Below are 72,089 nucleotides of genomic sequence, written 5' to 3'. Positions count from 1 at the left end.
GTCATTCATTTTATTCTTTTTAAAATATTTATATTTATTTATTTGGCTGCATTCTGCAGGTGCAGCACACAGTATGAAGAAACTTCAATCTTATGCGTGGCTTGTGGGATCTAGTTCCCTGACCAGGGATTGAACCCAGGTCCCCTGCATTGTGAGTTCAGGGTCTTAGCCATGGTACCACCAGAGAAGTCCTCATTTGTCATTAGTTAGAGGCCACCTGAAATCCAGGGTGATTTCATCTTTAAATTCTCAATTATATCTACAAAGACCCTTTCAAATTAGATCATATTTACAAGTTCTCAGGATTAGGACATGGACATATCTTTGGGAGAGCCACCACTGAACCTACTCCTGGAGGAAAGGAAAAGGAAGGATTGCTGTGAACCCACTTCTCTTACTTCCACAGCATTCTGAGGTCTGCAGCAGACCTCTTCCCCTGGGACTCGCTGTCCAGTCATGCTGAGGCTCACTTACATGTGCCTGTGATGCCCTGGGGTGGGGCCTGAGTGCTATCCCTGCAAGTTCCAGAGAGATGAAAACCCTGGAGGCAGCAAGTGACAGATAGGGCTCAAGATGCTCTGTTTGGGTCACTGTAACAAAATATCATGGACTGGGTGGCTTACAGAATAGAGATTTATTTATTTCAGATCTGGAGGTTGGAGGTCCAAGATTAAGGTGCTGGCAGGGTTAGTTTTCTTGGCTTGCAACTGGTCACCTCCTCTCCTTGTCTTCACATAGCCTTTCCTCTGTGTGCAGACCCTCCTGGTGTCTCTTCTTCTGCCTATGAGGATGCTAATCCTATCAGATCAGGGCCACACCCTTATGACCTCATTTAACCTTTACTATTTCCTTAAAGGCCCTTTCTCTGGATACAGTCACTTATGATTAGGATTAGGGCTCCAACACTGAATTTAAGGGGATACAATTCAGTCCATACCACCTCTTTGATTAGCTTCACCCATGGGACCAACATTTTGACCAGTCTGGCCTATTTGATGTTGGATTTCCTAGGTTACACATGAATTTTCCCAGGTTTTTTTTTTTTTGTTAATGTTGGAGTATTATTTAATATATTTTTTAATATTTTAAAAATATTTTTAATATATTGTAAAAATATTGGAGTATGATAGCTCAGTGGTAAAGAATTTGCCTGCCAATGCAGGAGATGTGGGTTTGATCCCTGGGTTGGGAAGATCCCCTGGAGAAGGAAATGGCAACCCACTTCAGTATTTTTGCCTGGGAAATTCCATGGACAGAGGAGCCTGGTGGGCTACAGTCCATGGGGTCCAAGAGTCAGACACGACTTAGCAACTAAACAACAGCCATATGGTTGATTTGTCACGTGTTAGTTTCAGGTATACAGCAAAATGCTTTAGTTGTACATACTTGTGTGTCTTCCTGTATTATTGATCACTACTGCCCTTTGGAACTTCTGCCGTCTGTAGACATTTCATTAAGATCTTCACGAGTTTCTGCTTAATAACATCCTAGTGACAGTCCCACACACTGAACACTGAAAGCAGGTCAGAATTAGGGGCCATGCTGGACATTTATGCTCTATAAGTCCAGGCCTCACGTCACCCTCCCTCTATCAGCAGAGACGATTATTCCGTTTGATTGATGAGGAGCTTAAGACTCAGAAATGGGAGATCTCGCAGCTAGGAAGTATCAGGGAGTCACCAAGAAACCATATCTATCTGACTCTGGTTGCTGTGTTCACTACCTCTCCCCACCCTGCTATTTCTTACCTCTCTTGGTTCAGAGAAGAACCTTCAACACCCAACTTGGGCACTGCCACCCTTCCTTTTACCCTCAAAAAAGGCCTGCTTTTCCCCATCCTGCAGCGTCTTCATCTCTCTTTGGAAGCCTGCAGGCCTGGCCAGATAAATCGCAGTCTTCAATAATCCAAAATCCAGCTCCACGGGGACATCCGCTGGCTCGAGCAGGCTTCTCACTGCCTGCTATTACATTCAGTGCTTGAGGGAAAAACCTTCCCCACACATAGCAACGGTTTCCAGGCCAAGTTGAGCTGAGGGCTTCCAAGTAGAGGGGTCATTTGGATATTGACCAGCATCTTCATGGGATGGAGGTAACCGCCAGCCAGCCAGCCGGCCGGCCATGAAGAGTGGGTGTGTCTCTGTGCAGAGAAGCAGGGTTGACCTCAAGGATGCTCATTCTTTCCAACGTGTGGGGCGTTCTCGTCACTGCTGCTGGAACTCTGGATACATTTGCATGGACAAGAGTGGCTTGTCCCCAGAAGCATCCGTTGCCAGAATGACAGAATGGTCTCCGGTTGGCTTTTGCTTTTGTTTGCATCCTCACTGGAAATGAACGACTTTCAATCATTTTGATCCCCTTCATTTGAATTGTTGAGGCCACCTCTCTCTTTGCTGTCTTGAGGGCTTGATCTGCATTTGGTCCAAATGATGTGCTTGCTGACAGACGGCACTAGGAGTGCTTTCGCAGGACAAGGTGGTGGGAAGAGCTCTCATCTGGGGATGGAGAGCCAGGCGGACTGGCTCTGTTTCCCGAAGCCCCTTGAGCCTGGTGTCACAGGCAAGTATCTTAACCTCTCAGGGGCATGGTTACCTCCAGCAGAAAGCAGAGTTAATGACTCACGTGTGTTTGTTCTTTCCATGGTGAAGTACGGCAATCTTGGAAGCACAAAACTTTCCCCCCTGCCTTTTCCCTCTGAGAAGGAGGGCTGAGTGGACTCTTCAAATGAATTGGATGTGAAGTGGCAGAATATGATGTTGATAACAGTCCATACTTTCGCCTGCAGACTATTGTGTCCAAGTATTCTGTTTCTAGACCCACCATGGAACATCTGGGAAGTCAGATGCAGCTGTAGGGACATGGTCTGCATTCCTGAAAAGAAAACAACCACCCTGCATGGCTTGGCAAGTATGAGCAAGGCATTTTCCCATTTAGTGCTGGTGACGATGGCGGAAATATAGTGAGGATTGTTCCAGATAGGGAACGGAGGCTTGGGGAGAAGGGGCAGGTCCTGGATCTCATTGGAAATGCTGTGTCTGTGAGGTGAGGGCAGCTGAGCTTGGAGTCCAGGGAAGAGGCATCCCAGGCTGGCTAGAGCGTGGGGAGAGGGGGTTGGGCAGACAGACAGGGGTGAGAAGCGATCCATAGCCTCAGGTCCAGAGCGGCCGAGGGGCCGCGGTCAGGACGCCTTCAGTCCAGGGCCAAGCCGGCTGGAACAGCTTTGCACACTGGGTGTGGGATGTGCCGGGGCCAGAGGTTTGGGGCTGCGATGTGAGTTGGGTAAGAGGTCAGCGTCCAGTCCCTGGCGGGAGTCAGGGGACAGGCCTGCGGATGGGAGATGCACTCAGGCAGCACATGGAGAGCCCTGGATTGACATCCGTGTGCCACTAAGACTCCATTGGGGGCTGTGTGAATGCAGAGTCCCCGCAGGGACGGCGCTATTTTTAGCCGACACTGGGACGAAGGTTCCTGATGAAATGTGACCACTTCTGGTCCTGACCGTCGTGGTGCTGTTCCCTCCCAGGGGGCCACCCAGTCCTGCCGCCATTCAGCCTCGCTCCCAGGACCCTACACTGTGCCCTCGCTTCTCTCCTTTTTTTAAAAAATAATTTTATTTATTTGTTTTTGGCTGTGCTGGATCTTCACTGCTGCATGAACTTTTCTCTAGTTGCGGGGAGCAGGGGCTACTCTTCTTGCTGTATCCTGGCTTTTTCTCTTATGAATCATGGGCTCTAGGACGCATGGGCTTCAGTAGTTACAGTTCCCGGGCTCTGGAGCACAGGTTCAGTAATTGTGGATCACGGGCTTAGTTGCTCCATTGTACGTGGGATCTTCCCGGACCAGGGATTGAACTCGTGTCTCCAACATCGGTAGGCAGATTCTTTACCGCTGAGCCACCAGGGAAGTCCTCTCTGTCCTTTTTGAATCTCTCTTCTTCCTGGTCTCTCCCACACTCTGTTCTGCCTTCTCTTTTCATGCCTGCCCCTCCTCCAAAGCCTGTGCTCTTTGCTAGGAGCTGGGGCTTCAAAGATGAACAGGGCAGAGCTCCAGCCAAGGCAGGACACAGACTCTGAAACATGAATCCCATGGAGTCAGTGATCAAGGTCGAGCCAGCCTTTGGTCCAAGGCCCATCAGGGAACTCAAGGGGCCCGGGGAATGACATCTTCCCCAGGAGCATTGGCCTCGCTTCAGCTTTCACATCTTTGTCCTGAACGCATTGATACCAGCTTCTCCAGGGGTTGCCCAGGACTGAACTGGATGCAACAGAGAAATAGAGCCCCCAGCCCAGCCCCTGAGCAGGACACACGCCCAGCCCATGCTGGCTGCTCTATCACCCCCAGGAAGGGAAGAGATGGAATCAGGAAAGACTTCAGGCTTAATGCAGGTTTTAGATTCATGCCTGAAGCCTTTCCCAAGGGACCACATTCGGCACAAAGGGTGTCCAGGTGGAATTTCGAAAGGCTGATGTGAGGGAGCCCAGGGACCACAAGAGAGGAGCTGAATCCAGGGGTGGGGGCCGCAGGGCGAGATTAGTGGGGCTTTAGTGGGACAATGTTCATTAGCAGGGGCTCATCCCCAGTTTTTCTTCTCCTTGGAATGATGCTCCCTGCATCCTCCAAGACAAAGATGTTGCTGGATCCCACTAATGAGGTTGACTGTGCTTGAATTACTGACAGCTCTATTCATGGTTTGCTGCTCCTGCTGCTGCTGCTGCTAAGTCGCTTCAGTCATGTCCTACTCTGTGCGACCCCATAGATGCCAGCCCACCAGGCTCCCCCATCCCTGGGATTCTCCAGACAAGAACACTGGAGTGGGTTGCCATTTCCTTCTCCAATGCATGAAAGTGAAAAGTGAAAGGGAAGTCGCTCAGTCGTGTCTGACCCTCAGCGACCCCATGGACTGCAGCCTTCCAGGCTCCTCCATCCATGGGATTTTCCAGGCAAGAGTACTGGAGTGGGGTGCCATTTCCTTCTCCGATTCATGGTTTAGTACACACAGTTCTGTAGGTCACTTGGGAAGAGCTCCTAGGTTTTCAAGATGGTGAATTTTTTTTAGATTGTAGTGTAATTGCTTTGTGTTAGTTTCTGCTGTACAGTGAAGAGCATCAGCTGTATTATACATATATCCCCTCTCTCTTGAGCCTCCCTCCCACTCCCCCACCCCACCCCTCTAGGTCATCACAGAGCACCCGTTTGAGCTCCCTGTGCTGCACAGCAGCTTTCCAATAGCTGTCTGTTTTACACACAGCAGTGTATATATGTCAGTGGGACACTCTGTCTGTCCACCCTCCCCTTCCCCCACTGGCCCACATATCCGTTATCTATGTCTGCGTCTCAATTCCTGCTCTGCAAATAGGTTCATCAGCACCATTTTTACAGACTCTGTATGTTGTTGTTCTTCAGTTGCTAGGTCATTTCCAACTCTTTGAGACTCCGTGGAGGACAGCATGCCAGTCTCTTCTGTCCTTCACTGTCTTCTGGGGTTTGCTCAAACTCATGTCCATTGAGTCAGTGATGCTATCTAACCATCTCATCCTCTGCTGTCCCTTTCTTCTTTTGCCATCAGTCTTTCCCAGCATCAGGGTTCTTTTCCAAAGAATTGGCTCTTTGCATCAGGTGGCCAAAGTATTGGAGTTTCAGCATCAGTCCTTCCAATAAATATTCAGAGTTGATTTCGTTTAGAATTGACTGGCTTGTATCCTTGCTGTCCAAGGGACTCTCAAGAGACTTCTCCAACACCACAATTTGAAAGCATCAATTTTTTGGCACTCAGCCTTCCCTATGGTCCAACTCTCACATCCATATGTAACTGCTGACAAAGGAGAAAGGGAAAGATATACCCATCTGATTACAGAGTGCCAAAGAATAGCAAGGAGAGATAAGAAAGCCTTGTTAAGTGAACAATTCAAAGAAATAGAAGAAAATAGATTGGGAAAGACCAGAGATCTTTTCAAGAAAATTAGAGATACCAAGGGAATGTTTCATGCAAAGATGGGCACAACAAAGGGCAGAAACAGCAAGGACCTAACAGAAGCAGAAGAGATTAAGAAGAGGTGGCAAGAATATATAAAAGAACTACACAAAAAAGGTCTTAATGACTCAGATAACCACAATGGTGTGATCACTCACCTAGAGCCAGACATTTTGGAGTGTGAAGTCAAGTGGGCCTTAAGACACATCACTACAAACAAAGCTAGTGGAGGTGATGGAATTCGAGCTGAGCTCTTTCAAATCCAAAAGATGATGCTATTAAAGTGCTGTACTCAATATGCCAGCAAATTTGGGAAACTCACCGGTGGCCACAGGACTGGAAAAGGTCAATTTTCATTCCATTCCTAAAGAAGGGCAAAGCCAAAGAATGTTCAAAGTACTGCACAATTGCACTCATCTCACACGCTAGCAAAGTAATGCTCAAAATCCTCTAAGCTAGACTTCAAGAGTATCTGAACCAAGAACTTCCAGATGTAAAAGGTGGATTTAGAAAAGGCAGAGGAACCAGAGATCAAATTGCTAACATCCAATGGATCATTGAAAAAGCAAGAGAATTCCAGAAAAACATCTACTTCTGCTTCATTGACTACACCAAAGCCTTTGACTGTGTGGATCACAACAAACTGTAGAAAATTCTTAAAGAGATGGAAATACCAGACCACCTTACCTGCCTCCTGAGAAACCTGTTTGTAGGTCAAGAAGCAACAGTTAGAACCAGACAAAAAACAATGGACTGGTTCCAAATTGGGAAAGGAATATGTCAAGGCTGTATATTGTAACCTTGCTTATTTAACTTCTATGCTGAGTACATCATTCAGAATGTGGGGCTGGATGAATCACAAGCTGGAATCAAGATTTCTGGGAGAAATATCAATAACCTCAGATAGGCAGATGACACCACCCTAATGGCAAAAAGTGGAGAGGAACTAAAGAAAAAGCCTCTTGATGAAGGTAAAAGAGGAGAGTGAAAAAGTTGGCTTAAAACTCAACATTTAAAAGCTAAGATCATGGCATTCGGTCCCATCACTTCATGGCAAGTAGATGGGGAAACAATGGAAACAGTGCAGACTTTATTTTCTTGGGGTCCAAAATCACTGTGGATGCTGACTGCAGCCATGAAAATAAAGACGCTTACTCCTTGGAAGGAAAGCTATGACCAACCTAGATAGCGTATTAAAAAGTAGACACATCACTTTGCCAATGAAGTCCATCTAGTCAAGGCTATGGTTTTTCCAGTAGTCATGTGTGGATGTGCTGAGTGCTGAAAAATTGATGCTTTCTAACTGTGGTACTGGAGAAGACTCTTGAGAGTCCCTTGGACTGCAAGGAGGTCAAACCAGTCAATCCTAAAGGAAATAAACTCTGAATATTCATTGGAAGGACTGATGCTGAAGGTGAAGCTCCAGTACTTAGGCCACTTGATGCAAAGAGCCAACTCATTAAAAAAGACCCTGATGCTGGGAAGGCTTGAGGGCAGGAGGAGAAGGGGTGACAGAGGATGAGATGGTTGGACGGCATCACCAACTCAGTGGACATGAATTTGAGCTAACTCTGGGAGATAGTGGAGGAAAGCACTGGTGTGCTGCAGTCTATGGGATTGCAAAGAGTCGGACAAAGCTGAGTGACTGAACAACAGCAATGTTGAAAACACATGATCTACTCTTTTAATAAATTTCCCATATACAGTACAGTATTACTAACTATAGTCCCCATGCTGTACATTAGGTCTCCAGAACTACTCATCCTGCATAACTGAAACTTTGTACCCTTTGACTAATATCTCCCCATCCACCCTACCCACAGTGCCTAGCAAACACAATTCTACTCTTTGCCTCTGTGAGTTTGACTATTTTGGATTCCATTTATCAGTGAAATCATGCACTATTTGTCTGCATCTGGCCTATTTCCCTGAGCTTATTGTCCTCATCAAAGTTTTCCCAAATGGCAAAATTTCCTTCTTTTTTAGGGGTGAATAATATTCCATTGCATACACATACCAAATTTTCTTTATCCATTCATCTATTGCCAGACACTTAGGTTGATTCCATATCTTAATTAACATGAATAAGCATCTCTCCCCATTTTTTAACAATAAATTAACAATGTCTGTGCTTCTTCCTTGTGGGGCTATTGAGAGAAAGCCATGTATTATTTAATATGAAAGTATCCTTTGTCCCATGGTTACATAATTGCATAATTGCTGTGTTGATTTCTTCTTCTCTTTTCTTTCCCCTCCTCTCCCTCCTCTCTTTCTAAAGTATAACTTGTTGCCTCATCATGATAATAAAAAATGTACATTCTCATTGTAGGAATAAAAAAGAAAGCCAGCACCAAAAGAAGACAATAAAACATCCTGAATCCTGCTGTTAGCACTGTGTCATGAACTTGTTGGGACCTCAGGTTTCCTTTCCTTTCCCCCACCCACCCCCTTACATTCACTTTTTTAAAAAACAGAAATAGAATCATTCACGGGACATCTTGGTGCCAAGCATTTCCTCCTCTGGGGACTGAGTGTAAGGGACGTTTGGAGGTAGAACCATCAGGGACCCAACGTTTTAGAGCAGAAATGAAGGAGAAGGGTGAGGGCAGAACCAGGCTGGACGTCTCACACTGTCCTCCCCGTCCTTTGTGGGCTGTCCTTCCTCCCTCCTTGCAGGTTCCTTTGGGGGGACAAGGGACTGCTGCTGGGTGGGTGTGGGGTGCAGAGCAGCCCCCCACCCCCGGCCTCTCAACATGCATCTACTCAGCCTCCCCACCTGTGAGGCAAAGCTCCACTGCCTCCTTCTTACCTCCAGACTCTGCCATCACTCTATGATGTTTTTTTTCACCAAGAGCACCCACCCAAGTTAACTTAACCCACTGAGACTATAGGACATCCACTGGTGGGGAGACCCTGCAGGGGACTGGACTTGGGCAACAAGGTCCCCTCCTTCCTGACTGTGTTGAGGATCTGTCAGAGCCCACGGGCCCTGCTGGTGGAGCTTTATTTCGACCTCCTGTCCAGGCTGCTGGGAGAGAGGAGGTGGGGTCTCAGGGGCGGCTGGTTGTTGGGGAGGGGGATGCACTTTCCAGGAAGGTGATTTCTCGGGGAACCATCCATCTTGTTGGCCAGTCCCCTTCCCAAACTCACCAATCAGGTAGCCAGGGCTGATCTGCCAAAAAAGATTCAACAACAGAGACAAGGTGTGAAACATACCCTTTCCTCTTCTTTCCAAGAGGCAGTGTAACCTTGCCACTCGAGGCGTGGTCCCTGGGTCAGCAGCATCATCGGAGCTTGTTAGACACGCACCCCGACCTGAGACCCACAGAGTCAGATGCTAGACCCCCAAGGATGCCTGTGCACATTCGAATTCTGTCCTGGAGGAAGTAGATGACTCCCACATGGAGAGGAATAGGGACTCCTGGATGATGAGAAATGTGAGTTCCCCAAGGGTGGGGGCTGGTCTGTTTTGTATTGTTATTAACAGCTTTATTGAGGTGTAGTTTGTATATTATAAAATACATCCACTTTAAGTATATAGTTCAATGATTTTTACTATATTTACAGAGCGGAGTCACCATCGCTACAATCTAATTTTAGAATGTTTCCATCATCCCTCTAAAGAATTTTTGTGCCCATGTGGTCATTTGTATTCCCAGACTTAAGCAAACACGAATCCACTTTCTATGTCCTTAACCTTTTTTTGGCATTTCATATAGGTGGAGTCATACAATATGTGTTGTTCCCCCACCCAATCTTTATTGAAATGTAATTGACCTATAACACTGTATAAACTTAAAATGTACAGTGTGTTGATTTTATATGTTTATATATTGCAAAATGATCGCCCCATAGCATTATTAGCTAACACCTCCATCCTAACACTTAATTACCCTTTCAGTTTTGTGGTGAAGATATTTGAGATCTGCTTTGGCAGCAACTTTGAAGTATGTAATGCAGTGTTGTTAACCATACCTACAATGCTGTACCTCACATCCCTAGAATTTATTCATCTTATAACTGGAAGTTTGTACCTTTAACCAACATCTCCCCTTTTCTCCCACCTCGCAAGGGTTTGGTTTGGTTGTCCATTGCTTTGTCCTTAGCACCTAAAACAGTGTGGATGGAAATCAAGGCTGGTTGGTGTATTTTGGTGGAAAGGGCGGGGAGGGGCAGGATCTGGAGTCAGAAGCAGAGATTAGCATCCCTGCTGAGCTGCTTGCCAACTGTGGAAATTTGTACAGACACTTAATACCTGTGGGGCTCAGTATTCCTGACTGTAAAGTGGAATTATCTACGACTGCCTTGCTAAGTTGCTGTGAAAAGAAAGTGAGATAGTACGGCAGCTGAGAACACCTAGCTCAGTGACTGGATGGGGGTACACGCAGGATGCTCTCTATAAACCCTGCGCCCAAGGGAGAGTGACTCTGGTTTGTTTCTGTGTGTGTGTGTGTGTCTGTGTCTGTGTGTGTGAGACTATGTATGTTTCTGTTTGTGTGTTTGTGAAGCTGTGTACGTTTCTTTTTTAAAAAATTCTATTTCATTTAATTTTTGGCCATGCCACATAGCGTGTGGTATCTTAGTTCCCTGACCAGGGATTGAGTCCACAGCCCTGCATTGGCAGTGTAGGGTCTGAACCACTGGACCGCCAGGGAAGTCCTGAGAGTGTGTGTGTTTGGTATGTTTCTGCGTGTGTTTGTGTGTGCGGTGGGAGGTGGGAGGTGGGAGGGTGGAAGGCGTAGGGGCCAGTCAGAAAGTAGAAATCCCCGAGATTTGGGTTTGGGGAGCCCATCACTTAAACTCAGGTCTCCTGGGTGACCTTTGAGTCCAGCTGCCTCTTTGGGAATTATACTCCAAGATGGTTTTCATATTTGGCCGTTTCTTTCCCGTTCTGGTTTTTGTCTGCTCTCCTTGACCACAATTCGGCCACTGCCGCCGCTGTTGCAAATCTATACACAGGATCCTGATTGCTTCAGTGCCTGGATCTCAGTGACAGAATTTTCCCCTCTGTTTATCCAGCAGTCACACCTGATTAATCTAAATCAATTTGCAAATGTCTTTATTTACATGGAAAATCCTTTGGATAAACAAGAGTTTTGTGATACAGTACACACTAGAACAACAACAACCAAAAAAAATCCCCTCCCTTAAAAAAAAGTTTCCCGGCCTGCAGACACCCAGGCCATCCCAGACCGTTTTCAGCCTGGGCAAACGGCATCTGTGTGTGCTTGGCCTGATGCAAGCGCAGAGGGAGTCCTTGTTTATTTATTTGGCTGAGTCAGATCTTAGTTGTTGGGTCTCAGTTGCAGCACACGGGCTATTCCGTTGTGTCAGGCGGGATCTTGTTGCAGTGTGTGGTATGTCCCTTGCGTTGCAAGGCAGATCCTTAACCACTGGGTTACCGGGCAAGTCCCTCAGAGTAAGTCTGTTACAAGTTTCTCTAGAAACTGCTGCCCCTACTTCAGATTGTCAAGGTCATGATAAATCATCAGAAACAGGGAAGCAGTGCTATTTATTTCCCTACCGTGTGAGCCGCTTTGGAGGTCAGAACTCTGGGGGATCCTGATATAAATCAGTTTCCTGGGGCCTCAGTAACAAAGTGCCACAAACTGGTGGCTTGAAACAACAGAAATGTGTCCTCTCATAGTTCTGGAGACTGGAAGTCCAAAATCAAGGTGTTGGCAGGGTCGTATTCTCAGTGGCTCTGGGTTGGGGGTGCGGGCGGCGTCCCTCCTTGCCTCTGCTAGCTTCTGCAGGCAGCCAACAGTCCTCAGCATCCCTTGGCTGACAGTCGCAGCCCTCTAATCTCTGCCTCCATCCTCTGGTGGTCCTCTCCTGTGTCTCTCTCTCTGCATCTCTCCTCTTCATATAAGGACACCAGTCCTATTGGATTAGAGGTCTGTCCTATTCCATTATGGTTTCATCTTTGCTAGTTACATTTCCAATGATGCTATTTCCAGAAAGGTCACACACTGAGGTCCTGGAGAACTTCAACATATCATTTGAGGGGACACAGCTTAACCCATAACAGAAAGAGGTTTGGAGCCGGGACATCTGGTTTCACATCCCAGACATGACTTTTGCTGACTGTGGGCAGATGATTTTCTCCCTAAGACTTAATTTCTGTCTCTGGATGATGACTGTAACAGGCTCTGCCTGGCAGGACTGACCTGTGATCAAGTGAGAAGGCGTAAATAGCCCTGTCTAGATTTTCCTCCATAGCATTGCTTCTGTCTCCTTCTTACAGGCCAAATTGGGAGGTATTGGGTTGGCCAAAAAGTCCTTTTGGGTCTTTCTATATGGTCATACAAAAGACCTGAGCGAACTTTTTGGCCAACCCAATAGAAAATATTTGTCTTTTAAGCTTCCAATGAGAAAAATTTACAGAATTTGGAAGAGTTTCTGTTGCAGATAAAATCCGTGCTTACATTTTCAGAACACACAGTGCCATGTGGATTGGATGGTAAGGGGAGTCAGTCCTTAAATGCCGTCCTAAACTGACAACCATCCGTCAACTTGTCGCAGACGACGCAGAAGCCCACTGGGTTCAGCGTGCTTCCAGAGTTCTCTAGTCTGCTAACATCTGTGCACATAAAAATGTGACTAAATAAAGGGCTTTCAAAAAATGAAAGAGGTGAGGTCCCTCATTATTCAGATCTGGAAGTCAGTCCTGCCTCTGAACTCCCCCTGAACCTTCAGTACATTCTATAGTGTGGTGAGGTGCTGTTGAAACTGTGACTCTGTCTCCCCATAAACTGTGAGCCCTGAGAGCAGGGTGACAGTGCTGTTCATTTCCCTACCTAGAATGTTCCAGTTATTTATCGCTGTATAACAAGCCACCCTAAAACTTAGCGGTTTAAAATAACATGCAATTATCTCTAAGGTCCTGGGGATTGAGTGGGCTCCACTGGGCAGTGTTCACTCAACACAGTCATGATGGGAGAAAGGCTGGGGCTGGATTCATTTGAAGGTCACCCACTCCCATGTCTGCCTGGGAGACTCAAATACGTGGGCTGGGCAGCTGGAGTGCCTTGGGCATTTTCATCTCTATGTGGACTCCCATGTGGTTTCTCCTGCATGGTCACTTCAGGGTAGCTGAAGTCCTTTGGTAACTCAGGGCCCCAAAAGAACATGCCTGAAAGAGACAGAGCCAAGCAGAGTCTGTATTACTTTTATAAATGGGCTTCCAAGGTCAAGCTGGGTTCCTTCTAAGAGAGTCACAGAGGCCGGTCCACAGTCAAGAAGGCAATCGGGCCTTTATTTATTTTTAACATTTATTATTTATTTATTTATTGACCATTTATTTATTTCTTGTCCATGCCGCAAAGCATGCAGAATCTTCATTCCCCAACCAGGGATCTGACCCATACCTCTGCAATGGAAGGACAGAGTCTATTTTTTTTTTTTTTAATTGGAGGATAATTGCTTTACAATGTTGTGTTGGTTTCTGCCATACAACAGCGTGAATCATTCATAACTATATATATATATATATATCCCCCTTCTCTTGAGCCTCCCTTCTACCCCACTGCCATGCCACCCCTCTAGGTTGTCGTAGAGCACCGGGCTGGGCTGTCTGTGTTACATGGCAGCTTTCCACTGGCTATCTAGTTTTCCGCATGATATATGTGTATATATGTCAATGCTACTTTCTCAGTTCGTCCCACCCTCTCCTCCCCACACTGTGCCCACAAGTCCGTTCTCTATATCTGCATCTCCATTCCTTCCCTGCAAACAGGTTTATCCGTACCATTTTCCTGGATTCCATACATACGATGTCTGTTTTTCTCTTTCTGCCTTCACTCTGTATAACCAGGCTCTAGGTTCATTCACCTCACTACAATTAACTCAAATTCGTTCTTTTTTATGGTTCAGTTATTCCATTGCATATACGTACCACAACTTTACCCATTCATCTGTCAACGGACATCTATGTTGCTTCCATCTCCTGGCTATTGTAAATAGTGCTGCAATGAACATTGGGGTGCATGCACAGAGTCTTAACCACTGGATTTCTAGGGAAGTCCCCAGACCTGCCTTTTAATGAGAAAAGCATCAAAGAATTGACAGACATGTTTTACAACCTTTATGGAATAGATAGGGGGTTGCTGTCTTATTTTTTAATTAAAAAAAAAAAGGTGACAACAATACTTCTTGCTGCTGCTGCTAAGTCGCTTCAGTCGTGTCCGACTCTATGCCGCCCCAGAGACGCAGCCCACCAGGCTCCCCCGTCCCTGGGATTCTCCAGGCAAGAACACGGGAGTGGGTTGCCATTTCCTTCTCCAATGCATGAAAGTGAAAAGTGAAAGTGAAGTCGCTCAGTTGTGTCCGACTCTTAGTGACCCCATGGACTGCAGCCTACCAGGCTCCTCCGTCCATGGGATTTTCCAGGCAAGAGTACTGGAGTGGGGTACCATTAATGCTTCTTAAGCAGTTCCAAATCCAAGCATTAGGTATAAATTAAGCTATTATTGAAATTCTAAAGATGCTGATCCATGTTAGCATGCTGGATTTTTTTTTTTTTTCCAAGAAAATCAGAATTGGGCAATTAGTTAGGTCTTAGCCTCTAAGGAGGCTTCTCTGGTGGCTCAGATGGTAAAGAATCTGCCTGCAGTGTGGGAGACTTGGGTTCAATCCCTGTGTTGGGAAGATCCCCTGGAAGAGGGCATGGCAACCTCCTCCAGTATTCTTGCCTGGAGAATCCCCACAGACAGATGAGCCTGGCAGGCTACATACAGTCCATGGGGTCACAAAGAGTTGGACACGACTGAGAGACTAAGCGCCCACAGCCTGTAAGGAAATCATCAGACACACACAGAGTTATGTATTATAACTGGCACTCATGGGCCATTTTTACCACTCAGTGAAAGGTCTAATTTTATTTAAAACACTTGAAGGATTAATCTAATATGAAATTGCTACAACTGCAAGCATACACTTTTTGTTTTTTACTTTCTCTCAAGTTTTTCTCTTTCTTTTGTCATTATAAAAGAGGATGATTACTAGTGTGAGGGCAGACCTCACAGAGAGCACACAGTAAGTAGGAGCTCAGAACCTGTCTGCTGAACTGACTTGCTATAAAACAGCATCCGTGAATTCCAATCTATACTGAAGCAGACATTGTTTAAGTGATGCCCATAGAAACAGCTGGTCCTCAAGTCTCACAGTCTGCTTTATCATAGAGCTGGATTGAAAATAACTACAGTGTATTAATATTAAAGTTCCCTCAGAGAAGCACAATAGCTCTGAGTGTCATGCATGTTTGCGTGCAAAGTCGCATCAGTTGTGTCTGACTCTTTGCAACCTTATGGACTGTAGCCTGCCAGGCTCCTCTGTCCAGGAGATTCTCCAGGCAAGAATACTGGAGTGGGTTGCCATGCCCTCCTCAAAGGGATTTTACTGATCCAGGGATCGAACCCATGTCTCTTATCTCCTGCATTGGCAGGTGGGTTCTTTACCACTAGTGCTACCTGGGAATCATAGGAGATTTATTACAGGCATTTAACCGTACACATGTTGAGAATCAGTTAACCTTCTACAATAATGTGTTGTCCCTAAGTCTGCTGTGGGTATGAGGCCAGCAGGGCTGGCAGCAGGAAAAGAAGATAACTTTGCAATGGGGAGAATAAGGTCAACCTGGAAGCCAGAAGGATAGGTTGGAACTCCAAGGAGGCTGCGTCTTATTGGATCTCCAGCTGGTCTTTTATTTCCTCCAAGCCCATGCCCCTGATGCCTTAAGATGAGGGTGGGATGATTTGGGAGAATGGCATTGAAACATGTATAATATCATATATGAAACGAATCGCCAGTCCAGGTTCGATGCAGGATACAGGATGCTTGGGGCTGGTGCACTGGGATGACCCAGAGGGATGGTATGGGGAGGGAGGTGGGAGGGGGGGTTCAGGATGGGGAACACGTGTACACCTGTGGCAGATTCATGCTGATGTATGGCAAAACCAATACAATACTGTAAAGTAATTAGCCTCCAATTAAAATAAATAAATTTATATTAAAAAAAAAAGACAGGAGTCCCCAACTTCAGTATCTAATGTCCAATGATCTGAGGTGGGGCTGTTGTAGTAATAATAGAAATAAAGTGAAAGTGAAGTCGCTTAGTCGTGTCCGACTCTTTGCATCCCATGGACTGTAGCCTACCACTCTCCTCCATCCATGGGATTCTCCAGGCAAGAGTACTGGAGTGGGTTGCCATTTCCTTCTCCAGGGGATCTTCCCAACCCAGGGATCAAACCTGGGTCTCCTGCATTGCAGGCAGACGTTTTACCGCCTGAGCCACCAGGGAGGTCCGTGCACAATGAGTATACTGTGCTTGAATCACCCTGAAACCATCCCCCGCTCCCCACGCGTGGGAAATAGTCTTTCATGAAGCCTGTCGCTGGTGCCAAAACGTTGGAGACCACAGCCTTAAGGTGAGCCACAGAAGAGCTGGTGCTTCCCCACAGAAGCACAAGGCCCAGGTGGGCACGAACAGGTTCATTCACATAAAGGGACCCAGCAGTTGGGACCCTTGAGCAGAAGCTGGGGGAGCTCCGGGCATGAGTTCTGCTGCCCCCACAAAGGGAGCCAGGAGACCCGTGGTGATAGGTGTGAGCCTGACACCCATTATGGGGGCTGGGGGTGCAGACTTCTTCATGTTGAATGGGTGGCATCTGCTTCCTGGGTGGGGAAGAGGATACGCATGCTCATGGTTGGTGGACATGCAATTACTATACCCTCTCTGGGAGTAACTTGGCAAAATGTATTAAAATTAGGCACTCATGCCCTTCGACCCAGAATCTCACTCCCAGGAATCATTATATTAATGATGTATGGATACATGTTCAGTGTTGAATAAATTGTGAATAATTCATACTAATGGATCATTCTAAATAGTTCATTAAGAATAGTGAATTAGCACAGTATCTGGGAGCCTAGAGCAATCTGCATGAGGTATTAAAAGAGAAGCTGGAGCAGACTGTGTATGTCTTGGACCCACTTTTCCCCTAAAATAATGACAAATATCTTGTGTATGTATATATACACATGTGTGTGTTCTTATTATATGTTTAGGAATGACTTTGCCAGCATCAGGAAATATGGAAAAGGTCAGTGCTAGGTTGCTACAATTGGTTAAGTGGGGTGGGTTGGGGTGAGGAGTTGGACAGGGAGACACATAAAGAGAAAAAGGCAGATATGAGAGTGGGCCAAACGCAGATCTAGCGTCATTTGATGATTTTCTTTCTTAAATCATCAGTCGAGGTTGTTTATGTGTGTTTATATGTAATTTATCCTTATTAATACTCTTTACTTTGAGGTGTATTTAGCTTATTATTAATATAGGCATTTCATCCTTCTTAAGTTTACTTTTTGTATGAGAAATTATCTTCCAGCCATTCATGTTCTTCTTTTTTTTCATTTACTTTCAAGCTGTCTTTATAATTAAGGTGCATCACTTGTAGACAATATATAGTTGGGTCTCTTTCACCCATTCTGAACATACTTCTTTTTCTTTTTAAATGTGTTCATTTATTTATTTGGTTAGATAGCATCACAGACTCAGTGGACATGAATTTGAGCAAACTCCAGGAGACAGTAAAGGAGAGGGAAGCCTGGTGTGCCGCAGTCCGTGGGGTTGCAGGATGGGCCACGCCTTAGTGACTGAACAGCAGCAGCAACATGTATTTATTTTAGGCTGTGCTGGGTCTTTGTTGCTGCACGATGCTTTTCTCTGGTTGCGGTGACTGAGGGCCGCTCTCTAGTTGCACTGTGCAGGCTTCTCATTGAGCTGGCTTCTCTCGTTACAGGGCACAGGCTCCAGAGTGCAGGCTCAGCAGTTGTGGAACACAGGCTCAGTGGTCCTGTGGCATGTGGAATCTTCCCGGACCAGGGATCAAACCCGTGTCCTCTGCATTGGAAGGTGAATTCTTAAGCACTGGACCTCCAGGGAAGTCCTCACCATTCAGCTGTTTAATTGGAGTGTTTAGACCATTAACATTTAAAAGGATTATTAATAGGATGGAGAAGGAAATGGCAATCCACTCCAGTGTTCTTACCTGGAGAATCCCAGGGACGGGGGAGCCTAGTGGGCTGCTGTCTCTGGGGTCGCACAGAGTCAGACATGACTTAAGCGACTTAGCAGCAGTAGCAGCAGATTTATTTTATTTATTATGTGTTTTCTGTTGGTCTCATTGCTACTTTTTAACAAATTATTAAGAGTAATTTAAACTTACAGAGAAGCTACAAAGATAGCTACAGATGGGATGTTTCATGACAGCCGGCACCCTGATCTTGGACTTTCAGCTTCCAGAAATGTAAGAAATCGATTTCTACTGGGTGTAAGCCCCGCAGTCTATGGTATTCAGTTACAACTGAGGCCCGAGTACAGAGAGTTCCGGTTCCCCTTAGTGTTAACATCTTACAGACTGCCTTACCACGATACATTTGTCACGAGCAAGAAACCCACACTGGCAGGTTGCTGTAAAGTACACTCCGGACTCCACTTGAATTCCATCAGTTCTTCCATTAATGGCCCTCTTTCCAACCCAGGGCACCATGCTACATTCTGTCACTATGCCTTCGCAGTCGCCTTTGGTCTGTGCAGTTTCTCAGTCTTTCCTCGTTTTTCGTGACCTTGATTGACAGTTTTGAGGAGTTCTGGTCAGGTATCCTGGAGAATATTTTCCAACTTGGACTTGTCTGATGTTTTTCTCATGCTTAGACTAGGTTTTTGAAGTCTTGGAAAGACTACCATGGATATGAAGTAACTTTCTCATCACATCGTAACAGGGGGTTCAAGACAGCAACCTGACTCATCACTGCTGATGCTGACCTTTAACCCTTGGTTATATCAGGTGGTGTCTGCCAGGCTTCTCCACTGTAAACGTAATATTTTCCCTCTTTATGCTCTTCTCTTTGGAAGCCAGTCACTAAATCTAGCCTAGCCTCATAGGAATTAACCTCTTACCTCCTAGAGAGGGGATACCTACATATATGTATATATATGGAACACCTGTATATATGTATATATATATAATATTATTTTAACTTTTTTGTAAGGAAGATTTGTTTCTTGTTCCTATTTATTCCATCATTTGCTTATATATTATATAATGATATATGCATGTGTATTTATTTTATACTTTGTATTATAATTCAACTCTATATTATTTACTTTGTTTTTCAGAGTGTTCTAGCTTTGGTCACTAGGAGCACTTCCAGGTAGGTTCCTGTGCCCCCTTGACTCCTTCCTATTCTAAAGTTTTATAATTAGATCTACCCTGAACTTTTTAACTTTTCATATATATGAGTCAGTAAGAATCGCCTCCCCACTTTTTATTGCTTAACCTAGTTGAGTTGTATATCTGCTAATGGCAAGCAAAAAGTGACCCGATATAATATATACTATATGTGTCTGCTATGTAACAGATACAATATACACCAGACTCAGATATGACTATTATAGTTATTATTGAGGATTATTAAGCAAATATTGAAGTAAGTAGAAAAATGATCATATCCCAAATTTAGGCCAGTAGAGTTACTGGTCTTAGAGAATTGAACTTTGAGTTTCCTGGCAGCCAAAAATAGAAATATGATGAGTATAACATTTCTCCGATTAAAGGAAACATACCAGTCTCCTAAGAGAGATAAAGTTATCCTTGATTCAATCATCGCAAATATTTTCTCTTGAGAATCCTTCCCCGTGAGAATTTGAGCAGTGTGTGTGCATGTGTGTGTGTGCACACAGTCTCTTAGCTGTGTCCGCTTCTTGTGACCACATGGAATGAAGCCCGCCAGCCTTCTCTGTCCATGGAATTTTCCAGGCAAGAATACTGCAGTGGGTTGCCATTTCCTACTCCGTGTGATCTCCCCGACCTAGGGATCAAACCTGTGACTCCTGCATTGGCAGGCGGATACTTTATCACTAGCGTCACTTAAGCGACAGAAAGATTTTTCTAAAGATGCCATAACATTCCAATATAAAAGCAAAATCCTTGTTAATGCAGTGCAATTTAGTAAAGGCATCTCTGTAAGAAGTTAAATTCTTGTGGCCTAGAAACCAGTTTTTAATGCTGTAAACCTGATACACACCTAGCACTTAGGAAACTGGAGGAATACAGCAATTGTCTTAGACTATCTTTTCCAGATGCCCTTAGATATTTGGAGGCTGGCAGCCAAAATATTTCTTTAAAATAATACACACACTTAACACACATGTGTTACTTGGAGTGTAGAAATCTCTAGGTCAGGATTCCAACTCTAGTATTTGACCTGAGTTAGCGTTGCAATTTCCACTGATGCTAGTGAATTTTCTATCCATTTCTCTATCAGCCCAACAAACTCCTTCTAACTTTATTGCAGTATTTAGTGAGATTCTTCCTGAAGAAAGTGCTCCTAACTCACTAAGGTTAATAAGCTTGGATGCAAGGAGAAGTGTTGTTGTTGTTTCGTCTCTAAGTCATGTTCAACTCTTTGCAAACTCATGGACTGCAGCATGCCAGCTTTCCCTTTCACCATCTTTCAGAGCTTACTCAAACTCATGTCCATTGAGTTGGTGATGCTATCCAACCATCTTGTCCTCTGTCACCCCGTTCTCCTCCTGCCCTCAATCTTTCCTAGCATCGGGATCTTTTTCAACGAGTCAGCTCTTCACATCAGGTGGTCAAAGTACTGGAGCTTCAGCTTCAGCATCAGTCCTTCCAATGAATATTCGGGATTGATTTCCTTTAGGATTGACTGGTTGGATCTTGCTATTCAAGGGACTCTCAAGAATTTTCTCCAGCACCATAACTTAAAAGCATCAATTCCTTGGTGCTCAGCCTTCTTTATGGTCCAACTCTCACATCCATACATGAGTACTGGAAAAACCATAGCTTTGACTATACGGATCTTTGTCAGCAAAATGATGTTTCTGCTTTTTAATATTGTCATATTAAATTTGTCAAATTAAAATCTAAATATTGTTTAGATTTGTCATAGCTTTTCTTCCAAGGAGTAAGTGACTTTAAATTTCATGGCTGCAGTCACTCTCCACAGTGAATTTGGAGCCCAAGAAAATAAAATCAGCCACTGTTTCCCCAGTGGAAACCCCCTTCTAAGGAGTTCCTGGGCGTTCCAGTGGTTAAGACTCTATGCTTTCACTGCCGAGGACCCAGGTTCTAGCCCTTGTAGGGGAACTAAGATCCCACAAGCCACGCAACACAGCTAAAGAAAGAAAGAAAGAAAGAAAGAAAGAAAAAATATCCCCTCGCAGATATTTGCTTTTGTTTTTGCTGCTTTCCCCCTCCCTTGTAACTTCAGATGCGCTGTGCCTTGACATTTGTGGGCTAAAACTGACTTCTTGGCATTCCCTGCCTGGCCTCTCTGGATCTACATCAGACCTCCAAACCCACATTTTATTTGCATCCAAGAGCCCACCTGACCTGGGGCTGGCCCAGCTCCTGACTTGGATGCCATCTCCAGAAAGGTTTACCTTCCAGCAGCTAAGTGAGTTAATCCGCTTACCGAGGGTTGGGCTGCTTCTTACCTTCTGATGGTATTTTCCTGTCACCAACCCGCTCTCTCTTTTGTCACTGAGTTTCTGTAGTGCCAGAGGATTTAAAGCAGGATGGATTAGCCTAAGTGAAAGACTTTGAATCCTATCGCTCCAGTACAGCACAGGAATTCCAGCCCCCAGGGAGGCTGGTGGCTTGGAAGGAACCCCAAACAGTATCCCGAACCCCAGACTTGGAGGAACAGTTTGTTCAAAACACTCGGAGGCCTGATTTAAGTCAGTGTGGCCAAAATGCGGACCAACCATATGCCACACACCCAGCAGCTTAACACGTCGAGGACGGTTTACTTGATACTTCTTCAAGTCACTTTGTGTTTTAAAACTTTAGTGCATTTATTTCAATTTGACACCTCCTGGTCTTGATCCTTATTGCAAAATTCAGACTTGAGGAAAGTAGGGAAAACCACTAGACCATTCAGGTATGACCTAAATCAAATCCCTTACCATTATACAGTGGAAGTGACAAATAGATTCAGGGATTAGATCTGATAGACAGAGAGCCTGAAGAACTATGGATGGAGGTTCGTGACATTGTACAGGAGACAGGGATCGAGACCATCCCCAAGAAAAAGAAATACAAAAGGGAAAAATGGTTGTCTGAGGAGGCCTTACAAATAGCTGAGAAAAGAAGACAAGTGAAAATCAAAGGAGAATAGGAAAGATTGAATGCAGAGTTCCAAAGAATAGCAAGGAAAGATAAGAAAGCCTTCCTCAGTGATCAATGCAAAGAAATAGAGAAGAACAATAGAATGGGAAAGACTAGAGATCTCTTCAAGAAAATTAGGGATACCAAGGGAACATTTCATGCAAAGATGAGCTCAATAAAGGACAGAAATGGTATGGACCTAACAGAAGCAGAAGATATTAAGAAGAGGTGGCAAGAATACACAGAAAAACTATACAAGAAAGATCTTCATGATCCAGATAACCACAATGGTGTGATCACTCACCTAGAGCCAGACATCCTGGAGGGTGAAGTCTAGTGGGCCTGAAGAAGCATCACTATGAACAAAGCTAGTGGAGGTGATGGAATTTCAGTTGAGCTATTTCAAATCCTCAAAGATGATGCTGTGAAAGTGCTGCACTCAATATGCCAGCAAATTTGGAAAACTCAGCAGTGGCCACAGGCCTCGAAAAGGTCAGTTTTCATTCCAATTCCAAAGAAAGACAATGCCAAAGAATGCTCAAACTACCGCACAATTGCACTCATTTTACATGCTAGCAAAGCCATGCTTAAAATTCTCCAAGCCAGGCTTCAACAGTACATGAACCATAAACTTCCAAATGTTCAAGCTGAATTAGAAAAGGCAGAGGAAGCAGAGATCAAATTGCCAATATGCATTGGATCATCGAAAAGAGAATTCCAGAAAAACATTTACTTCTGCTTTGTTGATTATGCCAAAGCCTTAGACTATGTGGATCACAACAAATTGTGAAAAATTCTTCAAGAGATGGGAATACCAGACTACCTTACCTGCCTCCTGAGAAATCTGTATATAGGTCAAGAAGCAACAGTTAGAACCGGACATGGAACAACAGACTGGTTCCAAATTGGGAAAGGAGTACATCAAGTCTGTATATTGTCACCCTGCTTATTTAACTTATAGGCAGAGTACATCATGCAAAATGCTGGGCTGGATGAAGCACAAGCTGGAATTAAGATTGCCGGGAGAAATATTAAAAACCTCAGATATGCAGATGACACTACCTTTAAGGCAGAAAGTGAAGAAAAACTAAAGAGCCTCTTGATGAAAGTAAAAGAGGAGAGTGAAAAGGCTGGCTGAAAACTCAACATTCAGAAAATGAAGATCATGGCATCTGGTCTCATCACTTCATGGCAAATAGATGGGGAAACAGTGGAAACAGTGGCTGACTTTATTTTTGGGGGCTCCAAAATCACTGCAGATGGTGACTGCAGCCATGAAATTCAAAGACGCTTGTTGCTTGGAAGAAAAGTTATGACCAACCTAGACAGCATATTAAAAAGCAGGGACGTTACTTTGCCGACAAAGGTCCATCTAGTCAAAGCTGTGGTTTTTCCAGTAGTCATGTATGGATGTGAGAGTTAGACTGTAAAGAAAGCTGAGCACTGAAGAATTGATGCTTTTGAACTGTGGTGTTGGAGAAGACTCTTGAGAGTCCCTTGGACTGCAAGGAGATCCAACCAGTCCATCCTAAAGGAACTCAGTCCTGAACATTCATTGGAAGGACTGATGCTGAAGCTGAAACTCCAATACTTTGGCCACATGATGCGAATAACTGACTCATTGGAAAAGACCCTGATGCTGGGAAATATTTAAGGCGGGAAGAGAAGGGGTCGACAGAGGAAGAGATGGTTGGATGGCATCACCAACTCAATGGACATGAGTTTGAGCAAGCTCTGGGAGTTGGTGATGGACAGGGAGGCCTATCATGCTGCTGTCCATGGGATCACAAACAGCTGGACATGACTGAATGACTGAACTGAACTGGGCCTGATCAGTCGTGGCTGTAGGCCCTCTCAGCTCCATGGGGGCATTGACTGTGGAGCTGGAAGGCCTTCACGAACAAAGGATGGATGTGGCTATGAACTCCAGGGTCTGTCAGAGCCCACACGGGGTCCAGAGGGAAGACATGGGAGATGCCAAGCCAGCTGGGCCTAGGCAATGGACCTCTCATTTCTCCACTGGGCCATGTCACAATTTCCCACCCTCAGGCTTGCACAGCGGCCCCAGACTCAGGGACCAGGAAGAGGAACAGGTCATTAGAAAGCAGGTGAACTTGCAGTAATGGAGGATGGGCAGTCCTGGAAGCTGACCTGTGGAAAAGACATGGGCCCCATCCACCACATTTGAAAAAAAGAGCTGTCAAACCTGTCTCCCTGATTCCGCTCTCTGCAAGTCCACTAGAATTTGCCAAACCTGGGGAGAGGCAGGGTGCTGTATAATGGAGACCACAGCTGCCCCCACCCTGGAAGGCCGCCTTGGGAAGGCCACCCTCACCTGACAGGATTCCTGCAGTGTGTGTGTGTGTATGTGCGCTCAGTCGTGTCTGACTCTGTGATCCCAGGGACTGTAGCCTGCCAGGCTCTTCTGTCCATGGGATTTCCAGGTAAGAACACTGGAGTGGGTTGCCGTTTCCTTCTCCAGGGGATCTTCCCAACCCAGGGATCAAATCCATGTCTCTTGCGTCTCCTGCCTTGGCAGGTAGATTCTTTACCACTGCACCGCCTGGGGAGCCTGCAGGTGAACAGCCACCTTCTTTGGGGAGTTTGAGGATAGCCTTGTCAAAGCACAGGCCTCTCAGATGCTGCTAAGATCCCACTGGGGAAAAGTTGAGTATGTCCCCAGAGGGATTCAGCTTCCTTCATTTCTTCCTGAACCGTTTGTTAATAGTAGAGAACAAGTTTGAGGTGAAATCATCTTGAATTCAGAGACATTCCTTTGTCCCAGCAGCGATTTTTCAGCCAAGAATGTACACAGGATTGTAGACCGAGCAGGCTACAGCGGTGTTTTTGGGTGGGCATTGGAAGACATCGGTTGTGATCCTGGCATTTTCCAGCCCCTGGATGTAGGGGAGGTGGGCTCTGAATATCAGACCCCTCAAAACAACCCCTTCTGTATTCGTTCACGAAAGTATGAGACTGGGCTGACTCACAGAAACCTTACAAGGAAAGACATTGTTACCTTTGTTGATATTAACAGGTGATGCTGCTTCAGGTACTTTAAAGGGAGACTTTGTAAAAATGACCGCGGGTGGAAGGACAAGGGTGCATGGATCCATTTCTGCAAACTTGAGGAATCAAAGTGCCTAAATGAAGCTTCTTTCCTAGGTGATTACCCTGATACCTTTATTCAATGAGTTGGTTGAAGGTCTGCCCCAGTAAAAAGCTTGGATGGCTTCATTACAGGGATGGACACAAACATCCGTGATAATTGCAGTCCAGTGGACCAGGTATCACTGGACCAAGGAAGGGCTCCCGTCTGTGGGGGAGGGAGTGGGGAGCATGCTGAGATTCTCATCTTATGCTGGGGAGGGGGTGACATAGAGGTGTGGAGGGCTAGGAAGCGACCGCCTCAGCATCACTTGAAACATTCTCAGTTCAGGGTATAGTATGATTTTCACTGTCTATACTTTAGTGATTTTTGTGACTCTGTAGACAACCTATAAAATGGGCTTTTGTTAATCTAAGAATGATGCAATGTCTCTTCTGTGGCTGAATGTTTGGATCCTGCCTGCCCTGTTATGGCAGGGCTTCTGGGTGTTTTGTAATAGAGAACACTGTGATGGAGGTGTGGTTAAACTCAAGGTCCCAGAAGCACAAATCCTGAAATACACATTTAGAGAGGCACCTTCTGAATTCATAGGAATGGAAGAAGAAATGCAAAGGGTTCTTTACATCACTACTGTCCATGGAAAATAGGTATGGTTTTCCATGCAGGGATGGAAGCAACCACACAACGGACATGACCAGTGAAAACTCTGCAATTGCTCAGTTTTAGCTCATCAGGGGAGTGTTCTCGGCCCCAGGACTGTGTTCTCTCTGTTAACAAGGATGATCTTTCTTCCAGAGATCATCAGCAGTACTGTAGGGGGTTGAACAGGGAGGACCTTTGCTGTTTAATGCCCTCTCCCATGTCCCAGTTCTTTGGGGGCCACTGAGTGCTGGAAAGAGGCTAGACTTTCCAAATCACGCTGGATTCCAGCCCCAACTTGGCTCTTCTTAAAAAAAAAAATTATTTATTTATTTGGCTGCACCAGGTCTTAGTTGAGGAATTTGGAATCTTTAGTTGTGGCAGGTGGGATATAGTTCCCTTCCCAGGGATTGAACCCAAGCCCCTCCACTGGGAGCGCAGATGCAGGGGGAACTGCTAACTGCTTAGCCACGTGACCCCAGGCAAGTTCCCTGCTCTCTCAGTCTTCCTGTTCCAGTGGCTCTGATACTGATTCCTCCCTTTGAGACTTGTTCAGCAGGGACTGGAGGTTCCTGTGATCACAGTAGAATGTGCCTGACACGGTGCCTACTAGCACGTAGTAGGTGCTTAGTAGGTGGCTTCAACTGTAAAAAGATCAGGCAGTCCATGGCTGGACAGACTCCAATCTGAATTTCACCTGGTGTGCAGAACAAAGCATTTCCCTCTGATGTGAGTGTATCATAAAAATCACAGAGAAGGAAATTTAAAGTCAACCTTAATCTTACAATTCTGGCAGAGTCATTTTCATCCTCTCTTGATCCCTCATTGCCTTCATAACATTGCTTTTTAGACTTAACACTATAGTGTGAATGTTTCCCCTTTTGCCTCCCAGTCTCTCTCTGGTAGCTCAGTTGGTAAAAAATCCACCTGCAATGCAGGAAACCCGGATTAGATTCCCGAGTCGGGAAGATTTGCTGGAGAAGGGATAGGCTACCCACTCCAGTATTGTTGGGCTTCCCTTGTGGCTCAACTGGTAAAGAATCCACCTGCAATGTGGAAGACCTGGGTTCAATCCCTGGGTTGGGAAGATCCCCTGGAGAAGTATTCCAGTATTCTGGCCTGAAGAATTCCATGGACTGTATAGTCCATGTGATCACAAAGAGTCAGACAAGACTGAGTGACCTCCACTTTCATTCTCCCGAATACCACTGAGTTGAGGGTGCCTCATTTCTCTATGTGTCCTGATGGCTAGGCCTGGAGACTATCTTCAATTATTCAAGCTCCATCGACCGCTCCAGTTGGCATCAGCAGCATCCCAACCCATAGACTTCATTGTCCAATCCATTACTTCCTATAATTCTATAAAACCTTTGTAAAGCGTTTTCCAATGTACACAGTGAATTCAACATATTATTTCTTATAATTTTTATTTCCTACAAGATTGGGTCCTTAGGAAAATTCCCAGGAGCGACATCAAAAAGTAACAAGGATAATGAACATTTTTAATGGGCCTCCAGGCAATTGGCAAATTGCTCTCCGCTCAGCAGTTCAGCAAGTATACATGGGGAGTCCACGCAAGACATGCTTTCTCACCTGTAGTGACAAGACCAGCCCATCACTTTGAATGTGTTTTGTTTCGCTACAGCTAGGCCAGCACTACATATTATTGTGTTTATTTTTTTTTCCTGGTTAAATAATATCCTCTGGTTTGGATTAGATATCTGTTTTTAATAAGTTTTCCCTTGGATTTGATTAATGGACTTATATCTCAGCCAGCCCGAGGAACCTCCCAAAGCAGTGTTGTGCAGCAAATCAGTCCTCCTACCTAACCTTCGGTTTTGTCATCCAGAGAGCAAAGGGGATAGAGGCCTGTTAACTCCCGTGCAGCCACCCTGGGAAAGAGGTGGTATCGTTATTCCGTTTTTCTGACATGAAAACTGAGGCTTGGTGGCATTGGGTGACTTGTCCTAGGATGCGTGTGTGGTTAAGTGTCAGCTCCACCTAAATCATGGGTTCTTCACCATGCTGTACGATCCATACTCCAAGACACTCTGGGGAGAGAATTTTTTAAAGTATTTATTTATTTTTATTTATTCAGCTGTGCCAAGTCTTAGTCGCCGCATGTGGGATATAGTTTGTGGATCAAGGATCAAACCTGGACCCTGTGCATTGGGAGCACAGAGTCTTAGCCAATGGACCATCAGAGAAGTCCCACTCTGGGGAGAGAATTTTGTCAGCAAATGTAGAAGTCTTGCAGAGATTAACTGAGAAGGGGCCAATTTCATCTGCAGGATGGGCCAAAGTGGGATTTTTGTGTGTGTGTGTGTCTGCCTGACACCCCTGAATAATCGCTTCAGACCACCTACTTCCTGAAGGTCTGCTTATTCTTGGTGAAAAAAAGTTGGGAGTCCCCAGGAGGGTCAGATTCATACTGCTACCTAATGTGGTTATACCTAGGAGAACTTGGAGACCACCAGGTCCCTGAGAAGCATCCCAGTGCCCTTCCTCTTCAACCCTGGCCCTGTCTACTATCCTCATGAGTTTTACAAATCAAAGGATCCTTTTAATGAATTTGAATAAGCTAGCTACGGATTTTTTTCAAAAGAGACACTCCTCCCCTTGTTGGAAAATGGAATCAGAGTCCAGGAGAGCTTCTGTTTTAAGTAAAAGCTGTAGCAAATCATCAGTACTTAGATTCTCCTCTGGTAATTTATCAAGGAAATTTCCTCTTTGAGTAGCAGCTCATGGTTTCCAGGATTCATAGACCAGGAGAGATGAAAGGAGCCGGGGAGCCCATATATCTTAAGAATTGTAAAGTCAAATGTCTACAGAAGCTGTAAGTGATATGAGTGAGTGAAAACAGGACAATAGGGAGTAGTGGGGATTGTGGGGAATAGAGAACACATGTCCCCTCTATGGAGAAACACTGCTCACTGGCCCCAGATTGTAGCCATGAAGGAAACAGGCCCACTATTGTTAAACCTTTTATTCTTCAAGAGATTGGAGATCTTCAGTTTTAGGTGAAGTATCCCATTTTTACTTTATTAAAAAAAATTTTTTTTAATGTGGACCATTTAAAAAATCTTTATTAAATTTGTTACAATATAGCTTCTGTTTTTGTGTTTTGGTTTTTTTGGCTACCAGGCATGAGGGATCTAACCAGGAACTGAACCCACATTCCCTGTATTGGAAAGAGAAGTTCCAACCACTGGACTGGTAGGGAAGACCCCCGTTTTTATAAGTGAGAAATAGATTTGAATTCTAAGAGGCAAAACAAAAGCAACTGCAGGCCAAACACCAAACATATCTGCAGACTGACCGGCTGAGGACGAGCTATTTATGAGATTGTATTTAGTGGCACCATCTATTTTAGAGATGCATAAGCTGAGCCCCAGAAAGAGGGACTGGCTGTTATTTTTTTCCTTAATATATACATTTTATTGAAGTATAATTGACTTACAATGTTTCAGGTGCACAGCAAGGTGATTCAGTTATATATATATGAAATTGTGGTGCTAGAGAAGACTCTTGAGAGTCCCTTGGACTGCAAGGAGATGCAACCAGTCAATCCTAAAGGAAATCAGTCCTGAATATTCACTGGAAGGACTGATGCTGAAGCTGAAGCTCCAATACTTTGTCCACCTGATGCGAAGAACTGACTCATTGGAAAAGACCCCGATGCTAGAAAAGACTGAACGCAGGACGAGAAGGGGATGACGGAGGATGAGATGGTTGGATGGCATCACCAACTCGATGGACATAAGTTTGAGCAAGCTCTGGAAGTTGGTGATGAACAGGGAAGCCTGGCGTGCTGCAGTCCATGGGGTCGTAGAGTCAGACATGACTGAGCGACTGAACTGAACTGATATACATATATTATTTTTCAGATTATTTTCCATTATAGGTTATTACAAGGTATTGACTATAGTCCCCTGTCCTATACAGTAAACCTTTGTTTCTTGTTGCATATGTATTTTTTCAAATTAGAAATCTAGCATTCTATTCATACTAAGTCAAACAAGTGGAATCAAAATGGGGAATAACCATTATTGATCACTGTCTGCCAATAGTTCAGGGACCTTCAGATAGAAGAAGTTGTATCACCAAAGTGCAGAATTGTAAAGTCACTTGCAAACAAATATGGATGCAGTAAGGGTTAACTGCAAAAGTTAACTTTTATTGAGTACTTGTTACGTTCTGGGCCCTATGCTGGGATATACCTTGTATGGTCATCATAGCTACGTACTTTATCCATTTTACAGATGAGGAAATTGAGGTTTACAGATGATAAGTCAGAATAAAGGGTGGACAAGTGTATGAGAGTGCTTGACTCCAATGTCTGTGTTCCTTCCACTTTTGTTACCTATTTCTTATGTAGTGAGCCTCCTGCCCCTGAGTGTACCCAGGCAGAGGAGGTATTGGGGAAAAGATTCTTATTGGGAAAGAGACAGGACCAGATGCCACTGGAGTTTCCTTCAAGGTGGGACTTCCCAGGTGGTTCAGTGGTTAAGACTTTGTGCTCCCAATGCAGGGGGCCTGAGTTTGATCCCTGCCCAGAGAGCTGGATCTCTCATGCTGCAACTGGGAGTTTGCATGCCCCAACTAAAGATTCCTCCCGCATGCTGCAACTAAAGATATACACACAGACTTCCTGGTTGTCCAGTGGTTAGGAATCCACTTGCCAACGCAGGGGACACAGGTTCGATTCCTGGTCCAGGAAGATTCCACATGCCATGGGGCAACTAAATCCCTGTGCCACAACTACTGAGCCCGTGTGCCTATGGCCTGTGCTCCACGACAAGAGAAGCCGCCGCAATGAGAAGCCTGTGCACTGCAGTGAAGAGTAGTCCCTGCCCCACACAACTAGAGAAAGTCTGTGCACAGCAACAAAGACCCAGAGTAAAAGTAAACAATAAAATAGATAAATCAGTAGGCTTGTCTTCTGTGCGTTACTTACCCTTGGTTATTGAAAATAAATAAATAAGTAAAGATACCTCATGCCGCAAAGAAGACCCGACACAGCCAAGGGGAAAAAAAAGTGGTTTCTCAGTTTTGGCCCCGTTGATATTTGGGGCTGGATAGTTCTTTGTTGTGGGGGCTGATCCTGTGCATTTTGGAACGTTGGATGTTTAGTAGTGTGCTCATCCTCTACCTAGGGACCTTCCCTACGTGCCAGTGGCACCCCTTTCCTCTCCCAGTGGTGACGATCAAAACTGTCTCCAGACATTGCCAGATATCCACTGGGAATCAAGACTGTCCGCAGTTGGGAACCACTTTTTAAAAGTTTGAGATTCTCATGAATCTAGGATTAGTGGTTTTAATTAGCTTTGGGACAAGGGAAGGGAACTAGCATCCGAGGATCCCGCCGGTGCCTCCTGTGGATTATCTCCTAACATCCTCACACAGGTGCCTGGGAGAGAGGGCCATCGACCTCATTTCACAGTTTAGCATGCAGACACTCAGAAAAGTGAGATGGGTCATCCAGGTCTCACAGCCAGTTCATGGAAGATGTGATCTACGGCCCATCTATGTCATAGTGCACTGGGCTACAGCCAATTCATGGAAGATGTGATCTACGGCCCATCTATGTCATAGAGCACTGGGCTTTTTTATTGTATCAAGAATTTCAGGGACTTCTCTGCTGGTCCACTGGTTAAGACTCCCTGCTCCCAGTGCAGAGGGCCCAGGCCGGATCCCTGGTCAGGGGACTAGATCTCGCATGCAACTATGAGCTGGTGCAGCCAAGTAAATAAATAAGTGTCTTTCCAAAAAGAACTTCAATGTGAAAAAAGCATGTTAAGCATTCAAATCAAGAGATTAGAAAAAGATAATAAAGACATATTTGATAAGAGAAACAATAATAAAGATAAGGGGGAAGTAGCTAGAGAATAGCTACAATTTACAATAACAAAAATAGAGAAGAGTAATGATACCAAAAGTTGGTGTTTTTAATATGTTAGTAAGATCAATAGGAGAAACATTTTTGGAAGGCTGGTGAGGGATTGATGCAAATAAACAAAATGAATGGTATAGAATGAATAAGCAACAGTCACAATGACACGCATAGATGAAGAAAAGGTCGGGGACATCCCTGGCTGTGCAGTGGTTAAGACTTTGTGCCTCCACTGCAGGGGCCTCAGGTTTGATCCCTGGTCAAGTAACCAAGATCCCACATGCCTCAGGCCCAAAAGAAAAAGGCTGCTGTTAGTCACAGATACAAATTTGAAAATTTATGTACATATATCTGGGGGAGTGGTGTCACGCTGCATGGCCTGTGGAATCTTCATTCCCTGACCAGGGAGCGAACCCAGGCCCCCAGCAATGAAAGCACTGGACCATCATGGAATTGCCTGGGCATATATCTTGAAAAAATATAAAATGCTAAGTTTTGGCACAAGAGAAATTTTACAAGAAAACTTGAATAGATTTTAAAGTATTAAAGAATTTGAAATGTTAAGCAAAGACTTTCCTCTTAGAATGCTTCTGGCACAAATGTTTTTGTAGGTGAGTTTTTAACAAACTTTAAAAAGAATGAACCATCTAGATCTCCAGAAAGATATTACAGAAAACATGAGAGTGAAAACTGCTTGGCTTGTTTCATGAAGCCAGGATAATATTGGTTCCAAAACTAGATAAAAATACATAAGACTAGTCACTCAAGAAATAGAAATGTAAGAGAATAGACTGCAGGTCAATTAATGTAATGGGTGTAAATACAGATAACCAAAATAAAATATTAGCTAAAAGCATCCAAAAGCCTTTAAAATAAATAGTGCATCATAATAAAATAGAGCTTATCCTGATAATATCAGTATTATATCAGATAATTTATTTAAAAAAAAAACAAATCTACTTGAAAAAAATCAGATATAGGTAGGAAAATATATCATAAAGTGATAAAAGCTGTTATTAAACCACTGAGCAATAAAACAGAAGTTTTCTTAAATTGGTAAAAGTCATTCTCTATCTAATATCACTTACAAAGGCAAGTTCCTGATGGACTGAGGCTTAAGTTTGAAAGGTCAGCTAGAATATCAATAGAAGATAATATAGGAGTGCGTGTTTATAGGTCCCTGTGTGTGGGTGTGTACGTGTGTGTGTCCCAAAGGCACAGTCCGTAAGAACAACAACAAAAGGGATGGATTTGATCATAATACAATGAAAGATTACTGTTCAGTGGAGGACACTTTGGAGCAAGTTCACAGATGCATAGCAAACTGAGAGATGCTTGCACCCTCAGAAGGGGACAAGGGACTAATATTGAAAATATCCGAGAAACTTCTGACAAACAGGAAAAAGAAAACCAAGAACTGCAAGGCAAAGTTGGGCAAAAGATACGAGCAGGCAGGTCACAGGAGAGGAAACCCCAAAGACAAGGAAGCCAATGAAGAGCTGTTAAACAAAGAGAGAAATGCTAATTAAAACAACAAAGAGACAGCACTTATACCTGTCAAATGGGCAAAGACAAAATCATAAAGTAGGGTAAATAACAAACATGTAGAGTAGCATAATGTTGGCGGGGATGTGGGGAGATAAAGAATCGTGTGCAGGGCTGGAGGGAATGTTTAGATGGGTGCAGCCATCCAGGACAGTCCCCTGGCTTGCCTTGGTGTAACTGGGGTGTATATGTGTACCCCATGACCCAGCAAGTCCTTCCTGGATACTACTTCTCAAAGCAACTCTTACACATCTCCAGAGGGTGACACATACGGGCTATTCATCATAGGGTGTTTTGTCTCAGTGTTTGTCCATCTCCCCAGGAACATGAACATGAAATGTGATGGGCAAACCCCGTGGAATACTATGCAGTAGTCAGCAGCACGATACAGATCTTTAAAAGTGTAGTGCTGAGTAAAAATGTAAGAAGTAAGAGATTTATAGCCCAAGACCATTTATATAAATTAAGGACTTTCACACAAATATGTATGCAGTGACACAGGGCTAGAATGATTGCCCATGAGAGAGGGGAATGGGGTAGGAAATGAGGATAAAAGGGAAGGAATAAGGAAATGAATCAAGACAGCTGCTTTGAATGGACCAATGTGGAGAGTGAGCCATGAAATGAGGGGTGCAATGAACTCAACCAGCACCTTTCCCCAAAGTTAAAAAAACACTTTTTTTTTTTTTTAAAGGAAACCGAGTGCTCTGCCATTATGCTGGCCAGATTCTTCAGCGCACTTGTTGTTTGCAAGGCCAACTTTCTCCATCGCAGCCGAAGGCCTGATCCTGATTTTGTGTCTTCCCACCACAGTCCCTTCCGACATCACGCCTATCATGTTGAATTTTCCCAGCCTTGCATGTCGTGCAGAAAATCAAGCCCCATGTCTGCACAGGGAGGGTGGGTGTATTGTCATGAATCAGCTCAGGAAATTCAGAATGATGTAATGGTCATGGGCCCTTCTGGGCGAAAATGAGAAAAAGTCCTCACTTCACATCCCTGCCAACATTTGCAGACCATAAATAGGAACATTGGAGGTGAAAAATAGGGAATCGCTGTGTAACTACCACGGAAACTTTTGTCCTGGGAGACATTTGGAAGAATGGGGTGGAACAAAGGACTGTAAGACATACTCGCACTGGTATTTTTTATACTCTCTCTCCACTGAAGGCTTCTGGGTTTTGTGTGCTGCAGCACAGACCATTGAACATGGAAGCAATGATGACAATGATACTAAGAGCAACTGCTGTTTATTTACTACTTATGTATTTATTACCCTGCTATTTGTTATAGTGTATTTATTATACACTTTGTGACAAACACCAGGCTGTCCATCATGCAGGTTATTGCTGATTCTTATGACTCCCTATGTGGAGAAGGAGTTTGGGTCCCATTTTGACCTAAGAGATAAAGCAGGTTCCTGAGGTCATTTAAAAATTTTATTTAGTATTGGAGTATAGTTGATTAACAATACTGTTAATTTAGGGCGTACAGCAAAGTGATTCAGTTACTCATATACATGGGTTTATTCTTCTTCAAATTGCTTTGTCATTTAGGTCACCATAGAATATTGAGCAGCATTCCCTGTGCTGTCAAGTAGGTTGCTTATCTATTTTTATTTTTTAGCTAGAACTTTAAAAATTCTCATAAAACTGCTCTTTTTACCACCAACATCTGGCAAAAGCTTTGTCACCTCCTCCAAGAACAAATTTTTTTCTTCATAGTCATCATTCCAATAATAATAGGATTTGTTTATTTTTTTATTGGAGTATAGCTGCTTTACAATGGTGTGTTAGTCTCTACTGTGCATCAAAGTGTATCAGCTGTACGCGTGTGGTGCTCAGTCATTCAGTTTTGTACAACTCGTTGCAAACCTATGGACCATAGCCTGCCAAGCTCCTCTGTCCATGGAATTTTCCAGGAAAAAATACTGAAGCAGGTTGCCATTTCCTACACCAGGGGATCTTCTCAACCTAGGGGCTGAACGCTCCTCTCTTGCATCTCCTGCATTGGCAGGAGGATTCCTTACCACTGTGCCACCTGCCTATATCCCCTCTCTTTTGGATTTCCTTCCCACTTAGGTCACCACAAAGCACTGAGTAGAGTTCCCTGGGCTACACAGTAGGTTCTCACTAGCTCTCTATTTCATACACAGTATCAATAGTGTATATATGTCAGCCCCAATCTCCCAATTCATTCCATCTTTAAAGATTCTCCAGACTCTTCCCTTCCTGAAGGCATCTACTCTCGGTGGACAGAGCAGGAGGTCTGACTCCTATTCCTAAAGCAGGCTGCTGTGTGTCCTTGGACAAGGTACTCAGCCTTTCTAAGCCACAGATTTCTCACCTATGTAATGGACATAGAGTCCCTGCCCTGACCACCTCAGCAGGCTGTTGGGAGGGTCACAAAGGGGCTTGCAAAGTGTTTGAATGAAGGAAGCTGTTAATAATGTTCTTTCAGGCTTTGTGGCATCACATGGGTTTACCTCCATAGTTTCATTCCTTTTAAATCACTCCCTCCTACCCTCTTATGTCCTATGTACCTTCTCCCTCACCTTTGACATATGACCATTTCACGATCATAAACACATCATTTATAGTTATTATTATAACAACTGCCATTGTTCCAATATACATGAAATAGACATGTACTCCGTGGGCAACTTGTACGCATTATCTAAATATTCCCATTGCATGTGTGAGTGTATATGTGTGTGGGTGTGTAAGAAAGCAAGAGGGGGACTGTTGTGAGAGTGTTGGGGAGGAGGAACAGAGCTTGCAGGATTCTCATGCCTCTGATTCTGTGCTGATCCCTCTCTCTGGGTGGCCTCCCTCCTTTCTCTAGTGTCTTCCAGGGAGTCGACAGAGCTCAGCTTTGGGTTCAGGAGAGACCTGAGTTTGAGTCCTGGTTCTGCCAAAGGTTAGCTGTGGGACCCTGACTAAGTGACATAATTGTCAGATGAGTACACCAATGTTGCCCTCGCAGGAGTCAAGTGAGGGTAACGTGAGATTGTCGCTGCAAAGATCCTGGTGCACAAAAAGCAGTCAATGAATACTAATTGGCTCTTTTTGATGTGAAATCTTGTGGATCTTCCTTCCCAGCATGTTTGTTCATTGATCTTTCAGAGAGAGAAAAAGGAAAAAAAAAAAAAAAAATAGACCTTGTGATGGTTAATTTTACATGTCACCTTGGCCAGGCCACAGTACCCAGATATTTGTCTGTGAATTCGTTTTGTTTTGCTTGGGGATGAGATTAAGATTTCCATTGCAGAAACCAACACAACATTGTAAAGAAATTATTCTCCAATTAAAAATAAATAAATAAATAAAAGGATTTCAATTGGTGGGCTCTGAGTAAAGCAGATTACCTTCCATAGTGTGAGTGGGCCATGTCTAATCAGTTGAAGGCCTGAATGGACCAGAGACTGACCTCCCTCAAGTGAGAAGGAGTCCGACCAGCAGACAACCTTCAGACTCAAACTGCAACTGTTTCCTGTGTCTCCTCCTATCAGCCTACCCTGAATATTTTATTCAAGACAATTCCTTAAAACAATCTCTCTGTATGTATGTATATGTGTGTGTATATATAACACACACACACACACATATATATATATATATATATATATACACACACACATATATTAATGGTGGCTCAGATGGTAAAAAAATCTGCCTGCCATGTAGGAGACCCGGGTTTAATCCCTGGGTCAGGAAGATCCCTTGGAGAAGGGAGGGATAATCCACTCCAGTATCCTTGCCTGGAGAATTTCATGGACAGAGGAGCCTAGCTGGCAACAGTCCATGGGGTTGCAAAGAGTCGAACATGACTGAGTGACTCACACACACACACACACACATTAATACATACACACACACACATACTCTGGTGGTTCTGTTTCTTGGGAGAACCCTTAAACAGATCCCAAGTCAAAACTCTGTGTTAGCCGATGCCTCTCTTTTGAAAGAGTCAGACCTGAAAGGGATTTGGGGCAGGTTTGCCCTGGACACCTTGGAAGGCAGGTGAGGCCAGTGTTTCTGAGTGGCTTTGCTGAGCAGTGAACGGTATCTGGGTCCTGATACTGAGAAGCTGAGCACGAGACGGGGGGGCATCATGGGAATTTCCCCAATTTGTCTGACTAATGAAGTGTTGCCCAAGGCCTGCATAGCTGACTAGGGACAAAATCTACGTTCCGTGCTGTGTCCACCATTGGGAAAACGAGAGAACACGCACGTGGATTTTTTCTGAATGCTCTCATGAAAGTGTGTGCTGTGTTCCTCCACTTCTCTACCCCAAAGCCTTGCTAATTACCAAAAGTTATGTTCTCCCAGTATTGTATTACAGTGTTGCTTTGGGAGCTCAGACACTAAGTTTCCAGGCTTTGACTTTCTAGAGTTTTCCTTTATAACAGGTTTCTCAACCTCAAGACTATCGACATTTGGGACTGGATGATTTGTTGCTGTTAGGGGCTGTTCTGTGCATTGTAGGATGTAGGGCCCACTTGCTCATTAGTCATAGTAGAATCAGTGCCTTAGGTACATGGTATTTTTAGGGGCTTACAAAAATATTTTAACTTGATTTTTAAATCAGAAGGAAAAAATGAATGCAATAATAAAGAATATATACTAATGAATCTAGCCTGGATTATATTTCTCTTCACACCAACTTAGTTTTAAAATGTAATTTTTAATGTACCTTTTATGGAGGAAAGGGCTCATGATGGAGAAAGTGTGTAGGGCTCAGAGAAGTCTTACTGTATAACTGTGCCTCTAACCACTAGATGCCAAGAGCATTCCCCTTTCCAGTGATGCAACCAAAAATGTCTCTAAAAAATCAAATGCAACCAAAAGATCAAGGCCAGGTGTCGGGGCACGTAATGCAAACCTGGGCTTCCCTGGTGGCTCAGATGGTAAAGAATCTGCCTGCAATGCAGGAGACCCAGATTTGTTCCCTGGGTCAGGAAGATCCCCCGGAGGAGGTTGTGGCAACCCACTCCAGTATTCTTGCCTGGAGAATCCCACGGACAGAGGAGCCCAGTGGGCTATAGTCCACAGGGTTGTAAGTAGCCGGACATGACTAAAGCAACTTATCACACATGCGTGCATAAGTACCAAGTACTGTATACTGTAAAAGGAATCATTATTCAGTCAACAAGCATTCAGAGGGCACCTCCTGGGATCTGTGTGCTTGCTCGGGTGACTGTAGGAAGAATTGAAGCATATATTCTTCCTGCCCTGGGATTGCTCTCCGAGTGACAAAGGAACCAGGTAAGGTTGGTAAGCACGCTGGGAAGACCTATCAGGGCATATCAGACCCTTGGTTACCGAGGAAGAAGCAGTAATTGTTGAAGGGAGTCGAGACGGATACTCAGAGATGGGCATTCTGAACTGAGTCTTGGAGGTTGAGTAGGAGTTTTGTGGGTTGGAATGAGAATGAGGGGAAGGCCCTTGGTCTGTGACTAAGCAGTGTCTGCCACTGGGGTCACTGCAAGGTTTGAAGGGCTGGACATAGGCCCCTTTGTAATAAGTAGAATAGGTGGGCATTTAGTTCCCCTGGAATCAGGGAAATACTAATTTCTCCTTGAATCTCCTGAAAGATTCATTTTCTCTGTCGGCACCAACAATAACATACGATGTGAAATACCACGGGCTCTGACACCATGTCCAGGCTCCGTGAAGTCCAATTAGAAAAATTAACATTGATTTCAGATTTATCAGATTCGAGTTTTGACTTTTGTCCAGAGGAGAACAGGGGCATGGTGTTATTATAGGCTTGTATTTCACCTTCTCGAGGAAGGAAAGGAAAGACATACGTCGTTTTGACGGGATCCAGAGCCCGGCTCGGAGAGAGGCACCCTATTTCATAACGGGGCTGCTGTCTAGCAGGAGTCCTGCCCCGGGGATGCTGTTTAGTTTCTGGGTCGTCACGCCAGAGATGTGAAATAGAACACGGTTCTGGGGCTGACGCCGGCCCTCACAAGCGAGGGGACTGCTGGCTGCGAGGCTAAGAGGTCCTGGCATAACGAGCACTCTCAGCCTGGCACTGGGGGCCTGGGAGGGCGGGGGCTTCTGGAACTTTCAGATTAGCCCCAGTGTGCACTCTGCCCAGGAGGAAAGATGCCTGCCTTTCTGCATGCTCGCATAGGCAGTCGCTCAGTCATGCCTGACTCTTTGCAACCCTATGGACTGTAGCCCACCAGGCTCCTCTGTCCATGGGATTTTCCAGCCAAGAACACTGGAAATACAGTCAGGCCCTGCACCAGGGGATCTTCCCAACCCAGGGATCGAACCCGGGTCTCTTTTGTCTTCCTACATAGGCAAACGGATTCTCTACCACTGGCGCCCCCGGCCTTTTTCAGTGGATTCATAAAGCAGACTTGGAAACACTGGAATTGGGCACAGTTGGAGTGACCCTGCTTCTCCAAGCTGTGTTTGTGTGCATGTGTGTGTGTGTGTGACCAACCCTGAGCAGCTTGCGAGATCTTGGTTCCCAGACCAGGGAATGGATGAAGCAGGGTAGTGAAACCACCGAGTCCTAACCACTGGACTGCCAGGGAATTCCCTCATCTTCTCTCTTAACAGCAGAGCGGCCCCCTCCCCATACTCCCTTCCTTTCCAGGGGCCATGCAGCATGGTAAAAGTACAAGGGCATGGGGACTGAGTCCCTCTTCACCACCTAAGAGAGGCAGGGCTGTGGAGATTGCAATCTCTCTTCTGCCACTCCAGTCCTCAAGCCTTGGGGAAACGGCTTGACCCTGTTGGATGATGGTGGACAAGGACACTGATGTGTATACTCTTCATGTCTTCACCTTTGCGACAACCTAGGAGGTGTGCTGGGCGTAGCATGAACACTTGGCAAACATTAGTTCTTGGTGCTACCAGGATTTTGAATGATCACTGTGAGCACAAGAGGTAACACATACCCTGCTGAGCCCTGAGGCTAATGAGGCTGAGACCGCGGTTGTTCTTGTTCAGTCACTAAGTCATGTTTGACTTTTTGCGACCCCATGAACTCCAGCGCGCCAGGTCTCCCTGTCCCTCACTATCTCCTGGAGTTTGCCCAAGTTCATATCAATGGACATGGGCCCCAGACATGTTCACAAATAGAAGTTGGTACCAGTATTTCCTGAGCTATTCTTAGCTTCTGTATTATGATTGGGGTTATATCTGGAGGAGTCCAGACACAGGATTGTGGTCACCTTGCAGGAGAGGAGTTCAGCCTGTGAGACCCTGTAAGGAAGGAGGGTCCATTTTACAGATGTGGAAACCGGGGCTCCTGAGCTGGCCTGAGACTTCCCTAGGTCACATAGGAAGCGTAGCAGAATCAGCAGGCTACAGACTCAGGGCCACCTGCATCTGTCCCATGCAGCCTTGGGTTCCCAGCCCAGGTCCCTTCTCAAACCCCTCCCCTCCATCGGCCCCTAAACATCCTCCCTATTCCCTCCTGGACCAGTGACTTACCAGGCCCCTGTCTGCTGGGTACCCCTGAACAGCCCCACCAGCATCACTGTGGCCACAGAGGGAACAGAGCCCATCGCCTCCAGCACCATCTAAAAAAAAAAAAGAAAAGAATTTAATACTTGCAAACGCGGCCCTCAACATCTCTCCGGGCAACCAGATCTGTCTACAAACCTGAGAAGTTCAGATTACCAAGTTTCCAGGCCTTTTTTACCAACCCAATCCAAAAACAATTCTGGTTTTATAACTCAATAAAAAGGACTCAAGAGCTTTCATGCAGAGCAGAGCAGGCGGCCGTGCAGGCCTAGGGGCAGATGGGGGAAGTGATCGGTCCCCGAATTAGGGGGAGGGGGACTGCCAGGCAGGGGTGGGGTGGGTGGCGCTGGGTGGGAGGGGGCGGGCAATCTTCAGGTCCAGAATCCTTGAATGCGATGAAAAAAAAAAAAAAGCCAGAACAGGCGGCTTCCATGTCCTCGATGGGATTCATCCTTAAGACAGGTGACAACGACAGGCCTGAGGGGCAGCAGGACAGACCGCCTCCTCTCTGAAGTATGGGGAAACTGAGGTCAGGGGCGGGCGTCAGGCAGGGCCTCTGCGCGCTGTGGGGCAGGTTTCCTGGAGGAGGTGGGGTGGGGTGGGGGGCCAGTCGTTGCTGGGCCCCCTGAACCTGCCCTCTGGCGGGGGGCGGCCTCCGCCTGCAGGGGGCGCCCTGTCTCACTTAGTGCGTGGCCGCCCCGCGGGTGCTCACTTGGTCTCCTCTTACGGCACAGCAAGTTTTCTCCAGGGTTTCTGTGGAGTCCTCCGGTGTGGAACCCGGAGAGCCCAGAACACCGTTTGTCCCAGGCGTGCATGCTTTCTCCTGCAGACAGATGGTCTTGGGTGGGTTGTGGGCTTGGTCAAATCTCAGCAGGTAGGGATTTAGCCCCAGTTTCCTCTGGACCAGGGCCTTTCCTGGTGACTCAAACGGTAAAGAATTTGCCTGCAGCTCAGGGAGACCCCCGTTCAGTCCCTGAGTCGGGAAGATCCCCTGGAGAAGGTAATGGCAGCCCACTCCAGTATTCTCGCCTGGAAAATTCAGTGGACAGAGCAGCCTGGCAGGCTACAGTCCCTGGGGGCTCAAAGAGCAGGACAGGACTGAGCGACCAACACTTTCCCTTTCCCCTGGATATGGAGGAAATGAAGTTCTCTCTTGCAGGGCAGGCTGAGGTTTAAATGAGGTGATGACGTCAGGGACTGGGGACGAGGTCCCCTCCTACACAGTGGCTGTGGAAATTGGTTCAGTGATACCGACTTCCAGTCAACCTTTATATCTTTTGATTCAGTGATTCAACTTGTGGAACTGGTCCTGGAGAGTAATTTGAACAAAGGGCAAAGATGTGTGGAAGAAGAGGTTCAGGACCACTCTCTGTATGTGTTGCTAAGACACTTCTGTGGTGTGCAGCCCTATGGACTGCACTCTGCCAGGCTCCTCTGTGCAGGTAAGAATACTGGAGTGGGTTGCCATGCCTCCTCCAGGGGATCTTCCTGACCCAGGGATCGAACCCACATCTCTTCGGTCTTCCTTCACTGGCAGACGGGTGCTTTACCACTGAGCGTCACCTGGGAAGCCTCGCTGTGTATAGAAACTGACAAATACCCAGCCATTGATGGAGGGCAGATTCAACAAAGAATGTACTTACCCCTCAAAACAAACAAACAAATAAAACTGCCTGAACTCTGTGGAGAAAATCAGGTAGATCTACATTCAGTGACCAGGAGTGAAATCTAAGTTAATATACACAGACACACACGCATAACAGATTACGGAACACTATGGAGGGTATTTGATTTTTGTATTGATTTATATATTTTCTAAATAGACACAGATAAATCTGAAAGTGCATACCAACTAAATCGTCAACAGTGTTTATCCCTTTGGGATAAGCATATAGGGACTGTTTGCAATCTACTGAATCCATTTTATAGTGTATGATTTTTTTTAAAGATGTAGCCTGCATTAATTTTATAATAAGAACAAAAAGTGTTCCAGTTTGGTTAAAAAAACAAACCCCAAACCCTGGGAGAACACAGGAGAAGCATGAGAGTGACCATTACAGCGTAGCTGCTCAGTGCATGATGTTCTGCCCATGGGGTCTCTCGACCCCGTCAGCCCCAAGAAGAAACTTTGAAATTTATATGAGAATCTGTCCCCTGCTGAAAGCCCACAAGTTCAGGTCAGCAATGTTTGGATAAATTACAATGGAAATATACAGGCAAAAGTAAGTCTCACTGAAAGACAAAAAAAAAAAAGAAGAAGAAACCAAAAAAAAACCTGACTATACATGTATATAAAATCCATATTACAACATGCTGGGCTGAAAACTATAAATTGGAAACATGTGAAGTAGCCCTATATTGGCCTATAGATCTCATATTTAATACATCATCTTGAAATTGAGCCCTCTTCATAGAGCACCTGAGGATGGGAAGGTGAGCACCAGCCCTCGGGCTCTGGGTGAGGGAGAGCCTGCTGCCCCCTGCCCGTGGGCACAGTCGTGGCCCCTCACTTCAATGCAAAGAAGTTGAAAAGGAGCTTACTCAGTGCCCCTGCCCACCTTCCCAATCCCACAAGGCAAATGCCAAACAGATGTCCTCAAAGGGTGGAAAAATGAAATGAAAGGCACATTTAGGATTTATAGAGCTGAAAACCAAAAACCAGGAGAAATTAGGACTCTGATGAGCACAAAGCTTGCCGTTAATGCATTTTTTTTTCACTATGGTGCTTGCAAATTGGCTTCTATATTTTCAAACAGGCAGCGGGAGATAGAAGAGAGATGTGAGAAAGAAGAGTATATGATAAAGTGATGGGTCTAAGTCAGGCAGCCAAAGCCTGCAGGATCTGGCAGAAACGGACCTGTGCAGCCTAGATCCCCTTTGCCTGCAGTCTTGATCCCCGACTCTCCAACATTCCCATCCTTCATCCCCCACTCTCCAGCGTTCCCATCCTTCATCCTCCACTCCCCAGCATTCCCATCCTTGGTCCTCCACTCTCTACGTTACTCATCATTAGTCCTCCACTGTCTTAGCATACCATCCTTCGTCCCCTACTCTCTATCATACCCATCCTTGGTCCTCTACTCTCCAGCAGACCATCCTTCATCCCCCACTCTCTAGAACACCATCCTTGGTCCTGCACTCTCTATCATACCCATCCTTGGTCCTTCACACTCTCTCATACTCATCCTTCATCCTCCACTCTCTAGCATACACTTCCTTGATCCCTCCTTCTCTACCATACCTATTTTTGATCCTCCTCCCTTCTCTAAACTATCAAACAAACCCTTCCACATTACTCCAATGTTTAAGAGTCTGCATGATGCTGAGATATATACAGGCCTCTATCTGAAGCCATCGTGTCTTTATAATGTTTTCCCCTTTATCTAAAATGCTCTCATAGGCTCTGAAAACCCCTGGGAAACTTGGAGCCTCAGGAGAATGTTCCCTCCTCCCGTGGGCATCCCTCAGCCCACGAGAGGCCTCTCTTCTGGCTCTGCTTGTACCTTATTGCCTTTCCCACTGAGGTCTGTCTCCCCATCAGGAGCTTCTCTTCAAGGCAGGGACTTTAGTCCTTTAGCTCTGGCCCAGAGGACAGTGGTTTTCAGTCATGAGGATCGCACAGGCTTTTCTTTCCCACCCTTCACATAGTGTGTACTTTATTGAATGAATGATGAAATGGGGTCTCTCCAAGATACCCCCTACACCCCCACCCCCACCTCGCCAGAAAGCCTCATGGAAACTTGGGTGGTGGAAAGAAAGTGATTCCAGGAAGAAGCCGCCTGTCCTTTATCTAGGTTGGCCAAAAATTTCTTTGTTTTTTTTTCAAGTAAAAATTTAAGACATAGTTTTCATTTTCACCAAGAACTTTATTGAGCTATGTTTTCACTGTTTTGTTCCACTGAATGTGAAGTCTTAGTCATGTCCAATTCTTTGTGACCCCTGGACTGTAGCCCACCAGGCTCCTCTGTCCATGGAATTCTCCAGGCAAGGATACTAGAGTGTGTTGCCATTTCTTTCCTTCTTTTCAGGCAACTTCATTACTCCATCTTCCTCAAGCTTTTTATCTTTTTGAGCAAAGGATTGTTCCAGTTGCCTTTTACAGTCTTCCAGGGAATTGAAATTTTTTCCATTAAGAGAATATTGTAAAGATCAAAATAAATGGACATCCAAAGCTGCAGTGGCTGGTGAATACGGTGAATGAATCAGAACTCCCAGCCAAGTTGTAACAGTTTTTACCTGGTCATCAAAGAAGCATGCAGTCTTGCTGAATTCAGATAGAAAATTACAGGAACTAATTGTTTGGTTTTCCAGAAGGAGCTCTTAATAGAGGACTCCCTTCCAGGCCCACCATGTATACAGCACCACCTCCTTTGGATGGAGAATGGCCTTTGGTGTGGTTGATGGTGGTACGTTTTGCTTGCCCAGTGATCTCTTCCATTTCACATTATTGTAAAGTCTCCACTATTCATTGGCTATTACAATTCATTTTAAAAACAGAACATTTTTGTTATGTTTAAGTGGAGAATTGCATGTGGAAATACTGTCAAGGAGGATTTTTCTCCCGATTAACTTACGGAGAACCCAAAATCAAAGCGATTAATGTAATAAGCTGGTGCAAATAATTTTCACTGCTTGATTTGGATATTTTGAGTATTTTGCCTCCCTCCCATGAGGTATAACATTGATTGTTTTCAATGAATGTCTTAATTTGATTGCTATCAACTTTAATTGGTCTGCCCAACCGTGGAGCATAGTCCAGCAAGAAATCTCCAGTATGAAACTTTGCAAACCACTTTTGACATGTTTGATCAGTCACAGCACCTTCTCCATACATGGCACAAATCCTTTATTGCGTTTCAGTCTGTTTGTTTTTTTACCTTTTTTGAAATCATAAAGCAGAATATGTCAAAAATGTTGCTTTTTTTCTTCCATCTTCAATATTAAAATGGCTACACAGAAACCAATACTTTTAGCCACCTGATGGGAAGAACTGACTCGTTAGAAAAGACCCTGATGCTGGGAAAGTCTGAGGGCAGGAGGAGAAGGGGACGACAGAAGACGAGATGGTTGGATGGCATCACCAACTCGATGGACAAGAGTTCGAGCAAGCTCTGGGAGATGGCGATGGACAGGGAAGCCTGGTGTGCTGCAGTCCATGGGGTCGCAGAGTTGGACGTGACGGAGTGACTGAACAGCAACAACACAAAAGCTCACTAATTTTGATAGTTTTTTTTTTTTTAATGAACCCTGATATGACAGCTGCACAACACAACCTAACAAAATTGTTTTGAATGAAGTTAAAGACAACTGAATACACAACAAGAATACACAGAAGAACTGTACAAAAAAGATCTTCACGACCCAGATAATCACGATGGTGTGATCACTGACCTAGAGCCAGACATCCTGGAATGTGAAGTCAAGTGGGCCTTAGGAAGCATTACTACGAACAAAGCTAGTGGAGGTGATAGAATTCCAGTTGAGCTATTCCAAATCCTGAAAGATGATGCTATGAAAGTGCTGCACTCAATATGCCAGCAAATTTGGAAAACTCAGCAGTGGCCACAGGACTGGAAAAGTTCAGTTTTCATTCCAATCCCAAAGAAAGGCAATGCCAAAGAATGCTCAAACTGCCACACAATTGCACTCATCTCACACGCTAGTAAAGTAATGCTCAAAATTCTCCAAGCCAGGCTTCAGCAATATGTGAACCGTGAACTTCCTGATGTTCAAGCTGGTTTTAGAAAAGGCAGAGGAACCAGAGATCAAATTGCCAACATCCGCTGGATCATTGAAAAAGCAAGAGAGTTCCAGGAAAACATCTATTTCTGCTTTATTGACTATGCCAAAGCCTTTGACTGTGTGGATCACAATAAACTGTGGAAAATTCTGAAAGAGATGGGAATACCAGACCACCTGATCTGCAGGTCAGGAAGCAACAGTTAGAACTGGACATGGAACAACAGACTGGTTCCAAATAGGAAAAGGAGTACGTCAAGGCTGTATATTGTCACCCTGTTTATTTAACTTCTATGCAGAGTACATCATGAGAAACGCTGGACTGGAAGAAACACAAGCTGGAATCAAGATTGCTGGGAGAAATATCAATAACCTCAGATATGCAGATGACACTACCCTTATGGCAGAAAGTGAAGAGGAACTCAAAAGCCTCTTGATGAAAGTGAAAGTGGAGAGTGAAAAAGTTGGTTTAAAGCTCAACATTCAGAAAACGAAGATCATGGCATCTAACCCCATCACTTCATGGCAAATAGATGGGGAAACAGTGGAAACAGTGTCAGACTTTATTTTGGGGGGCTCCAAAATCACTGCAGATGGTGACTGCAGCCATGAAATTAAAAGATGCTTCCTCCTTGGAAGGAAAGTTATGACCAACCTAGATAGCATATTCAAAAGCAGAGACATTACTTTGCCAACAAAGGTTCATCTAGTCAAGGCTATGGTTTTCCCTGTGGTCGTGTATGGATGTGAGAGTTGGACTGTGAAGAAGGCTGAGCGCCGAAGAATTGATGCTTTTGAACTGTGGTGTTGGAGAAGACTCTTGAGAGTCCCTTGGACTGCAAGGAGATCCAACCAGTCCATTCTGAAGGAGATCAGCCCTGGGATTTCTTTGGAAGGAATGATGCTAAAGTTGAAACTCCAGTACTTTGGCCACCTCATGCGAAGAGTTGACTCATTGGAAAAGACTCTGATGCTGGGAGGGATTGGGGGCAAGAGGAGAAGGGGACGACAGAGGGTGAGATTGGCTGGATGGCATCACTGACTCAATGGACGTGAATCTGAGTGAACTCTGGGAGTTGGTGACGGACAGGGAGGCCTGGTGTGCTGCGATTCATGGGGTCACAAAGAGTCGGACATGAATGAGTGACTGATCTGATCTGATCTGAAAGACAACTGAGCACTACTAGAGTCATCTTACAGAAATAAAGCTGAATAATCCTTTTGGCCAACCCAATAGATCTGTTGTCTGCCTTCCCTCTGGGCACTTAATAGACGATAATCTCATTTAATTCTCCTCTTCCCATTTTACAGATGCAGAAACAGATTCTCAGAGGGATGAAGGGCTTTGCCTAAAGTCACGTTTTGTCAGGATGCAGGAACCTGGGGTAAGGGACAGAGGTGGGGAGAGATTGAGACCCTGGGCTGGGCATGTCGGAAGCAGGAGAAAAGGACGGGTAGCAGGCTGAGCTCTTGGAGAAAGAAGCCTGCTGATCACAGGAATAAATGTTAGTTTTAAGTTCATCATTGTCTTTGTGAGCAAATGTCTGCTTATCTTCCAAGACTGGGATTCCAGGAATCCATGACCTTGGTGTGATTTCCCTCTTAATAGGCTGATAGTAGCCCAATGATATCTTGTCCTCATAAACACCCAATTAAGTAGATACTATTTTATTTCAGATAAAAAAAACTGAAGCTTAGAGGAATTATTAGGTTCCCCTAATTTTAGGTCATTGAGTCAGGCTTTGAAACAGAGGGTCTGACTCCCAGCCTGGGTGCATCCGACTGTCCTGCAAGGCTTTTAGTTCCCTCTTTAAGGTCAGTGACCCCAGTTAAGGCCAAGTATGGAAGTCCCAGCCTGGTCTAGGAGGTCACATGACCCCTTGGAATCGGAACCAGTATAGACGAGGGTTCAGATCCTCCCCCAAGGCACTTTCAGAGGTTCACTCAGTCCATCAGCAAACATGGACCCACTATTTGCCAGGTGTTGTACTCAGCACTGGGGAAATATCCTTGTCCTGAGACCCATGGCGCTTACAGACAACGAATGACTGAACAGATACACGAACAAGATCCCTGCAGGTAGCAGTACGTGCTATGAAGGCACTTCACCCCACGTTACCCAAGTGATGACTTGATGAACAGGATTATTGCCAGCCTGCATGCCAGGGAACACCAGGGTGCTGCCTTCCAAAGACGCGGGCACATACTGTGTCTGAAATCAAGGACATAGCCCACAAAAGAGACAGATACATGCTGCCAAGAGCAGTGACCGTGAATGGGTTGTGGATTTCTTCAGAATGAGGTGGGAGGTAATTAATCATCTAATGGACCTCAAATGAGGCACTGACAATGTGCTGTACTCTTCTAAGTGCTTTCCCAATAGTCTCTCGTTTAACCCCATCACAGTCTGGGGAAGCAGATGTGTGCTGTTATGCCCATTTTATAGATGAGGACACTGAGAAATAAGGACATGCAACTTGCCCATGGTCATACAACCAGTAAGATTCTGTAGATCAGCATTGCCAGCCTCATCCAGGAGCTTGGAAGAATGCAGAACCCACTGGGGCCCATTGTCCTAGACCCCCCCAAGTACACACCAAGACAAGGATTTTGTATGTACCTTGGGGCTGGGGCCAGGCTGCCCTGGCAGGTGTGTGACAATCCCAGGGGTGAGTACCAAGTGAGGGGGTGGAGGAGGATCTGAAGTCTCAGCCAGAGAAACCCTCGCTGACCATATTCTTCAAGGCCCAGCCTTCTTTTATTTCCCTGTTTTCTATTCCTGTGTGTGTGTGTGTGTGTGCGCACACGCGCGCGTTCGCACATGTGCAAATGCTTTAAGTCCTCTGAAGGCAGGGAAGTGGGATTCTTGGTTCAGTGTGAACTCTCTAGCTTTCCATACACTGTGAAATGTGGTGAAATCCTTGACTTTTAATGCACAATTTGCCAGACATCAAACATTTCCTCTCTGACTTTGATATGAACTGGGCAGGCGCCCTGGGAACTGGCTGACCCAGGAATTTGGCTGTAGGCAGAAGGAAATGCTGGTGAAACGCATCTGAGCTGGGGTTGCTCGAGAAGGAACCACAGGGTAAAAGTAGGAAAAAAGAAGTGACGCAGCTTGGCTGCGGGGAAGCCACCCCAAGCCTGCATCCTGATTAGGCCCTCCCGCTTCTTGCTGGGTGATCTGGGGCAGGTGGCCTAAGCTCTTGGAGCCTCAGTTTCAAAATCTGAAAAATGGGGAGAGTAATCTTCTGTCAAGTTTTGGCTTATCTCTCTCTCCACACACAGAATTTTATCTCCTGGTAAACAGGGATGATATCTTTTCTTTAAAAAAATTTTTTTGGCATGTACACACTGTTGCTATATTTATTTATTTGGCTGTGCTGGGTCTTCATGGCTGCACACGGGCTTTCTCTAGTTATGGAGAGTGGGGACTACTCTCTGGTTGCAGTGCACAGGCTTCTCATTGCGGTGGCTTTTCTTGTCGTGGAGCACGGGCTCTAGAGCATACAGGCTTCAGTAATTGGGGCACATGGGCTTACTTGTTCCGCGACATGTGAAATCTTTCCAGACCAGTGACTGAACCTGTGTCCCCTGCATTAACAGGTGGATTCTTATCCACTGTGCCATCAGGGAAGTACCTATATCTTTCTTGTATTTCTCTTTTGTTTCCCTTACCACTTATATTCAGACTCAGTTTCAGGTAACACCTATTAAGTCAGTTTAATTCCTTTCATCTTTTCCACAATGGTAGAAAGCTTATTGAGGGATGGGCACCATCTAGGCACCAGAGAGGAAGCAGACTCTGGCCCCAGGGAAGAAGCATGTAGGTGGAGACCAGCCTAGGAGGTGGTCACTGAAAACAATGATAGAGGGAAGGTTAAAGCTATGTGGCTGCTTTGAGAGCCCTAAGCAAGATCCAGGAGGCCTTCCTGAAGGAGGTGGCCCTTGCAGGATGAGTAAGAGTTGTGCAGGGGAAAAAGAAACCAGTGTTGCTTTTGAGGATGATAATGGTTGCTGACAAGACAGCTAGCATTTAGGGAATCTATACTGACTTCCCTGGTAGCTCAGATGATAAAGAATCTGCCAGCAACACAGGAGACCCAGGTTCGATATCTGGGCTGGGAATGATCCCCTGGAGAAGGAAATGGCAACCTACTCCCGTATTCTTGCCTGGAGAATCCCATGGACAGAGGAGCCTGGTGGGTTCCATGGGGTCACAAAGAGTTGGACAGGACTGAATGCCTACCAACACTTCTTTTTCTTTCATACTGTCTGCCAGGCTTCTCTGTAGTGCTTCACGTGGGTTGTCTTATATAATTTGCACGACAAACTGATTAAGTAGGCACGATTTTATCTGCACTTACAGATGAAACAGAAGCACAGAGAGGGTAAGTAACTTGTCCAGGATCACACAGCTCATTAAAATAGCCACAGGTATAATTTCTTGTATGCTTTTTATATACCAATTAGAGGGTTAACTCTTTTCCAACTCTTACATCATTTCATTTTTTTTTTTTACCAGTCCCACGAGGTAAGGACTGGTCCTTGGTTCGTGTTTATGATACTTATTTTACAACTTTTGAAAAGGAGTCTTGAAAAGCCCGTCCTTGTCCACTGTCATACAACCAGTGAGCAGGAAAGCCAGGATTGGAACCTGCGTCCTGTCTGCAGGAGCCCGCGGCATTCCTCATCTGCTCTGCGGTATGAAGACCCGGCTCTGTGCCAGGCGCTTTCCCTGGGGGCGTTATACACAGGCAAGAGGCAGGTGCCCATCCACCAGGGAGCAATGCACGAAGCACCCACTGCGCGGAAGCTGAGAGCAGAGTCCTTCCCACCCCTCCTCACTGCGCCCCCTGGCGGCAGAGGATTTTCTAGCCTCGGTGTCAGTGACGGGCCCTGTTCCCAGCCGGCCCGCCCTCTCTGGCTCGCAGCGGCCCGTCGGTACATTCGTCTGAGCGCTCCTGGAGGGGCGCCTATGAAGGTCTCACGGGCCCAGGGCTGAGCAGATGCACCTGAACGTCTGGAGAAACGCAGTGAGGGGTGCACTTGAGTAATGAGGCCGAAAGCGCTTGGAGTCAGCGGCCTTTGGGCTTGATTAGCACGGCCTCGCGCTTTGCTGCAGAATTGGCAAATAAAACGGTGTAACTTGGAACGAACGCAGGGCGAATTTATAGAACGGTTGGAACAGTCGGTCAGGAAAAGCCAGCCTTTCCCCCGCCTGGCAGGGACCCAGACAGAGCCCTGGGAAGCGTGGTGACCCACCGTGGGGGTCTGCTGTGTGAGAGAGGAAATATTCTGGAGATGGAAATTCCAGTATCGGCCCCAGCAACCCTTTCCTGTGATCCTTTGTCCACGTTTCCAGACCTCTCTGAGCTTCAGCTTCAGCTTCTTCATATAAAAGAGCAGATGTCCCCTCCCTCAAAGCATGCTGGGAGAATTAAATGAAATACTGACCCTATTCCCAGGTGGCTCAGTGGTAAAGAATGCACCTGGCAAGCAGGAGACTCCAGTTCCACCCCTGGGTCGGGAAGGTCCCCTGGAGAAGGAAACAGCAACCCACTCCAGTATTCTAGCCTGGGAAATCCCATGGTCAGAGGAGCCTGGCAGGCTATATATAGTCCATGGGGGTCGCAAAAAAAATTGGACATGACTTAGCAACTAAACAACAACTGTACATAAAGCACACACTGTAGTCAGCTTTTGAGCTCTTCATTTTCTTTTCTTTTTTGTCATCTCGTCTCCTTCCCATGCCCACAGCACACTCCAGATCCATTGCCTGTTGCTCTGTGCCTGGACTTCATTTCCTAGGTTCCCCTGCTCTGTGGTGTTAACCAATAGGAGGCCCAGTAGGAACTCCAAGGGTGGGAGCAGAGAGAGGTTGGAGTATTTGTTCCCCAGTCCCTTCTTGCTTCATGGCTTGCACCCAGGGGTCCAGTCTCTCTAGAACTATTCCCACCAGGCAGCCCCTCTGCCAGGCTCCAGCTGTCCGCTGGGCTCCAGGAGCAGTTTTCTTCACATCTGTCCTGCTTTACCCTTTGCTGTTGTTCAGCCGCTTAGTCATGTCCAACTCTTCATGACCCCATGGACTGCAGCACACCAGGCTTCTCTGTCCTTCACCATCTCCCAGAGCTTGCTCAAACTCATATCCATTGAGTCAGTGATGCCATCCAACCGTCTCATCCTCTGTCGTCCCCTTCTCCTCCTGCCTTCAATCTTTCCCAGCATCATGGTCTTTTCCAAGGAGTCAGCTCTTCTCATCAGGTGGCCAAAGTATTGGAACTTCAGCTTAAGCATCAGTCCTTCCAATGAATACTCAGGATTGATTTCCTTTAGGATTGACTGATTTGACCTCCTTGCAGTCCAAGGGACCCTCAAGAGTCTTCTTCAGCACCATAGTTCAAAAGCATCAATTCTTTGGCACTCAGCCTTCTTTATGGTCCAGCTCTCACATCCATACATGACTACTGGAAAAGCCATAGCTTTGACTAGACGGACCTTTGTTGGCCAAGTAATGTCTCTGCTTTTTAATGCGCTGCCTAGGTTTGTCATAGCTTTTCTTCCAAGGAGCAAGCATCTTTTAATTTCATGGCTTCAGCCCTAAAGAGCGGTAATTCATCCTCTTTTGCGGGTCCCCTCGTCTTGGAGAAGGAAATGGCAACCCACTCCAGTGTTCTTGCCTGGAGAATCCCAGGGACGGGGGAGCCTGGTGGGCTGCCGTCTATGGGGTCGCACAGAGTCGGACATGACTGAAGTGACTTAGCATAGCAGTCATCTTGCCCACATTCTGTGACCAGCCCCTTCATGACCCTCTCCCCAGATTCCAGTGTTATCCCTGGCAGGTCTCCCAGTATATGTTGTGCTCAACAAGGTCAATTTTTCTTTTCCTTCTCATTCCAACTCTGCTGCCGACAGCCCACTTGTGATCTGAGACAAGTCTCTTCTGTTAACTCTACTCTTCTCAAGTGGCTGTAGAGGGGAGACTTTTTGCCCTCCCCTCTGCAGGATTAACCAGTGAGAGGTCAACAGTCTGGCCCCCGCCAGCCCCTGACTCAGTCTTTTCTTTGGGGGGAGGAGTAACTTAGCCGATGGTGACTTTGGAATGGGGAACTGAGGGGCACCACCCAGCCCTTCCTTTGGGGAGGAAAGAAGCCTGCGGTTGTGTGGTTGAATTTAACTCCGTGCAGGAAGTCTTAGGGATTTCGGTTTGGCCGCACATCTAAGCCTCACTCCTCAATCAGTGCTTCCAATAAACCTGACGCTGCAATTTACGTTGACATGATTTTGTGCCTACTTCCTGCTGCTTCCAAATCCAGAAGGGCGGTGGACATTGGTCCTCAACATCTGTCTGAGACGAGTCTCTTCCTCTACAAATAGCAAGAATGCTACCAAATACTCACCTCACTCAGCTGGAATATTCTGCATGTCTGTGAACACTGGAACCCACGGGACTTGATGCCTGGAATGGAGCAGGGGGTTGACTGCCACACCTTCCAGACAAGCTTTCAAGGCTGTGACCAGATCTGTTCATCTTGAGACAGATGGGTCCCCACCCCCAGCTCCTGGCCCAGTGTTCCTTATACAGTAGGCGCTTGATAAATGCTTGCTGAGGTATTGGTCCGCGTGACAGTTCAGGTAATGCCTGTGAAAAATGAAGGGAAGGGAAACAAGTGTGGCAGGGGGACCCTCAGACCCCTGTGAGAGTCTGACAGTCTTGACCAGCCCAGTGCAGAGCTCTGGAACAAACACTGCATGTTAAGATGTCCTGTGCCAGGCACCAGTGGCCAGGCCCTGAGATCCCTTGTTGGCCCTCAGACCCCTTGTTGGCTGGGGACTGGCCCGAAATGCCTGGTGGAACTGAATGGTACCCACAGCTGAAGGTTGTCAGCTAATCACTCTTGCAGCTGAACTGAAAAATTACTTCTTTTTTAATTGAAATATAGTTGATTTACAATGTTGTGTTAGTTTTAGGTGTACGGCAAAGTGATGTGGTTATAGTATATATAATCTTTTTCAGGTGTTTTTCCACTATAGGTTATTGCAAGAATTGAGTAGAGTTCCCAGTAAGTTGTTGTTTGTTATGCATTTTATCTCTAGTAGGGTGTGTATGTTATTAATAATCCCAAACTCCTCTCTTCCATGTCTTTTATGTCTGTGAGTCTATTTATGTTCTATAAAGAAGTTCATTTATATAGTTTTATAGTTTCCACATATAAACAATATCATGATATTTGTCTTACGCAAATTCCTTCTTGAAGACAGAGCCGAATGGGACATCTCCATGACCATCAGTCACTGGGCAATCTGCTTAATGACAGTCAAAGACTTGTGGGTTGTGGGTCTTGAGGTGACCCCATTCCACCAACCATGATCAGCCATAAAAGCAGGCAGGGCCTTCAGGGATTCAGTCATTCATTCTTTTGACTAGCATCTAGGATAACTTGAAGACAGCAAGGAGATCCAACCAGGCAATTGTAGGAAATCAACCCTGAATATTTATTGGAAGGCCTGATGCTTGAGCTGAAGCTCCAATACTTTGACCACCTGATGCCAAGAGCCAACTCTGGAAAAGACCCTGATGCTGGGAAAGATTGAGGGCAAGAGGAGAAGAGGGTGATAGAGGATGAGATGGTTGGATGGCATCACCGACTCAATGGATATGAGTGTGAGCAAACTCTGGGAGATAGTGAAGGACAGAGAAGCCTGGCATGCTGCAGTCCATGGGGTCACAGAGAGTTGGACATGACTTAGTGACTGAACAACAAAAGGGGAAACTTACTAGATTTCCTGTTCTAGACTCTGGGAAAATAGCTGTGAACAAAGCCAAGTCTGCCCAGATCTGCTAGGACAAAGGTGGGAAGCTTTTAAGGGCCAGAGAGTAAATGTTTTAGGTTATCACAAATATTCATCTGTGCCGTTGCAGGGCTAAGGTGGCCATGGATGACATATGAGTGAGGAGGTGAGGCTCTGTTCCTATAAGTCTTTAGCAAAGTGTCCGGATTCGATCCCAAGGCTGTAGTAGTCTGACCCCTGATCTGGAATAGCATCTACGTATTTACTGATAAAAATACTGGGGCTCAGAGAGGCCAGGGACTAGACCAATATCACACAGCAGGCAGTGGGGGAGTCAGAGCAAGTTCAGCAGTTGGATTCCCATCCCAGCACTGGCTGTGATATGTTTCTTTTAAGTGTGCTTCTGACAGGAAGGCATCATTCTGCCATTAACAGAGAAGGATATCCTGGCTGGAGTGGGGCTGACACTGACAGCAATCAAATCCTGACCTACTACTTCTAGTTGTCCCATGTGGATCACCCTTCCTCAGTCTCCACATCTGTAAAATGGGTAGACCAATAGGACCTCCCCCTAGGGGTGGTGAGCATTAACTGAGTTATGCACCTGAAGAACCCCGGGACACATAAGAAAGCATTCTGTTGCTGTTTATTGAATAAGTGCATGGTAGCTCATCTGGAGGAGAGACCAGCCCCAGGCCCAGAAACTGTGTCTCCTGGAGTTTGGGTACCCCTCATACAGGGGAGCGTCAGCACTGTCCCCACACAGCAGAGAGCTCCGAGGGATCAGCTGTGTTCTCCTTGATGGACAGAGAAGTCAGCATGGGGTCCCTGCCCCCAGGTCCTTGGCTGAGAGGACTGGAGAGTCGGGGACCCCTTCCTGTCCAACCTCAGAATCAAGAGCCACCAGAGACTCGCTTTGACTGTGCCCATGCTAGGAGCAGGGTAAAGTGGGGGTGCTGGTCATCGGACTCAGCACAAGGCAGCATCCAGCGTGGGGACAGCAGGGCATGCAGTGGTTGCCCCGGCACCTGCCTCACCCTCGCCTGGATCCAGTGCAGTCTGAACCAGAGCTGTGTGGCTGAACCAGACTCCCTCACCACGATGCCCGTAGGAACCACAGCGGCAAAGTCCCTGAACTGTTGTTTAACAATTTAAAATTACACCCGTGCCTGATTCATGTCAATGAATGGCAAAAACCACCACAATATTGTAAAGTAATTAGCCTCCAATTTAAATAAATAAATTTAAAAAATTGTTTTAAATAAGTAAAATTACATTTAAACAAAATAAAATTAAAATTTTGCTTATTTTTTTATTGAGTATGGTTGACTTACAATGTTGTGTTTATTTCTGCTTATAGCAAAATGATTTACTTATACATGCATGTGTGCTCAGTCGCTTCAGTCGTGTCCGACTCTTTGTGACCCCAAGGGCTGTAGCACACCAGGCTCCTCTGTCTCTGGGGATTCGGCAGGCAAGAATACTGGAGTGGATTGCCATGCCCTTCTCCAAGGGTTCTTCCTAACCCAGGGATCGAAGCCAGGTCTCCTGCATTGCAGGCAGATTCTTTACCAACTGAGCCACCAGGGAAGCCCAAGAATAATGGAGTGGGTAGTCTATCCCTTCTTCAGGGGATCTTCCCAACCCAGGAATCGACCCAGGGCCTCCTGCATTGCAGGCAGATTCTTTACCAGCTGAGCCACCAGGGAAGCCCCACTTATACATATAAGTATATATATACGTATACATATACATATATATATATATATATATATATATATATATATATACACACACACACACACACATTCATTTTTTTTAAGCTTCTTTTCCATTATGGTTTATCATAGGATACTGAATATAGTTCTCTGTGCTATACAGTAGGAAAAACTGAAAATTTAAATCCGCAGGTACTGATATTTGCTCTTAATTCAATCCTCTTTTTACTTGAGTAAATTTCCTTAGAGAGGAGACTGCCTATAGAAACAGAAAACCATATCCCCTGCAATAAGTAGAAAGTAATCTTAAAAATAAACAAAAGGAAAGCAAGACTTATCATCCTAGCTGTATACTTTCGTCTTTTATGTGTTGAAGGATATGCTTTTCCCAGTTGGAAAACAGGGTGTAGAGAGGTATTAGAAACATCAGCACCAAATGGAGCCTTTCTTGTCCTTGACGTCATCAGCAAGACTGGAAAAGAATGATGAAGGGAGTAACTCTCCCACTGTGTGATCCTCTGTTCTTTAAAGTGATGTCAGGTCCCGCCTCTGGCTAACTCTGTCCTGGACGGTCCTGTGTGCCTTGAGCATTTCTTTGGCAAAGAGGTGTTTTACAGGAGACCAGGGACTCAGCTGTGACAATGCTGGGCTCTATCTTTGGAGTAATTAGAAATGCAATAGTTAGGGCCCAGGGCTAGTTCGTCTCTCTGAGCCTTTAGATTTCTCCTTGGATGCACCTGACGTCACTCCGGCTCTGATCCAGGCATCCAGTGGGGGCCTCTGCTGCTTAGCGGCGGGAGCACAGATTTTAGCGCCCCAGAGACATAGGTTTGACCCCTGTCGTTTCCTATTGGCCTTGGTTAAGTCGCCTATGGTTCTTTGCACCTCATGTTTTCCAACGGAGATAATAGTACCTTCCTCAGGAAATCTGTTGGAGAATTAAATAAGTTCCCCAGGCCACTTAGCTCTGCTGCTTAGTGGCGGGAGCACAGATTTTAGCGCCCCCGAGACATAGGTTTGACCCCTGCTCTTTCCTATTGGCCTTGATTAAGTCGCCCATGGTTCTTTGCGCCTCATGTTTTCCAATGGAGATAATAGTACCTTCCTCAGGAGATCTGTCTGAGAATTAAATAAGTTTCCCAGGCCACTTAGCTCAGAGCAGACCTCTAACAAACACAGGTTGAATGAAGGCAGATGTGAACACGTTGCCTCCAGGGTCTCTGGCTCCACATCCTTGTGAGCGGTGACCCCGCTGCACAGATGAGGAAGCCGAGACCCCGTCACACAGAGCGAGGGTGCTTCGCCCGGGGTCACGCCGAGGGTGGGAGCCAGAGTCGAGGTTCTTCCAGGTCTCCGGGCCGCGGGCTTTTCCCATGATGCCACACTGCTTCCTGGATTCCAGTTCGCAGCCCTGGGGTCTGGTTTTTATGGCCCAGGTTTCAGATTTTCCTTTTGGAGACTCTGGGAAAAGCTTGGTCTTTCCACAGGCTTGGGAGCCATAATTACCGTATTAACTGGAGAAGACCTTGGGGTTTTACTTGGGCACATAAAACGCAGAGGCAGGCCCTGGCAGGGAGGGCCTAGGGACAAACAAAATGTCCCTTTCACTTGACACTAGCTGAGCTCTTGGTTCAGGCACCTAAGCGGGGAATGAATACTGATCCTGAGTGTCTGAGGTTAGAACCTGTGCTTGCAATGAAGTGGGCACCTGGGGAGGCATAAAGAGTCTTAAGCACACTGCTTGGCTTAGCCTGAAAGGAGTATTCCAGACCCCTGCCATTCAAGCCTGGAGGTCAGAAGTACGAGACCCAAGTGGGGTACTTACCCACCTCGTGCAAGGAGAGTGCATAAATGCTCAGCTTATCAAAGGAAACAGTCCAGTCCCTGCAGTTTCTTAGCCTGGACCTGGATGAACCCTGTGATAAAGGGCTGAGCATGGGGATAGACTGATTAGCATTAGAAGGACTGATGCTGAAGCTGAAGCTTCAATACTTCAGCCACCTGATGCAAAGAGCCAGCTCATTGGAAAAGACCCTGATGCTGGAAAGTTTGAGAGCAGGAGGAGAAGGAGACGACAGAGGATGAGTTGGTTGGATGGGATCACTGACTCAACATGACATGAGTTTGAGCACGCTTCAGGACATGGTGAAGGATGGGAAGCCTGGTGTGCTGCGGTCCATGCGCTCGCAAGGAATTGGACACAACAAAAGGACTGAACAATAGGGGCGGAAGGAAACCAAAATTGACTGAGCACCTACTCTGTGCTAGGTACTGTACAGGCATGATCATACCTCTTTGCGCAGTTGAGAAGATAGAGGGCCAGCGAGGATCAGTCCCTTGCCCCAGATAACACAGCTAGGAATGGAATGGGCGCAACTCAGCCCCTTCCCCCAGTATGTTCCCATTATCATGGGGTTTAGAGGCGGTGGAGGAGAAAGGGAAGGAGGCAGGTAGCCCTTCCTGATCCTCACGGGGGAAGGGTGGTTGTCATTTAGGAAATGTGGATGCTGTACAGGACTTGGGGATGGCCCTGTGATTAACTTAATTACAATGTTTATACCTGGCCAAGGTGTGAAGGGAAAAGAAAGGTAACCGCCTCCCCCCCCACCCCAACTCCCCTTTCCCAGCACACACACCCTGTTTAAACTGATTTGGTTGCCAACTTGTAAACTAACCCTGTTTGGGCATCTCATTTAACTGCTTAATGGAACTATCTGGAGTCTGTGCAAGGATGGGAAGTGGGAAAGGGAAGAATGATTAAGCTGGAACTTTCATGAAGGAAAGGGTCCTTCAGATCCAGTCACCATCTGTCTGTCTATTCATCCATCTATCCATACATCCATCAGTTCACCCATTCTTCAATCCATCCATCCATTGGGATTCCCCAATGGCTCAGCAGTAAAGAATCCACCTGCAATTCAGAAGACAAAGGAGATGCGGGTTCAATCCCTGGGTAGGGAAGATCCCCTACAGTATGAAATGGCATCCCACTCCAGCATTCTTGGCTGGAGAATCCCATGGACAGAGGAACCTGGCGGGCTGCAGTCCATGGGGGCACAAAGAGTCAGATGCTACTGAACACATTTTTTTTTTCTGCCATCTAGCCAGTCATTTATCTATCCATCTATCCATCATTCATCCATCCAGCACCCATCCATTTGTCCCTCCATCCGTCCATTCATCCACCATCTAACTATCCTTCTAACCTCCACCCCTATCAAGGCAGGTTGTAGAGGGAGCTTTTACCACTAGATTCTGGAAATCCTGGGAACTTTTCCAGGCTCTGTTGTGTGATACTGGGCAAACAGCGTAACCTGCCCGAGCCTCTGTTTCCACACCTGCAAAGCAGAGCTGATAATACCTCCATCATGAGAGTGTTAAAGTGACATTTATGTGGCAAAGTTCATTATGTGCCTGGTGCGGTGCTTGCTACATAGTTGACACTTAGTAAACCTTGCCTTCCATCATCCTTCTTGTTAAGTACAGGCAATTCATTCATTCTTTTCTTCATTCACTCTTGACCAGTATTGTGCTAGCCAGCCCTCTGCCCACCCCGCCTGCCTGGGGCACAGCAGTGAATAAGAGCAGCAGGGCTCTGCCTTCATGGAGTTTACAATCAGGTTGTTGAACAAAAATATGACTGAGATAACAGATGGGTCTTCCTTATCCAGTCTGTATATTTGTTTTGCTTGGTCAGCAATGTATTGACATTTTAACAAAAGAGACTTTGTTTTTACAGCAATTTAAGGTTGTCGGACACGATTGAGCGACTGAACTGAACTGAACTGAAAGGTTCATAGCACAACTGAGCAGAAGCTACAGAGCTCCCCTCTACCTCCTGCCCCAACACACCCACAGCCACTTCCACCATGAGCATCCCTCACCACGTGGTACGTGTGTTATAATCAACAAACCTACACTGCCATGTCATACTCACCCAAAATCGACAGCTGCATTAGAGTTCACTCTTCATGCTGTATATTCTATGAAAGAAATTGAAAGTGTTAGTCACTTAGTCGTGTCTGACTCTTTGTGATCCCATGGACTGTAGCCTGCTGCTGTAGCCATCAGGCTCCTCCGTCCATGGAATTCTCCAGGCAAGAATATTGGAATGAGTTGCCATTCCCTTCACCAGGAGATCTTCCCAACCCAGGGATTGAATCCGGGTCTCCCGCATGGCAGGCAGATTCTTTACCGTCTGAGCCACCAGGGAAGCCCTTATGTATTCTGTGGATCTGTACAAATGGATCACGGCATGTATCCCACAGAGTAGTCTCACCTCCCCCAAATCCTCTGTGCTCTGCCTGCTTCTCCTTCCCCCTTCCCTCCATCTCTGGAAACTGTTGATTTTTTTTACCGTCTCCAGAGTTTTGCCTTTTCCAGAATGTCAGCTAGTTGGTGTTCCGCATACGTAGCCTTTTCAGGGTGGCTTCTTTCACCTGGTTATTTGCTTCCAAGGTGTCTCCGCATCTTCTCACGTCTCCATAGCTCATTTTAGCACTGAATAATATTCCATCATCTGGATGTACCCCCGTTTCTTTATCCATCACCTACTAAAGGACATCTTGGTTTTTAGTAATTATGAATAAAGCTGCTGTAAACATCTCTCTGTGTTTTTGTGTGGACAGAAGTTTTCAATGCTTTGACAGTTTTTTCCTAAAGTAACTGCCAATGTTTAAACTTTCAGAGATTTTACATTTTAAAAAAACAACACTCAAACAGAACTTTAGCTTCTCTTGAATATGAAAAGCCCTGGTATCTCCTTCCTGCAGGAGAGCAAGTACAGGAGTTGAACAGCTGCTGCCCCCCTCTGGTGGCACTGGAGATCCCCTGTTTGCCCTAATCCTCACCCAGTCCTCTTGCTCATCTGATGTCTCTGGGCATGTGAGTTTGTGACCCTGAGGATACATGCTACCAATGCCTTATTCACTTAAAACAAAACCCTTACATAGTGCTTGCTCAGGGTCAGATGCTGTTCTAAGAGCTTTACAAAAGGGAGGAAATTGAAGCACAGAAAGGTTAATTCAGTTGTCTGAGGCCACACAGCAGAAGTGTCAGAGGTAGGATTTGAACCCAGGCCATCTGTCTCTTGAGCACTAAGCTAGGTGTATTCTAGGGCTAAGAAAAAGATGAGAAAGGGTAGACAGCAATCTAAGAGAAGCCATAGGGCAGTGGAGTCAGCGATCGGAGAGGGAAATTGCACAGGTATCCTGGTTCTCCAAAGAGACTGGTGTAGTGTAGATGATCAGCCAGCACTGGTCAGGAGGAGCTTGCAAAGATTGAATAAGGCTGGTAAAGTCAGGGAAGGCTTCCCGGAGGCAGCACCTATTGACCAGGCCTCGAGGGGCTGGGAGAGACTGGAAACAGCTTCATCGCCAGGAGACAGGTTCCTTTAGAATCTGTTAGACTCAACAAAGGTCATTTCTTGGACCCTTGGTGGGACAATCCTATTCCATAGACTGCAATATAGGATATGAGCCCTGCAGGTACATGTCATCGATAGCAGTGGACACTTCCGGGGGACTCTCCAAGCAAAGTGAGCTGAGATGCCTGATGCCCTGGCAGATACCAAGGGCAGTTCGCTGAGGGCACTGGGCAGTGGTCTGGCCTGGCCCACAAGCAGGCTGGTGCCAACAGAGCCAGCTCACTCACCAGGATGCCTGGGAGATGCTGCCCTCTGGAACTAGAGTCACTTGCAGAGCAGTGAGCCCTGTGGGGAGGGGCTACATGGCCTTGGCAGGCTATGCAGTCTGGGCCTCCCTGTCAAGGGGGATACTGAGGCCCAGGGAGAGAAGGGGGTCACTGAGCTGCAAACTGGGGACACAAGGTCCCCAGAAATGTTCCCTTCAATCCAAAGGCATTCAGTTTCACGGAATCAAGGCTGACATCATCTCCTGATCTCAGTGTCATGTCACCATGATGCCTGACACTGAATCCTGGTTCATCAAGGCTGCAGGGTGGCTTTAAAAGCAGGCAGAAATAGCCTTTTGTGGCCTGTGAAGGTGGACACACACACACACACACATTCCCTACTCTCCTCTCCTTCCCAGCCCGAGGGTCCCGCAGTCCTTCCAAAGCCTACCAGGAGGATAGGCGGCTGTGTTTCCCAGAGGTGCTGGCAGAAATGACCGTGTGGGTTGCTGTGATGTAAAATGAAGCAGGATGTCTTGGGGTTTCACCCTCCCTTTTCCCCTCTCCCTCTTTTAAACCAGGCTTTTAAGGTCTGGCCCTCAGCCTGCTGAATTGCCTGGCTGCACAGCTATTTAGAAACTTCCTGTTTCACGTGCTAATTAACAGTCTATGAATTTTAACTTTCACCCAGGGCCCGAGTAGCTCTAACTGTTGTTTGGTGGAGGCCTGCATTTGCCATTCGAGGTCCACAGTGTATTTTTTTTCCCCTTTCTTTTAATCTGAATGCAGAATGGGGACCTTAGCAGGGTTATCTGAATCTTAGGCTAATACCAGAGATTGGACCCTTGATATTCTGACTCACCCTGCCATTCCTGGCAAGTTCAAGGCAGACAGCCTCTGATTCACCAAACTGAGCTACATGACCGGAGGGTCTGTGATGGTCACAGCCCCTGCCCCCAGGGAACTCCAAATCTTAGGAGTGGCAGACAAGAAAACAGTAGCAATTCTAGGGAATAATCATGTACAGTATTCAGTGTTCATAATAACATGTTGTTACCTTAGGTGACAATAGGAACCACATAGTTAAATCTTGACTGTGGCAAACTTACATTAGTTTTCATTAATGTATTAAAATTACTTAATGCATTTATTATTTATATGGTATGCCAAGTAATATGCAAGTATATTATTCATGATGATAATGATAATGTATTGTGTGAAATTCACCAAAGGGCATGAATGTTCATAGCAGCTTTACTCCTAATAGCCCCAGACTAGAAACAGTTCAAATGTCCATCCACAGAATGGATAAATTAACGATGGTGTATGAAAAAGCACTAACCCAGACAGGCAGCAACACAAAGGCCTCCCAGCTTTATACTGAAAGAAGGGAGCTACAAACAACGTCATGCATATAAAATCCTAAAACAAGCAACACTCATCTATGGTGATAGAGGTTACAGTCGCCCCTCTCTCAGACCAGGGGTAGATGGGGACAAGGAATCTGCTGGAGAAGAGAACGGCAACCCTCCCACTCCAGTATTCTTGCCTGAAGAATCCCATGGATGGAGGAGTTGGTGGGCTCCAGTCCAAGGGGTCGCAAAGAGTCAGACATGACTGAGCAACTGAGCACACACCCACACACACACCACTTCACATTATGTACTGTCATGGGCTGAATGTGTGTATCCCCCTCAAAGTCCTGTTTGAAATCATGGTGAGGGTATCCGGAGGTGGCGCCTTGGGGAAGTGATTAGGCCATGAGGCGAAGCCAATGAGCTATATTTGTGCCCTTATAAAAGGGACCCCAGAGGGCTCTCTCTTCCTGCCCCGTGAGCACACAGTGGGGAGATGTCCACCTACAGCCCAATCAGCTCGGACCTCCGGCCTCCAGGACTGACTGCGAGAAATGAGGTTCTGTGGCTTATGAGCCTCCCAGTGTGGGTCGTTCTTGGATAGCCATCCAAAGGGAATGAGACAGGACCTGGACACAGTTTTTGGATGCTCTTCTCCAATAAAAAGTCTTTAAAAAGTAGCAAAGGAAATATTAATAGAAAAAATAAGCCTGCCAACATGTTAATAAAGGTAGTTGCTTCTGGGCAGCGGGCTTGTGGGTAATCTTCCTTCTTTTTGTATGTTGCTATGTTTCCTTCTTTTGTATGTTCTGTTTATAATCAGAAAAATCATCTTTAAAAAAGATGACTCATCTCAAGACTTAGGAGACAAATAATATGAGTCTCTTGCGCTTTGTAAGATGCCAAGTGGTTTAAAAGCTATCGGGCTCAAGGTGTGCTTCAGGAAGGTTCTCTGTGTGAGCGTTCACTGGGCACTTACCGAGCTCCGGTGGCCATAGGGGAGCAGAGCCACTTGCTGGGGTTTCTGGGTTTCAGGCCGAACCAGAAGTAGGAGCAGCCTGGGGAGGTGGAGGGGAGTCTCCTGTTTGGCTGAGCGTCCACAAGAGCCAGGAGCCAAGGGAGAGCTAATGCATCCTCACATGTCCCTGGAAGATAGATGTGGCCTTTTCACAGATGAGAAGACTGAGGCCCACGCAGGGCCATGTGCCTGTAAGTGGTGAGCCACGGCCCACACGCTTAGAGCCAGTGCGCTAAGCCACATCACCTCTCATACCACAGCAGCGCTGAAGGTCAACCTTATCCCCCAAGCAAGGGCCCTCCCGCAGGCTCATCCTTTTGGCTTGACTGCAGATCAGCTGGGACAGGGGAATTGACCTAGACCCTCCCTCCAGGGTGCCTATTACTTGATTAAAGCTGAAAGGGAGGAGGCGGCTTAGTGCCCCGGGCGCCCTCAGATGACTGTCTGATGGAGGAGACAGTGAGGAAGCGGCTGACCCAAGGTCATGTGGAGGTGAGCAGGAGAAGGGAGGCCAGGTTGAGAAGGCCCCCTCCACAAGATCCCCATTTTCTCTGAAGCTGAAACCCAGATCTCCCAGCTGCCTGGGTCTCTAAATACATCATCTCCCTGAATCCCCAGGACAACCCTCCAAGGGGTCTCAGCACTCTCATTTTACAGAAGTGGAAATTGAGGCACAGAGAGGTAAAGGACTTGCCTAAGACACACAGCTTGGGTTTGAACCATACACCCCAGAGCCTGCCTTGGTTTTCAGGAGAAGCTCAGCTGATTGAAGTTGGCTTTGCTGGGTGCAGGCTTTGCTTTCTGAGACACTGACCTGGGTGCCCTGGGAGATGGGGGAGTCCCCCATCCCACCCCAGGGTGCTCTTTTAGGGCTGAATATCACCCCCATCGATGGGGTTGCAGGATGGTTTTTGAGGGACTCCTTCCTCCATAAAAAATTTAAAATTATATGTTACAATGGCATTGGTGAGAAAAAAATATAACCCAGCCTGGATGATATTCAAGGTTTTTTTCTTCTGATTTTAATAGAAATGAAGACTTTTTTTGTGGCTCTCTAAAATGTATGGCAGGCTCCAGGCACTGAGTCTGCTGTGCCAAGCGGAGAGGTTGGTCCTGCCCATTAGGTATCTGCTCCAGTGGGAGGTGATGGGACTCCTTCTGTGTGCTCTCATGGTCTACAAACTCTTTCAGTTGAATCTCGGGCAGTTGATCCCCTGGCTGCCTTGTAGCCCAGCAAGCAGTCTCTGAAAAGTGGAGGGAACTGCTCAGGATTGTGCATCAGGCCATCATCTGCCAGACGAGGCCCTGTGCTCCCTCAGCCCCATCCTGCAGCCTCCAAGGTGCCTTCATGGGCTGGACACCAGGGACAGGAAGCCAGGACTCTGTACTTGGGCTCTGGTGCTCAGAGCCTGGAGAGGGACGGGCAGGAACCAGCAGTCATGGCAGGCTTTCTGGGGGAGGCAGGTCTTGCTGGAAATGGACATCTAGAGAGGTGGACGTGAGAACCATGATGATGGTGGTAGCTTGCTTTCACTATTCTGGGAATTTGGTATCTAGTGAACTGTGGAGGATATTCTTAACTCCGAACTCGCCTCCAAAGCAAGGAGGCTCCCAGAACAGGTAGTGAGTTCCTGGTCTCAGGAACTCACCCGGGCTCCTGTAGACTTAAAGGTTCCCAACCTTGGCTGCACATTAGAATCACCTGGGAAGATTTTATACATCTGGGTGCCCAGACCCCACCCCAGACCAATTAAATCAGAACACTGGGGTGAGGCCCACCCATCAGTTTTGAAAGCTATAAACGGAAATCCTGAATTGGACTAAAGTCTGAGTCTGGGGGCTGGGTGATCTCTAATTTGAAGGGGGTTGGGCTGGCGTGTGTGGGTCCTTCCCTGACATCCAGACACCCGGGGCACGTGTTGGCTTCTGTCTGGGGTCCTTTGGCCCTCCTGGGCTATCCCTAGGGCCAACCCCAATGGAATGTGCCCTCCTTCCACCCAAACCCCCTGCCATCTTTCTCTCCCCTCTGAACCAGACTCCTGCCCACCTCTGAGGGCTTCAGGGCTCACTCTGAGTGAATACATGCTGAGGTTTCCTGCTGAGCTTGGAACCCGCAGTGGTCAAAACACCAAGGGGGAGGAGAGGGGTCTTACAGAAGCACTGGCTGTGTCTGACCATGCAGCTGCCAGCCCCGGATTCCTTCTTGGGGCTTCTGGCTTGGAGCTCCAATGGGCTCTGTGTGTGGGTCTGTGTGTGTGTGTGCGTGCATGTCTAAGTGCACGTGTGGGGAGCACTGGTGTGACCACAGATGAGTATTCACTAGGCATCAGGGTTTGCAGCCGTGTGAATGCATGTGCACAACCCTGCTGGGTCATCCCAAAGGGAGACTTATGCACACACATGTCTGGGGCTCCAACAAAGCAGGGGAGCTGAAATGAATGGTTGAATGAATAAATGAACCAACAAATAGGTGCAGAGAAAATAATTTAAAATTCTAATCAGAAAAGTTATAAAAGAATCCACTTCATTTTGAGGGCCCATTTTGTTTTCTGACATTTCTAAAACATAACCTTTTCTTTTAAATTCCATGCCAGAATTCCATGAGCTTTTCTGTGTCTAGAGCCTCTTAAAGGGGATCTTGGCACACACAGGTGCTAATACCTGAGGCTGCAGTGAATGCATGCGATGTACATTTAAGGGGCTGCCATGGGTTCCTGTCTGCAGGAATCTGTGCATGCAGTTGGGTGGGTGTGCACACACGTGGTGGAGAAGGCGATGGCACCCCACTCCAGTACTCTTGCTTGGAAAATCCCATGAATGGAGGAGCCTGGTAGGCTGTGGTCCACGGGGTCACTAAGAGCGGACACGACTGAGAGACGTCACGTTCACTCTTCACTTTCATGCCTTGGAGAAGGAAATAGTGTTCTTGCCTGGAGAATCCCAGGGACGGGGGAGCCTGGTGGGCTGCCGTCTATGGGGTTGCACAGAGTCGGACACAACTGAAGCAACTTAGCAGCAGCAGCACACATGTGGTACAGGCAGATGCAAGGGCTCCTATGAATGGCTGTGTGTACCTGGACATCCCTGAAGGCACTGACGGGATTTTTCTGGATAAATGTGGGACTTCCCAGATAGTGCTAGTGGTAAAGAACCTGCCTGCCAATGTGTGTGCGTGCTGTCACTTCAGTCATGTTTGACTCCATGTGACCCTGTGGACTGGGGCCCACAAGGCTCCTCTGTCCATGGGGTTCTCCAGGCAAGAATACTGGAGTGGGTTGGCCATGCCATTCATGCAGGTTCAACGGAACCTGCATCTCTTATGTCTCCTGCATTGGCAGCCAGGTTCTTTAACCACTAGCGCCACCTGGGAAGCCCTCCTGCCAATGCAGGAGACATAAAGAGACGCAGTTTTGATCCATGGGTCAGGAAGATCCCCCGGAGGAGGGCATGGCAACCCACTCCAGCATTTTTTGCCTGGAGGATCCCATGGACAGAGGAGCCTGGCGGGCTACAGTCCATAGGGTCCCATAGAGTTGGACATGACTGCAGTAACTTAGTACACACACACTCACATGCATGTGGGTACCTGCTTTTCTGCCTATAATGAAGAAATCCTTCATAACTCAGCCACCATCTTTTAGCTGCCAGAGTAAAAAGGCAAAAACTGAGTTATTAGAACGTGTTAAAAGATTCTAAAGGTTTGCATGCAGGCTCATTCATGCTCTAGTCCAAACACAGGGACCAGTGAACATGGATGTAGTCTTGAACATGAAGACAATGGTGGTAAATGGGAACCGGCCATCTCTTCCTGCCAGAATTGGGTGTTCCTGACTACTGGGACTGGGAAGAGTTGAAGCTTCCAATCTGCCCATAAAGGATGAACACAACAGAGAGAGGCAAGAGGATTATCCCAGCAGGTGATCACCTTACAGCGGGGAGCTGAGGCTGCAGGAGGTGTGTGTGCTCAGTCGCTCAGTCCTCTCTGACTCTTTGCGACCCCATGGACTGTAGCCCTCCAGGCTCCTCTGTCAGTGGGGATTCTCCAGGCAAGAACACTGGAGTGGGTTGCCAGGCCCTCCTCCAGGGGCTCTTCCCAACCCAGGGATCGAACCCAGGTCTCCCGCATTGCAGGCAGATTCTGTACCGTCTGAGCCACCAGGGAAGCCCTAGGGATGATCACCAGGTGCCTCTTAGCACCCCCTGTTGATGGGTTCCCCCTCCTGCAGACGGGTTTGGGAAAGAGGAGGGGAGAGGTTCTCCCTCAAGTCATACCCCAGAAGGACATGGCCTGTTAGGTGTGGGAGCCTCAGGGCCATCGTGTCTGCCTGACCGAAGCCACCTGGGGAAGCAGCAGCCAGGGGATTTGTGGCAGGTGCCCTTCTCACTACCTGGCGGGGTTCACCACCCCACCACCTCGCCTGGCCTCTGTCTCTCCTTCCCCCACCTCCTTCTCCAGCCAGAGTGCCCGCAGAAGGCAGGAGTGGGCACCACCTATGGTTTCCACGTGTCTGGACGCTGGAAATGTCCACCATTTGTGTTTAGCCATCGCTTCGGTAGTCTCCTGTTAAAATGAGCCAAGGGTCAGAAAACATTTTCTGTCAAGAGCCAGTTAGTAACTGTTTTAGGCTTTAAAGCCAGTCAGACTCTGTTGCAGTTAGTCAGCTGTTGCTGAAGTGTGCAAGCAGTCTCAGATACCTGTATGAGTGTATGCTATGCTAAGTCACTTCAGTCGTGTCCGACTCTGTGTGACCCCATAGACGGCAGCTCACCAGGCTTCCCCATCCCTGGGAAGAGTGTGGTTATGCTCCATAACCCTTTATTTACTAAAATACACGTGGGCTAGGGCCCCACATGTGGGGCTCCCAAGTCTCATTTGCCCACCCCTGCTCTACAGAGCAGACATCTGTCCTTTGCTTGCCCTGCATCTCTATTCCCACTTCTGTGGGTAAAACAAGTCTCCCCTTTGAGAACTACTCTTCCCTCATTTTCAAGCATATGGAGTGTGTGACCTTGACCTACCATTGTCCACTTGACTCAAGTTGATCAGCATGTTCTGCCGTCTTCCCTACCTCTCAAATACCAGTTAGCTCAAGAATGAAAACCTGACCCAAAGGAGGCAGTGAGAGTCGCAGCCTTTGTTCAGTGCTTGGGGGAAAGAGACGATCTTTCTTCCCCTGAGGCTGTGAGGTCTGGAACAGGTGCAGCCATTATGCTTCTTGAGGGAGAAATTCCAATGGGCCTAAAGTGGAAGGCAGAGAAAAATGATGGAGGACCCCTTCTTCCTGGTGACTTCATTTGAGCCTCTGGATCAAACCTCTCCTGAACCTGAACAACCTTTGGACTTTCCATTTATGTGACCCAATAAATTCCCTTTATGGTTTAAGCTGTTTGACCTGGGTCTTCTGGCACTCACAATCTAATCCCCTACCTGATACATGCTCTCCTGGGGCCCACACAGGCCAGCCTCCTGCATGATGAGAGCCTTCTGGAGGCTTGAGATGTTTTGAAGTTGCCTTCAAGATGCTGGCTGCAACCTCTGAGACTTTGACACACTCTGCTTTCCAGGGAAGCCTGAACATGGACCCCTACCTGGGCCCCAGGACCCGGGGCCAAGGCTCTGGCTTTTGCCTCCAACTAGGCTGAGCTTGGCAGTAATAGTTGGGAAGCCCAGATTCTCCAGCCTGTGAACTCTAAAAAGTTCTGTAACGGAAACATCTGGGCCCTCTGCTGGCCCCAGGGTGCACACCCCTGAGACTGCCATAAGTCACGACGGCACGTCGAAGGTTTTATTGCAGTTATGAATTATGGATATGGCCTGGGCTATGCACTTTTCATTATTTTTTTCCTGCTGCAATTAAGCCACAAATCATACTTGAGAAATGGGAGGGTGACCGAATTAGTCAGGATTCGTTCCTAATAAGCTGACCCTGGAAAAGTCATCCAGGATGGGTCAGATGTTTGCCAGGTCCCAAGAGCGCAGGCAGGGAGACCAACACTATCTCCTCGCCCAGGTTTCCAGATAATGGACTCTGTACATCTGAGAGGCTCATGCTGCCTAGACACACGTTTAACCCACTCGGTGCCTCTGTCTGGCCTTAGCTGGAAAGCAGAGAGACCCCCAAGGAGGATGGATGAAAGTGGGGGCTGGTTTGATCCAGGGCCCTTGACTGATGGCTGTCAGACTGAAGATCAGCTTTCTGATCCCCTGAGAGGTGGTGATGAGGGGTGAGTGGGGCATCCTGAGTTCCTGAGAATCTGGGATAAGAGGGTTTCTACCCTGTTGGATTTTGAGCATAACCTTACTAGCATGGAAAATGAGTGCAATTGTCCAGTAGTTTGAACATTCTTTAATACTACCCGTCTTGGAAATTGGAATGAAAATTGACCTTGTCCAGTCCTGTGGCCACTCCTGGGTTTTCCAAATTTGCTGACATATTGAGTGCAACACTTTATTAGCATCATCTTTTAGGATTTGAAATACTTCTGCTGGAATCCCATCATCTGCACTAGCTTTAATGACAGCCTACTCATTGGGAAAGACCCTGATGCTGGGAAAGATCGAAGGCAGAAGGAGAAGGGGCTGACAGAGGTTGAGATGGTTGGATGGCATCCCCAATTCAATGGACATGAACTTGGGCAAACTCTGGGAGATAGTGAAGGACAGGAAAGCCTGATGTGCTGCAGTTCATGGGGTCATAAGAGTTGGAGATGACTTGGGGACTGAACAAGAACAACCCTGTTTGGAGCATGTGAGTCCTTACTTTTTTAAAATTAACTTTTTTATTGAAATACAGCTCAACTTATGGTGGTGATCATTTTACAATATATACATAGATATCAAGTCATTACGTCTTACACTGAAAACTAATACAATGTTATATGTTGATTATGTATCAAAAAAATAAAGACAAAAAAAAGAAAGAAATACAGTGTGCACATAGCAAAAGTGCACTGCTTGACGAATTTCCTACCTATGCAACGGGCACCCAGAT

This window comes from Bos indicus, chromosome 21 (genome assembly GCF_029378745.1).
Source record: "Bos indicus isolate NIAB-ARS_2022 breed Sahiwal x Tharparkar chromosome 21, NIAB-ARS_B.indTharparkar_mat_pri_1.0, whole genome shotgun sequence".
Classification (NCBI taxonomy): Eukaryota; Metazoa; Chordata; class Mammalia; order Artiodactyla; family Bovidae; genus Bos; species Bos indicus.
Note: the sequence above shows the minus strand (reverse complement) of the source record.